Source organism: Nicotiana sylvestris, chromosome 2 (assembly GCF_000393655.2).
Source record: "Nicotiana sylvestris chromosome 2, ASM39365v2, whole genome shotgun sequence".
Lineage (NCBI taxonomy): Eukaryota > Viridiplantae > Streptophyta > Magnoliopsida > Solanales > Solanaceae > Nicotiana > Nicotiana sylvestris.
Genome location: NC_091058.1, coordinates 35,304,197 through 35,365,144, shown reverse-complemented (window position 1 = coordinate 35,365,144; position 60,948 = coordinate 35,304,197). Strand labels below are relative to the sequence as shown.

Genomic DNA, 60,948 nt, shown 5'->3' with positions numbered 1-60,948 from the left:
TGTGAGGAAATGCCATCAGTGCCAGATACATGGAGATTGGATTCATTCTCCACCAACAGAGTTACATACGATGTCAGCACCCTGGCCGTTTGTGGCATGGGGCATGGATGTCATTGGGCCCATCGAGCCAGCAGCGTCCAACGGTCATAGGTTCATCCTAGTGACCATTGATTACTTCACCAAATGGGTTGAGGCTAAAACCTTCAAATCGGTAACCAAGAAGGCAGTGGTGGACTTTGTTCACTCCCATATCATCTGCAGATTTGGGATCCCAAAAGTGATCATCACGGATAACGGTGCGAATCTCAATAGCAGCCTGATGAAAGAGGTATGCCAACAATTCAAGATTACACACCGCAATTCCACCCCATATCGTCCTAAGGCAAATGGAGCAGTCGAAGCAGCCAATAAGAATATCAAGAAGATACTGCGAAAAATGGTGGAAGGGTCCAGACAGTGGCACGAGAAATTGCCCTTTGCTTTGTTGGGTTACCGCACTACCGTCCGGACTTCCATAGGCACAACTCCTTATTTGTTGGTGTATGGAACTGAGGCCGTGATACCAGCGGAGGTCGAAATTCCGTCCCTCCGAATTGTCGCTGAAGCCGGGATTGATGATGATGAATGGGTAAAAGCTCGATTGGAACAGTTGAGCCTGATAGATGAGAAAAGATTGGCAGCAGTGTGCCATGGTCAACTGTATCAGAAGAGAATGGCAAGAGCATATAACAAGAAGGTGCGCCCCAGGAAGTTTGAGGTAGGGCAGCAGGTGTTAAAGAAGATCCTCCCACATCAGGTCGAGGCAAAAGGCAAATTCGCCCCAAATTGGCAAGGGCCTTATATCGTGACCAGAATATTGTCCAACGGTGCTTTGTGTTTGACAGATGTCGAAGGTAGATGTGTCGACATGGCTATCAATTCAGATGCAGTCAAGAGATATTATGCGTAATTTCTTTAAATTATGGCAATTTTGGTTTATTTGTTTGTATTTGGCATTTATTGGATAATGAGATGACGGAGGCAATTCTTTCTTCTATCCAAACACTATTAACCCTCGCTTCCCCCTTTGAGCCTTGAGCAAATTCTTCCAATACCCCTCTTTTGGAATCACTAATTGGAAAGATACGAAAAAAGGGAAAAGAAACGAAAGGAAAAGAAAAGAAAGAGAAAAAGAAAAGGAAAAGAAAATGAAAAGAAAGAAAAGAAAAATCAAGGAATATAAAACCGTGGGAACTATGTTTGACCTGATTCCTCGAAGAGGATACGTAGGCGCCTCACGGCTCGGTCATAGTATGCATCATAGTAAATATAGGATGCATAATGTACATAGTGTGCATAATAGGCACAATGTGCGTAAACGCACATAGCTCAGCATAAGCATAAAAAATAAATTCCCCAAGCAAGAAAACTGGGGCAGAGGTTATGTTTTAAGTTCCAACAAAGGTTTGATTCCAAAAGTTGTAGCACATCACCCTTCAAGTTGTTTTCATTTTATAGCCTTTCTTCAATCCCACACCAAAACCAACATCGACATCCAAAAGACCTCCCGATCAATGTTCGAGAGATGCCAAATCCGGCAAATAAGGCCGAGAATAATACACTGATCCCCAGCAAAGAAAAGGATCGTAAGACTGGGAATGAGTTGATAGTCAAAAGAATCCCCGGAAGAGAGGGTCGTATCTACAACACACCGGATTCTCGAAAGAAATAAAATGAGAGAGTCTTATCGGTGAAAACCTTCACAGGCACCGAGAGGCGATGTAAGATGAGGGATGTGAAATGAGAGAGTCTTATTGGTGAAAACCCTCACAGGCACCATAAGGCGCCGGGAGATGAGAGAAAAGAGAGAGTCTCATTAGTGAAAACCCCTCGAAGGGCACTATGAGGCGACAAGATAGAGCAGCAAAAGCTACCACATTCGCAACAAGATGAACATCCATTTATCATCCCCAGCAAGTCAGACCGTCGGACAAATCGATTGATACAAATAGACTGGGTCGGGAATCTATGGTGCACGTCATGATCATGGGGACCAGTTGTGTCCTCCAGATAAGTTCTTTGGATTGTCTCCTCCCACAAAATATTGGTTCAGAAAGTTTTTCTTTTTTTCCATATCTTTATTTCTTTTCCTAAAATGTGTCTTGAAAGGATTTTTCAAAGCTTACTACCAGGAACCAAAGGGGAATTCATCCAGTGCAGGATAATACAAACAGTCTTAAAGGCCGGTCCCGGGCAATGCAGTGATTGTGCCCGGAAATTTTGGAAGAAGTAAGCTCCAAAAGGGAGTGGTTTCAGGAGTTAGAAGCAGACTCCCACATCATGTGTTTAAAGAGAAAGAAGAAAAGGGGATAAATTGAAAACCAATCCCCAGCCGGCTAGAGACCCCCAACAGGCAACTTTGCCCGCCAACCAATTATGGGGACAAAGAGCAAGAGAAAGGGAAGAGAGAAAAATGGCTTGCCAGAAAGGCACCACCACGATTAAAACTGACTAAATCCTTTTGTCTGTTGCAGGAGATCAAAGAATTGATGATGGCAGCAAGATGCAACGCCATGGAAGTCACCAAAAACCGGGGCAGAAAATTTTCTGCCGATTGTCGAAAATTTTCTGGAAGAACGGGAAAGCAATTTCAATACATTTAAGTTCTAGGTCGCCCACCAGTATAATGCGGGAATACTTTTAAGTTCTAGGTCGCCCACCAGTATAATGCGGGAATACTTTTAAGTTCTAGGTCGCCCACCAGTATAATGCGGGAATACTTTTAAGTTCTAGGTCGCCCACCAGTATAATGCGGGAATACATTTAAGTTCTAGGTCGCCCACCAGTATAATGCGGGAATACTCTTAAGTTCTAGGTCGCCCACCAGTATAATGCGGGAATACTCTTAAGTTCTAGGTCGCCCACCAGTATAATGCGGGAATACTTTTAAGTTCTAGGTCGCCCACCAGTATAATGCGGGAATACTTTTAAGTTCTAGGTCGCCCACCAGTATAATGCGGGAATACTTTTAAGTTCTAGGTCGCCCACCAGTATAATGCGGGAATACTCTTAAGTTCTAGGTCGCCCACCAGTATAATGCGGGAATACTTTTAAGTTCTAGGTCGCCCACCAGTATAATGCGGGAATACTTTTAAGTTCTAGGTCGCCCACCAGTATAATGCGGGAATACTTTTAAGTTCTAGGTCGCCCACCAGTATAATGCGGGAATACATTTAAGTTCTAGGTCGCCCACCAGTATAATGCGGGAATACTTTTAAGTTCTAGGTCGCCCACCAGTATAATGCGGGAATACTTTTAAGTTCTAGGTCGCCCACCAGTATAATGCGGGAATACTTTTAAGTTCTAGGTCGCCCACCAGTATAATGCGGGAATACTCTTAAGTTCTAGGTCGCCCACCAGTATAATGCGGGAATACTCTTAAGTTCTAGGTCGCCCACCAGTATAATGCGGGAATACTTTTAAGTTCTAGGTCGCCCACCAGTATAATGCGGGAATACATTTAAGTTCTAGGTCGCCCACCAGTATAATGCGGGAATACTTTTAAGTTCTAGGTCGCCCACCAGTATAATGCGGGAATACTTTTAAGTTCTAGGTCGCCCACCAGTATAATGCGGGAATACTTTTAAGTTCTAGGTCGCCCACCAGTATAATGCGGGAATACTCTTAAGTTCTAGGTCGCCCACCAGTATAATGCGGGAATACTTTTAAGTTCTAGGTCGCCCACCAGTATAATGCGGGAATACTTTTAAGTTCTAGGTCGCCCACCAGTATAATGCGGGAATACTTTTAAGTTCTAGGTCGCCCACCAGTATAATGCGGGAATACTCTTAAGTTCTAGGTCGCCCACCAGTATAATGCGGGAATACTTTTAAGTTCTAGGTCGCCCACCAGTATAATGCGGGAATACTTTTAAGTTCTAGGTCGCCCACCAGTATAATGCGGGAATACTCTTAAGTTCTAGGTCGCCCACCAGTATAATGCGGGAATACTTTTAAGTTCTAGGTCGCCCACCAGTATAATGCGGGAATACTTTTAAGTTCTAGGTCGCCCACCAGTATAATGCGGGAATACATTTAAGTTCTAGGTCGCCCACCAGTATAATGCGGGAATACTTTTAAGTTCTAGGTCGCCCACCAGTATAATGCGGGAATACTTTTAAGTTCTAGGTCGCCCACCAGTATAATGCAGGAATACTTTTAAGTTCTAGGTCGCCCACCAGTATAATGCGGGAATACATTCAGCTCTAGATTTTGGAATCAGTCACCCCACCTGAAGACGGAAGGGTACAACAGAGATCCCCAAACGGGAAACAATGAAATCCCCAGCACCAAGAAGCAGACAACTGCAGAGGCAAGCGCGCAACTCAAAAGGAAAAAGGAACGCGTCTCAAAAGAAGTAGTTTGGGAACGGTGTAGCATGCCCAGTATAACAATTCTGATGAAAAGCCATACCACTGAAGAAACCATTGGAAGATTTAAAGAAGAAAGTCGTATCCCCAGCAAATCAAGCAAAGTGATGAAACTGGCATTCAAACGTCAGCAAAGGACCAGCATCATCTCCCAAAGTCACAAGATAAAGGCATCGGAGGAAAGTGGTAGCCGACAAGAAAGCGAGGCAACAAGAACAAGTTGAAGATGGATAAGATTTCAGGATCCTCAGTTTAGCTTAGCTTCTTGTTTTCCTTTTAGAGCAATGTAATAGGGAGATCGGTTGAGCAGTAGCATCCTACAGCAGCATACAACAGCGCACAACAACAGCAAACACTACAGTCGCACGGTAGTCCCAGCTACCAAAATTTCCCGAACTACATTGACCTGATTCCTGTTTCAGCCCAGGATATGTAGGAAACCTCTGAAGCAAAGGTTCGGTCAAATCTTTTTCAAAAAATGCTTCACACGGAGTATTCGGACGGGCAAAAATCGCTCGCTTTATCTTTGCGCGAAAACCCTTCGTGTCTTCGTGCAAAGAGGGGCAGCTGTAAGCACGTGATTTTTGCTTCACGGACAATCGCTCCAAAAGAAAATAAAAATAGTGGCAAAAGGCTTCGCTGTACAATTTTTCGATCTTTCCGTGACATGTGTTGTTAGTCGTTTGTGAGTCTGTCCATTTTGTCCATTTTTTTTTTATTATTAAACAAAGTACAAAATGTGTATGATCTGGTAATTAGACCATAATTCATTCAGTAAAAGAAAAATTCACAAAAATATTCTAGGGTGCGATTTAACCTATTTAAATATTTTGATAATTATGTTTGTTTGAATTTCATTTTATTTTTAGTTTTAAGATTAGAAAAAAAAAGAAAAAAAAAAGGGAGAAAAGAATGAAGAAAACGGTTTGGGCCAAGGAAATAAACCAAAAATAGGCCCAAACCAATTCGATCAGGTCCAGTCCAAAACCGGCTACCCAGGCATCTCCTGAAACGACGTCGTTTCAGGCAAATCAATCTGAGCCGTCCGTCCCAGCCGATCCAACGGTTCAGGACCTCTTTCAGCGACCCATGTTCAAACCCGACCCAATAACCAATCCGACCCAACCCCTCACTTAAACCAAACGACCCCGTTTAACTATCAAACGACCCCGTCCCATTTCTCAGCATCAGATCTAAGCCGTTGAGATCATCTGATCTAACGGCTCAGATCCGATCAACCTCACCATATATAAACCTTCCCTTACACCCCACGCCCCCTATCCGAACCCCACCCCTCACTCGTCTCCTTCCCTGAACCCTGAAACCCCCAAACCCTAGCAGCCGCCCTAGTCTCCTTCGCCATTAAAGCCGGCGGCACGAACGCCGGTGACCACCCCCTGAACACCCTAAGACCCCCTCACTCCCCTGAACACGAATCCACTAACCACGAACCTCGAATCATCTCCTATCGTCTCGAATCTGGATTTGAAGATTCGAGACAAAACTCGATCTACACCAAACCTCACCATCTTTGTATCAGCCACTCCCCTAACCTTCCTCGTGACCAAACCAAGCTTGGTTTGGTCCGAATCTACCCACAACTCCTTAAAAATTAGATCTGAAAATCCAGAACTTGAAACACATGCACCTGGGGAATCCGGCCGGTCTTGACAAGGGTTTGAGGTCTAATAGACCTTAATCAAGGTGTTCTCATGTGAGAACACCCTGATTAAAGTTTGTTCGGCCTCAAGAGTTCGAAGTTGAATCTGATTTGGGTCCGTTTTGATTTCAAACTCTTTTGGTAAGTTTTCCTTTCTTTTGTTTTAGTTCTAATTAAGTTGTCAGCATGTTTCGTGGTGTTTGTTTGTTATGTTGTTATTTTTATTTCGGATTTCTTCCATCTCTGTTAAAGGCCTTTTATTTGGTCGATTGTCTTCTGTTTGTTCTGAATACTCTCTGTGATAAACATGATCGTCAGTTAGATTAATCGTCAAATGAACTAATTCATATAGGCCCAGTAATTTAACAAAAGTTGTCTGATACCCCTTAGGTCCCTGAACGTATTGTTTATGCGAGCGACTGATTATTACCTGCTATAATTAGTATAGTCGACTCGATAAATGTCGTCGATTAGTTTTCTATAACTAATGAATCGAATGAGCTAATAATGTCGCATGACTAATGAGCCTGTATTGTGATTTGAATGTTGGGCATTACCCATGAATGGTAGTTTGTAACTACATTGTAAACAATTAAAGGCCAGGTTGGGGCAGTTCTGAAATCGAATGTTCAAAGCCCAAAGTGCCCTGATGCTGCAATAGGCAGGGCAGTAATAATCCAGGGTTAACAAGGGCATTCTGGGGTGTTGAAAAAGACAGAAAAGATTAGTATAAATGGGCTGACAAGTAGGGTACTAATTTAGGATTAAACTAATACCAATGGGGAACAAGACACAAGGGTATGGGGCTTAAAATGAATAAACAAATGAGCCCATAATTCTGGATTAAACAAAAACCAGGCGTGGGGAATAAAGGGGGCTGACACCAAAAGATGTTTAGGGATGGGCTTTAAGGGGTATGGGCAGACTGCAAGTTGCAGATGGGGGGGGGGGGGCAGCCTAGCTGCACTTAGTCTTTGGCTTATAAATAGGCCATTCGAAAACAAAAAGGGGGCTGGACTTTTAGTCTTCAGAAAAAGAGAAAACAAAAGGCTGGAATTTTTAGTTTAAAAGCTGAAACTTTTAGTCTGAAGGAAGGTTTACTGAGTTTAAAGAAAGCTGAAAAACATAAGTTAGTTTCCAAATAGATTATAACCAAACACCATCTGAAAGTTGAATAAGAATTCATATTGGTCAAGCTGCCTTGGCCAAGTTCTGTCATCTGCACTGACTGAGCTGTTTGTTGGTTGCTGAACTGTTGTTATTTGCTGCATCGAACTTCTTTTACTTCTGGTGTGCATTACTCTTCGTCTGGAATTACTGGTTTGGCATTCGACTATTTGCTGGTTTCTTTTGTTCTGGGAACTATTGTTGGTTGTTCGCGGACTGTGGAAAACACTTGGTTTAGTTGGTTGATTGTTGTGTTGTTGCTGTGTGTCTGCCGCTGCTGTATTCACTGCATATTGCCTAGCTGATCATTCCTTTCTTCTTTGTCCTCCTTACCAGGTACACAATCGATACCACTAATGTAACTGAGAGTTTGAACATGAATGCAAAAGAGAGGACCTGCAGATTGTTTTTATATACACGTGGACTGTTGTGTTAAATGTCATGTAGTATATAGTAGTTACATTTTCGTCTGGATAATAGAAGTAGCCTACATGCTTAGTGTATCAATGTAGGATAATGAATGCTAGTCATGTATGTGTGCTGTTAGGTGAAAAACATTACCAGTGTAATAAGTTGTATTTTTAGACTTAGTCTGAGGGTGTAATATATTCTCTAATGTAAGCCGAATAGGAAAACTATCCACTTTAGTTAAAGTTCTTTCTCCTTTTGCCAGATTGTCCCATATAAATTGATAAACTCATTTCACAGAACAAAGAATCAGTTCTAGGCCTCAATCTCACGAAGGCCGAGCCCAAATCGAAACAAATCAGTTAGGCCCATATCGAAAAACAGGGGCCCAAGTCTGGCCATCTCGCATTAGCTAGGTTTGGGCCCATAATTTTCGACTAGTTGTCCATAATCGCAGTCACGTTTTATTATTCTGTAAAAGCATTTTAAATCCTGTTATAAGTAAGCTCGCAATCATGTAATCAATTGGGGCTATTTACTGCTTTCAATTAGTAGAGACAAACACCACAAGAAACGTAGTTGCTATAGGATATCCTTTTAAAATAAGGACGAGACGAGCCTCGACGGAAATAAACAAAACGCGCGGGTGCGGGGCCCTCGTTAAATGTATATTATTGAAGCATTTAGTTTCCAGGACGGGTTGCTTAGCAAATCTCACAACCCTCCTAAAATAACAACACGTTAGTCTTTTTAGGATACGCTTTAATAAACCTTACCTTCTTAAACTCGGGTGCACATTTATGTGACCCAAATCCAAATCTCGACGGATTCGAAATGTATTTCTAATCACGGGTACATTGATTGTGACGTGATCCGAGAGGCATATCCATGACGTCGCGAATTCCTTTTAAAAGTAGAACGAGACGAGCCTCGTCAAATAAAATAGACTCAGCGGCGGGGCCCTCTAACTGTATATACATTACAACACTTAGAATTCGGGACATGCCGTTTAGCAAATTTTACGGCCTTCCCCAAAACAACCATACGTTAGTTGTTTTAGGCGCGTCTTAAATAATTTATTTTTCTTAAATCGGGTGCACATTTATGTGACCCAAATCCAAATCTCAACCGAGTCAAGGTATGTCAATAATCACGGGTGCATTGATGTAACGTGGTTCGAGATATGTTTTCACGACGTTGCAAGTCCTATAAAAATAACAGTGAATGATAAAAGCGGTTTAAAAGATAAAATTGGCACATAAGTTCATGCTTGTATAAAATCAGATAATCAAGCCGAATATAACAATTGAGCGACCGTGCTAGAACCACGGAACTCGGGAATGCCTAACACCTTCTCCCGGGTTAACAGAATTCCTTATCCGGATTTCTGGTACGCAGACCATAATATAGAGTCATTATTTTCCTCGATTCGGGATTAAAATTGGTGACTTGGGACACCCTAAATCTCCCAAGTGGCGACTCTGAAATAATTAAACGAATCCCGTTTCGATTGTCCTTTAATTGGAAAAAACTCCCCCTGCGCCCCTCGGGCGCGGAAAAAGGAGGTGTGACAAATACAATCAAGGAAGGTAAAACAACTTACTTCATGAGAGAACAAGATAAGGAATCTGATAAAATTAAGTTCCCTTGCATTCAGAATAACTAGTCATATGTCTGGTTCAATTCTCAATAAAATCAGATAAGGAAATAGCAGAGGGACCAGATAGGGATCAGTTTCCCTCGTCATTGTACAGTCAACTCTACATATGTAAAAGCTGTTGCATTGTACCGTCTGGTAGGCTGATGTATTGTACCGTCTGGCAGCAGCACATCTGTAGCTTTCTAAGGTCAAACTAAAGGGCACTTTATTGCATCATCCTTGATGACATCACACACATACATTATCAACATCAGGCAAGAGATTTCATCTCTCTAACACTTGCAAAATCAAAAGAAAATATTCTCTCAAGTGCTAGCCACAACCTCTCTCAAGAACAAAGCTGCTGCAACCTCAAGGACCAGATCCATAGATTGAAGATATCTTAAGTCCGTAGGTTTGTTGAGTCTTTGTTATTTGTTCTTCATTTGTAACTCCTACTTAGCTTAGTTAGAAGCATTGTGTAGGAAACCCTTTGTAAATCATAAACTCTTGTGTTTGTGTCTTGGCTAGAATTAGTCGACTTGTAAAGTCCTTGTAATAGAATTATTACAAAGTGGCTTGTAATAGTGTTGTTACAAGTTAGTGAATGATTAAGTCTTTGCAATAGAGTTATTACAAAGTGGCTTGTAATAGTGTAGTTATAATTTAGTGAGAAATTAAGAGGTTAATTCCTAGGTTATAATAGGTTGTAATCTAAAGATTGCTCAGTAGTAAAGTTGAAAACCTACAAGGGTAGGTCGTGATTTTTAATCCCGTTGAGCTGAGAGTTTTCCACGTAAAATTCCTCTGTGTTCTGTATTTACTGCCGATTTACTGTGGGAACAAATAGAGAACCTGATTCCCTATACTGATAGTCTGTTGCTTACAATGGGAACTGATAGAGAACCTGGTTCTCTATACAATTTGGTAGACGCTTAGTTTCTATCACCTCTTTTATTATGATTTCGCGTCTGTCAGAATTACGGAATATTGAAGCATTTTTAATGCAGCGTTAAATAACAAAGGGTGAAACAAAAACCTAAACATTAAAATAGGCAGAAAATAAAGCCGAAATTTATATATCAAACTTTGCAAACATAAGGCAAACATTTGTCTTTAAACCCCAAAACAAGACATGGGTAAACCAACCGATTATTGACGAAAGGAACATAAGCGGTGGAGTTGTCATCTGAATCTCTAAGTTCTGCACTCTTTTTTTTCCTTCGTCCGGTTTTTGTCTCTATTGGGTTTTTCAGCAAGGTTTTTAATGAGGCAGAGGCAAGGATAAAAAAGATAAAATCTTTCACTTTCCGATCATATCACAGTGAATAACCGAAAAGTGGGGAACTGTCTGTATTGGTGAAAAATAGACTCGTCACCTGGGTCTATTAAATGGCGACACGTGTCAGCAAAGTTTGGAGAACAGTGAATAATGACATGTAAAGATGATATGTGAAACACTTCCGAGACCGAACATACTCGTACCGTGCATGTTAGTGTAGAAACTGATCATCATAAAATAGCACGGATCAGGTGCGGGAGAATATCTAGTAATTACAAATGAGGAAGGAATCAATTAATCCTAGATTATATGGGATTTACCATCATTGCACCATCAGTTACAAATCAATTATGTAACATACAATAAATGCAATAAATGATTGTAACGGTTAGAATAAGGCAATCAATTACAAGATTGACTCAACAGGTACGAGATTGACTCAACGGGCACAGGATTCACTCATCAGTTACGGAATTAATTCATCAGTTATGGATTTAACTCATCAGTTACGGAATTCCAGCATTTACACAGCTGATACAAGTGGGTGTGGGTTTGGCCCCCATAGAGGACAAGATGCGGGAAGCAAGACTCAGATGGTTCGGGCATATTCAGAGGAGGAACACTGATGCACCGGTGAGAAGGTGTGAGCGATTGGCTGTGGTGGGTACGAGGAGAGGTAGAGGGAGACCTAAGAAGTATTGGGGAGAGGTGATCAGGCAGGATATGGCGCGACTTAGGGTTACTGAGGACATGGCCCTAAATAGGGAATTATGGAGATCGAGCATTAAGGTTGTAGGTTAGGGGAAATTGTGATTTCTTTTTTACCGCGCACTGGAGTGAGACTATCCAATTAGGAATTAGTTTTAGGATGCTATTGATCAGCTACTGATGATGGGCTTTATCTGCTGTTTATTAGTATACCTTACATCTTTCTCGTATTTCCTATATCTCTTATATTGCTGTTACTTTGTTATTTTATGGTATTTATGTTATGTTATGGATTTTATGGTATTTTATGTTATTTTATTATAAGTCTATTGATAGTACTAATATAGTGTCTCTTGTTGCCTTCTTGAGCCGAGGGTCTCCTGGAAACAGCATCTCTGCCCCTCGGGGTAGAGGTAAGGTCTGCGTACATATTACCCTCCCCAGACCCCACTTGTGGGATTACACTGAGTTGTTGTTATTGTTGTTGTTGTACACAGCTGATACAAGTCTTCCAAAAGTAACAGATGGATTGAGTAAATGCTCATAATGGACCCATAATTCAAGGAGAATAGTTATTTAGATTTAGCCCTATAAATAGACATACTTTTACCATCATCACGAGAATCTAATTTTCTTCTCTACAATTTTATACATTGTAATTTATAGCATATTGCTCTCAAGTTAGCCATAGTTCGGCCCTTCAAGCATCATTCAATAAGAATTCTTTTTTCTTTGCTTTATTTTTATTATATTATCTGTCATTGAATTTATTTTCCACATCTCTATCACGATGCATTAACGAAAATTTATATCTTTCGGATTGAATCGATTGCTTGTGGCCTGTCATATAAAATTATTGCTTTGACCTTGAAAACTATTTTTTGGGTTAAACAATTTTCATTACAGAAATAATCAAATGGTAGAACTATGTTTGTGTTTCATCATCTTAGTGCTTGTGGTTTTATAGATGGAGTTGTTTCAGTGGCACGACAGTCTCTGCAAGGGGTCGCAAACCGTAAAATTTTCTGACCAAACGATTGACATGCAGTAGCGTCCTTCGTTTTCGTGCTGCTGATCTTGGCATGACCATTATTGAGTTGGCTGGCCCCATTGTTGAGATTAGACTCATTGATCCCTGATCTCTTGTTGTTGTTTCCTACTGAATTAGATTGCTTGAGCGATTGAGCTTGAGTTGGCTGTGGTTGGATTGTTTGTGGTAAGAGCTGACCCTTATAGAACAAAATATCAGCTGGGCAGTTACTAATAGTTGGATTCACAGCTGTGTTCTGAGTTACATGACCAAATTCAAATGATTCTTTTTTGGCTAGAGATGAGGAGATGTTATAATTGCTCCGTGCCTGAATCGACGGTAGATCCTGAATACACACCAGGCCTGTAAAGGAGAGTGAATCACTCGATACAGAATCTCTGGCATCATAAACTGATGCTTTTTTCTTCGCCATATATGCGATGTTGCTTGCTTGTTGAACAACTATGTTATCCGACTCTTGGTCTTTTATACACAAATTGAAATGGAGCCGTTTGGAACCAACATTGAAACTGACTTCAACATTAATTTGGTATATTTTAGTTGTACATTTGTTGGTAGTCACTTTCTCAGTTGAATAACTTGTGATGTGGAGTTATGATTTGGTGGATATTACAAAGTAAAATTGAAAATGAGAGTGATGAGACATTCTGTTGTTGCCCTTAGGTTTGTATTTTGTGATAACTTGATTCATTTGTTGGACAGTCCTAGCTCAAAGGAACAGCGTAATTATCGACTAATTTTGACCCAAAGTCTTGCGGCAAGTACAAATATTAACAGACAAATTAGACGTTAATAACATAACGGATAGGGATGAAAATTGGAAGTAGCTTCATACATGACCTTGTGAATAATTAGTACTCCTCAATCTCATTTTATATGACTATTTGATTGGATAAAGTTTAAGATAGTTCGATTTCTTTTAATTATGTTAGTGGTAGTAAAAGAATAAATTATAAAATAATGGTTGGAAAAATAGCTTGACAGAGAAAACACCGTAATGTCAAGTTGACATGCTTGATGAATTTGAATTCTTCGAAATTCTGTAAATTATTTAGAACAATATTATTAGCAGAACAATATCAACATTTTAGATCGTCCAAAACTAAAAGTTCGTCGTAGAAATGACACTAGGTTGCCATATTAAAAGACTACTATTTAGAAATTAGTCTGTGGGTCCTGAATTTTAGTTTTTCAATTCAATTTTTCAAGATAAAAATATTTGAATTATCTTAAAGTTAAGATTTTTGGTTTGAATTTTAGAATAAAATAAATACTGAATAATTTTCAAATAGCATCCGTGAAAATGACTATCTATGCCGTGTGACGATGGGAATACAAGGTCTCTCCAATGGGCCGGGAGTATAAGGTCTCAGATGGGCCGATCACTAAACGCTTACGGGCCTTTTTTTAAAGTCCGGCTATAAAACTAAGGCCTTTGCTAGTAATAATGTAGAACTTTTTTATTTTTTGCCCGCGCCAGAAACTATTTATATTCGATAGCCGAAAAAGGTAAAAATAGCACGGATTAGCTAGTTTTTGGGTTGGTATTGAAAAATAGTCAGCATTTGTAAAGTTATTGAAAAAATAATCACTATTTTGCCGCAATACGGACAACTCCAGCATAATATACTGGAGATTGGTGCTATGAATTTCCAGCATATTATGCTGGAACTCCGAAAGTTCCAGCATAATATACGGGAGATTGGAGCACTTGTGTATGAACCTCCAGCATATTATGCTGGAACTCCAGTATATAATGCTGGAAGTTCACATATAAAAAATTCGAACTCCAGTATATTATTCTGGAATATTTTTCGGATTTTTAACAATATTTTAGTTCAGATTTATCTTTACATGAAAAGTGGCTAAATTTCGATTACTTTTGAAACTGTGGTTATTTTTCAATTACTACTTGTAAATCTGGCTATTTTTTATTTTATTGTTGTACATAACATACAAAACATATATATATATATATATATATATATATATATATATATATATTATTATTATTATTTTGTGAACAACTATACAGTTTTATTTTTCCAATAATACCTCGTTCCTCTTGCTTATGTGACACCAATTGATTGTAACCCGAGTTTAACATATTCAATGACTATCAAATTCGATAATATCGAACATAAAACAAAAAAATATCTGAATTCCAGCATCTGTGAGAATTATATAAAATATTATTATTAGTAAATTGAGGTCAAACATTTTGAGAATTAAAGAGTATAGAAAAAATGAGATACAAATTAGGACAACCGAAGAATTAATTAGCTTAAATAATTCTTCCTGAGAGAACTATTAAAATCTTGATTGTTAGAAAGTCGATAATATTACCCGAATCAAATTACCAACGTCAGTGAAAATCGCAACATGATGATGTGTGTACCTTGTTCATAGAATATGATCCCAAAACCAAACCAATAATGATACAAAATATCTCATTGTTGTAAGACCAAAATTAATCCCATCATGGTGGCCCCACGTCTTATTTTTTTTCTTTTTCTTTTTATAACCAGAAGAATACGACAATATATATAATTTAAATAATCGGACACTTGGATAGCAACCCATAACCTGCTCAGCCTCCTTGGTCCCACATTTTTGCTTAGTCTTCATCCTTATCCACCTTTAGCTTCCAATATCCACTTCCAATTTTTTTTACAATAGCTAGCTAAAACACACTAAAATATGGAAATAAAATACTATAACAAAATATTTTTTGAAATAAAACTTTTAGTACTAACTATTCGGAAACGGGGGGCGTTCTCAACTGTAGAACTTAGTCATACAAGCACAAAGTTACTACGTACGGATAGAAAAAGACAGCCATATTGATTAAATTTACCGCTTCGTATTTCCTACCTTCCAATTTTAACACTTGTAAGTAGTACAATTAATCTATGGAAAATAAAAATAGAAAAAAGATAAAACTGTAGTTAGAGATTTGAATAGGAGATATTTTTGAGTGTCTATATATTGGAGCACGCAACATTTAGCATTTACACCACAGACTTAGAAAAATTCAAGTCTGGCTACAGAAGATCAAAGAATAGTGAAGTAAGAGAGAAAGATCAGAGAGAAGATGGTGTTGATTGATAAATTATGGGATGATGTTATGGCTGGACCTCAACCTGATAATGGCCTTGGCAAGCTCCGAAAAAGCCTCACTGTTCAAACTGGTACTCATATATATAATTCTCAAAAGCATATACTCCTATATGTAAATCCTTTTGTTAAATTGAAAACTCTGTTTGAACCAGAGGCGGACCTATAATATATATACTGGCAGTGAGTTCCGTTGAATTCCAATTGATCCTCATAAATATTTAATTAAAGAAAAACTAGAAGTACATATACAAACAGAATCACAGATCCACTGACTTAATTAAAATTCTTAATTTTCATATTGATATGTTTTAAAGGATATTAAAATAGATGCTGCCATGCAATATGTTTTGGATATATAAAGTTTTCGTTTGTTGTTTTCTTGCTTTATGTGATGTTTTGTTTATGGAATATGGAGCAGGTGGGGAATCTGGAGAAGGATCTAGCAAATACCAGAGGTCTCTCTCGATGCCGGCCAGTCCGCCGACGCCAGGAACTCCGGCGACACCAACAACTCCGTCACCGACGGCAAGTAAAGAAAACGTATGGAGGAGTGTTTTTCACCCAGGAAGCAATATTGCCACCAAGAGAATTGGTGCTCAAGTCTTTGACAAGCCCTCTCACCCTAACGCTCCCACTGTTTATGACTGGTATGTTACATGACTCAGATCTCTCTCTCACACATATATATATCTGAAGTTTTTTTAATTTACACCGTCAGTTTGGAGTACTTAACTCTTATATTTTTAATGGCAGGCTCTACAATGGGAACACCAGATCTAAGCATCACGAGAAGTGCTGAGAGTTTTTGGGTGGCAACAAGTTGAAACCTATGTAAATAGTGTTTTTTCCTGCTAGTTGCTTCGCTAATGAAGCATGGATCACTGGACTTTTATCTTTATTTCGTATTATATGAATTTCTGTTGGGTATTAAGCAACTACTATAGTATGTTTTAGTTAGGTTTTGCAAGCTAACTTGAGCTTTAAGGGCCATCCAAATGCCGCTGCTGATACTACTGTATGTTTGTGGTAGACCACTGTTTTGATGTTTGTTTTGTGTATTAAAGATCTGTTATGAATATTGTGATGTTTTTGTTTTGTTATTATATGGTCAAGCGTAATTATCGTTTTGCAAGTTCGTGTTTATCTGTTTTCAATTGGAGTAACAATTATTCTTATGAAACTTGGCACGGGCCCATTGTCCACTCTCGGCAGTAATAAGGTATGCGGGCCTGTTGAATGTCACGTGAGCTGAAGCATTGGAAAAGTAGGAGATTGAATTGTCAAATAATGTTACTCCTTCGTGTCCATAATGATCTTTTGGACTTTTTATTTTTATCTAAAACAAGTATCATTTTACATAATCAAGAAAGACTTAATTTTATTTTTCTAAAATTTATCCTTATTTTTTCTTTTTGGAATTTGCATTTTCTTAAAGAGCGTGTCAAAAGCTAAAAAATCACTTATGGGGGGAGTCAGTTGTTAAGAAGTGTCACAGTTGAAAAAGAATGGAGATTTCACTGTCAAAGAATAAGGTTCGAGATATTTGTTCCTGCAACCCGAGTAAAACAGTAAAGGAAGAACAATTTTGTTAAGATCTACCATACTCTCGTTTTCACAAGAGGATAGGAAAGAACTCTAAAATGGTTTCCTTTCCCTTTCCCAAAGGTTATAAAAGGAAAGAGAAAACTGGCTGATCTACGTCGACATTAGATCATCATCTCCTACGTACACGAGATGGATGTGTTGTATGGCCCAAGGTTTTCCTAAAATGAGAGTGTTTTGGGTAAAACAAGGTAGAGACGCAAAACTCAATAAGCACCTTCCTAGCAAAGCATGAGACGCGAATAGACTTTTAGAAATAAATCAGCAGACTTTTTTGGATTGTAATGCCTTTAAGCAAGAGACAAGCTAAGGGTAATTCATATACTAGTTGCAAAGGAAAGGTTCAAGTCCTCTTTATGATTGTTATAAGTCTATAACCAACAAAAGAACAATATGGTCGCGATTAGTCAAATGTGACACAAGTAGGAAGTAGCACCAATCTAATCTTAAAAATTGAAGCACCAAGGCAAAATCTTGGCTAGTTAAGGCTATATTTAAGCACTTGGAGCACAGTACATGAAACGAGTGCATAAAGAGGTAAATAAATCGTTACACTAATGTGAACTTCAAGGTGCATAACTGACTCGATGTAGTTGAAGGGATTATTTCCTGGATAATGAACTACATCTGTGTATGATACACCTTACTAAGCTACTTACTTTCTATACGGATTTACAGATACGCCCCAGTTGAAATTACACTTCTTTTCGGGTATTATATTCTGTGTATATTCAAATTAAACGGTCACCTTCCCTTCATCATGGTCTGTCCTATCCTTTGACTTGCATCCGTATGCTAAGATCTGAAAGACAGCACGTGAATTAGTATACTCAAGATAAAGCTAAGAAGAAGAGTATCAATGGAATATTGTGGAATCTTTCAGGAACAGTGTGTGTTGACTAGAGGAGCACAATACTATAACGCAGCTATATGACTATCAAATATAAGATTGTCTAAAGTTGGGGCTTCATGTCCAATTTTAGACCAGTGTTGTCTTTTTCAGCTGTAATTCTTTCATTTTGGTAATGAAAATAGTTGCCCCAAAGGAAGAAAAAATTGTCGACATGTTTCTGGAATTGTTTACGTTGTCTTACAGGGAGCTTACCAGATTACGCTGGCTAAAACCACACATCTCTTGGATTTCCCCTAATGTCTGATGCTCGTTTACCGTATGGATTTCAATCTTACAAGGATCTCCAACGAGTGTGGAAATAGCCATGATATCAGAACTTGAAGAGTTGTCACTGGGGTTAAGCTCTTTTATCAGCACTATGTCGATTTTGCCGACTTCTATGGACGTTTGCTGTGCTACATACTGCATAGAGTATACATTCAAATGAAGCATGCAGACATAAATTTGTCTGGTAATGATTTAGGTTTGTAAAGTGTGAAAAAGGTTGATGGTGGTACACTTACTTGGCTCAAATGTTTAACTTCCATAGTGGGCCGGCAGCAAAGGTAAGGTCGTTGCAAACTTGGTATATCCTCTTCAGATATGGGAACAAGCTTCAGTCTGACATCCAACTGAAAGAAAACAAAATATTTCCTTTTAGATCCATGGCAAAACCAAAAAAATCCATCTATATCACCTCAGTCATAGAAAGCAACAAGCAAATAGCGATAGTGTATACTTCCTCCGTTCCCTTTTACTAGTCCCTTTCCCTTCTACTTGTCTATTTTAGCAAATCAAGAGAAAATTATTATTTTCTTCAATATTACCCTTAGTATTAAGTACCCACACTCCTAGTTACAACTTTAATAACCATTAACAAGGGTAATTAAGTAAAATAAACCCTTAATAAATGATTTCATAAGGAGTGTGCCTAGTCAATAGAGGACTAGTAAAAAGGAACGGAGGGAGTATTAGATCATCTCAAATGTACAAAACTATTCAGAAAACAATATCTTTCAGGCTCAACCACAGACAGGAAATATTTAAAAGTATAGCATCCAATAGGTACATAGGATTGATTTGCTGTACCTTCCCTTCATTTTCATCTGAACAAGAAAGACGATCAATTAGCTTTGAGACTCGGCTATTCCTGGAAAATTTGCCAGTGCCTCCCCCAAGACCCCCATGTCTCGTGTTACTTCGCATGCCACCTTTTCCCCAGGCAAGAATCTCTGAACAGCGAATAAGTCCACTACATGCGCCAAGTGATTCTTGGTTTATTTCTGCATCATTTTCGTCACTAGCTGCTGAAGCCTGCGAAGGCCTTCCTCCCCTCTTTTTGTACCGTTTTGGTTTGACTTCTATCGAGCGATCATCAGCAGAGGAAGAATCTTTGCCAATATCATGATTACCATCTTCCTCCTCATCAGATATCTGGTGTTCAGCACCCTGAAAATTTCTTCTTCCCCTTAAACTTCGATAGCGTCCCTGAGATCTCCTCGCAAAAGCTGCTGCTGTAGCTCTAGCAGTCCGTTTCCTTCCCAGTGCTTCTGATTGTCGCCGTAATGTCTGTGCAATTGAAGCTTGTATCTGTTCAAAGAGTATGAAAACTATGAATTGGTGCAAAAAGAAAAGCAAACTCGAGTAGGCATGTGATTCGGTTGGCTGCAATGCAGGCATTCAGGTGGTGATTCAGATCAATGTGTTTCAAAAAATAGGAAATACCTAATGGTCCACATTGCAATAACCTAAAGTCCCCTACAGCAGAGGATACACTTCACCCAAATTCAACATTGCAATAGATATAACCCCACCAATATATATTAAGAGAAATGTACACTTCTCTTTGACATAGCACGTGGAATCAACCACACCTCCATTACGAGGGCGTATCTGACAATTTTACAAGAACGAAGAAGATCTGCTGTTGAAGTCGATAATCTACATGGAATACAGCTCTGACGCTGAACTTGGCATTAGCTTACCTGCTTATTCCGAGCTTTCTCCTCTTCATGAAAAGCCAATTCCTGAGTGATACACAAAAGAGTAAGTACATGGCCTGAAACAGGTCAATGGTAGACCTTTTCCATGAGACATACAAGAGTTTAATAGTAGTACCTCCTCTTCATATTTATCAATATCTGGATATAGAAGGGAAATTAGAGCATCATAGTTTGGATCATCTCTCAGAGAACGGCGACTAGCACAGTGGGTACGACAAGCAGGACACTCATTGTTCCTAAAATATAATTGACATGTTGAACTGGATAAACAAATGCAGGTTACTTCTTAACTAATGAAAGATAAGTTTAGCAGGTACCCCATTCGCATAGATTTGTCAATGCATTCTCTACAAAAGCGATGCAAGCATTCCATAACTGTTCTGGTCTTTCGAATAATGCCTGCCCATGTCACAGTGGTAAACCGGTAAGTAACAGTAGGCAGTAGGCATACATTACAGAAACAGAGATTTATCACTATGTTCTATAAGAGATCCCCCCATATAGCTTGAATCATAGTTAAAATAGCTCCTCTATTAGACAATCAGGAACTAATGTAGCTCTCCTTTTCTTAGTGAATATGTGTTAACGTTGTTTTCTCAGATAAGTGATATCTTTCCCCTGATGGATCTGCCATTAAAAGTATGTGTTCCTCAATCAACAGGAAGAAGCATGTACCAGATCCAGTATCCACATAGTGGATCCAAATCATAATATGAACGACAGGAAAATTTATGTAGGCAACTTAAAAAAAATTTCACATATATCAGTTCCTAACAGGAAAGAGAAGCCCCAATTAGCAAAGTTTCTTGCAGAGCTGAAGCAGAGACTGCAAATTGGGTTAATAGAGAAACATTTACTTGATAATATAGAGCTGGAAATGCTGTTTTATTAGGTACATAAAAGGAAGGTAGGTTAACTCCTTGCTTCCGACCAAAATCTCCATTTTATTGATACTGCCTTTCAAAAATTGGATAGAGAAAAAGGATTTTTTAACATAGCTGTCCTCAGATTCCCAGTTTCAATGAGCCATGTTTGTCATTTCACTAAACAAAATCTAGAAACTGCATGAAAAAATAACTTAGAGATAGTTTTAAGCTTTTAGAGATAGAAAAATAAGTATAACAGCTGAGTGTGATCTTTTCTTAGAATCTCATATCGGGCTTAAAGGAATTCATCAGTAATCCCGGGGGGAACTATCATAACATTTACACACAACTATAGATGAGAGCTTCACATTCTCCCTCTCCCAACCTCTACCATATGCAAAGGACAATGAAGGCAGCATATTTATGTGCATCATGACTTCCAAAAACTACATATCCTGACATGCAATTTTTTACGGTTCTTTGAAATGCAGTATTTAATAAGGTGGTACGACCATAAACACATCTTGCCTATGCAATACTCTCCAGGTATATCCAATTCTAATAATAATAAAAAAGCAATCAAGAAAGAGCAAAGAACCAGACCTAAACATATAGGGCACTGTACTTCTTTGCGAATTTCTGAAAGTCTCACAGTGATAAATCTGCAAGCAACCAAAAGTAAACACAATAAGCAAAATCCAGGATACCCCATATTCCAATAACTTAATAATCAAACAATTTCCGAATTAACAATAGTTCACTATAAGATAAACAAAGAGTGCAAAGCAATAACATATTCATTGGAAAGATGGTATAAAATGACGGCAGCAGAAGAGAAGGAAAGGTCAGGTGCAGCGTGCAGGTGCCAAAGAAAATATTAGTCTTAGTATTTATTACTTAGATGGCTCTGCAAACTATCATATATTAATAATATAACAGTTGAGTGCTAAATAATATACTGCCAAAGAGGACAAAAGAACACCAATGTTTATATCAAATTTTAATATTACCACCTTGTCTTTTCAACAATCTGTTGCTCATGTGGGCTTCAACTTATATGGATCCCCAACCAAATACAACTAAACATAGTCAAGTAGTCAGAACAATAAGACATATGATATGCTTAAAAGATAAATCTACAATATAACAGAATCTTCTACCAGCAAAACCTTTGCAAACTCAATAATATCAGCGTCAAATTATTTAATTCTTGAAAGGAAAAGGATTTTACTTATCAAGAAAATTCTCAAAAAGAAAAAAAGGTTAATTCTGGCCGCTATATATTCCGATATACACCGTTACAAGACAATGATGTCAAACAAAATTAGAAACCAAGTAAAAATCTTATATACTGAAAGTAAAATTTTACCAGAACATACACTGTTTTGATAGGTAACATGAAGAAAATATGACCAGAACTAGGTTTAGCCTGGATATCTGTATGCACATGTAACTACAGTCAGTTAAGCCAAAACCTAGACTAATGTGTTGCCTTTTCCAACTAGTTTAGGTACATAGATCATCAATCCAAAAAGCTGTGCTTAATTGATGTATTAAACAGATGTATCAATCCTAGATGCTAAATGCGTAATCTTTAAATTATGGTATGGATCTATTGGAGCAATACCTTCTTCTTTTGCATTAACCATAATGTACCAAATGGAAACAATTACCTACACCTACTAAAAGGTTTAATTCCTTTTGTAGCATAACAAGAAAGCACTTGAATTTGCTTGTAATCACACCTTATCAATCTTCTACCTGTCTATCTTTCTCAGAGCAGTAAATTGTTTCCATTCTCTTCCAGTTGGCTTAATATTTTTATGCTTTTTAAAACTTCTTTATCTTGAATGAAACATCTAAGGTCTTCACTAACAGACTCGAATCGAATCGCCTCTCTTTTAAGTATTTGAGGGCATGTTTGTGGTAGTAAAACATAGAGCAAGACCATAACTGAAAAGCTCTTTCCTATTTCTATTAGAGTGCATCCCCCACATCCACACCACGTTGATGTACTATTACCAGCCCCCCTATTATCTTTGGTTGTAAGTCATTTGTATAAGAACAAACTTACTCGCGCTTATTCAAATACACAGTTTATATTATGGGGTACAGAAGATTATGTACACTTCCTTTAATAGAAAAGACCGCAACATTCTTCTTCATTTGTTCTCCAAAAGAATGTATTTACAAGTTAACGAGACACCACTTAGCCACTTTGGAGAACTTCACAATGTATTTGTATGATCAGTTGTTGGAAGAATATTCTAGCATTTAAGAATAGCCTTGAGACACTTTCCTAAAGAATGCTTTGCGTCAGAAGAAAACTTTTTAGACAACAGCTATCATAATTGTTTTTTTCTTTTACACGGAATTTTAAAAAAAAATCTCCAAACATTTCCAAAAAAGCTGTCTAAACAGGGCTTTAGCGCTAACCTAGGTTGACAAGAATACTCTTAGAAGGGACTGACTCAACAAAAATTGTTGAGCCATTTTGTTATGAGATTCATCTGGCTATTTTCTATCAAAAGTCAGTCTACCTTTGATATTGACAAAAAACATTTCCTGATATGCGCATTCTCTGCAGTATTGTTGGTTGTGCATCCTATTCCCAATATGTTCGGTTGTTTACAATGCTTATATTATTGAATTATATGTTAGGTTGCAAAAGGAGGAACAGTAGAAGGTGAGAAAGTAAAAGAAGCATCATGTGCACTACTTTTATTGTAGTAAACAATGGTTAAGTAAGGGGAACAAGGTACCACCTGGACTTTGCAACCTCTCTCAAGCTGGAAAGAAGGGGAAGTAATGATTTTTAGTTGAATAAAACAACATATAGAGAAGTATTTATACCTCCCTTCGGAGAAAATCCACAAGTCTGTCTCCCACTATCATTCTTTAAATCAGATATCATGTAAAACTCGAGGTCGTAACTTAATAAGGAGCTAGTTGAAAAGGTATTGTTGCATGCTTCTATAAGCAACTTTGCTTACTACCAAATTCACACAAGGACAAAACTGAGATGTGCCTGTCAGAGGCGGACCCAGGATTTTGGCAGGATGAGTGCACTATTAAGAAGAGGTGGATCCAGGATATAAATTTTACGGGTTCAACCTTTAATTCTTACTGTTGCGCACCCATTACACTTTTGGAATTACAAGTTCAAAAATAATTTTTTTTAAATAGTAATTTTCTTACATCTATATCTATTTTCAATATTGAAAATATTAGGATCAATTGAACTCATTGACTATATGTTACATTATACACTGCTACTAGTTATAATATACATATCTTGTTTAATCATATAAGATTTTATAGTGACAAAAAAAGAATAGAAAACTCAATATTTGAAAATTTTGAAAGAATAAACCAAAAAAAAGATATAAAAAGAAAAGTACTTAATTAATACGCAAAAAGTGACACCACACACGCTCATCTCACGTGGGCGTCTAGTGCTAGAAAAAAAGAGAGAGAAAAATAACAATATAGATATAAGATTTGAACTCACAACCTCACTTTGAGAGATACACAAAATAATCATCACATTATATAATACTTTGACCATGGGTGCACACACATATATTTACCATACATGATTTAGGGAAGGGAGCATGGGTTCACGTGCCCCATGGAACCCTCCCCCCCCCCAGGTACGCCCCTGCCTGCACTATCATGTCAAATTATATTTATCTTGTCAAAGTCATAGGAAAATCCTAAGCATTGAAACTTAAGGTGCTTGGCCCATAACCAATTTGCTTCAACTTAATATAAGTGCAGCAACTACAAGATTTTTTATTGATAAGTATTAAGTAGCAGCAACAAAACTTCTTCACAGTCACCAGCCAAATGTCCAAAGCCCAAGTTGAAGAAACAGTTGAAATGCTTAAGTGAGCAAGTTGCCAGAAAGAAAAATAGGAAATTTTAAGGTCACCAAATAAAAACACTAAAAGTAACCAAAGCAATTACATCTCATTCAGCACTTTCCTTCACCAGACACAAAAGACATGTTGTTGCTTCCTTTCCTTTCCTACCAAAGCCAGGTTGGCGAATAAAAATATTTCATGGGCTCAATACTTAATATCAACTAGGGGAACCAACTTTAACTTTGCGTTCCATAGATGTGTAAGAAGTATCATATGCTTGTTCTCTTTGTAAACTGCACATTTTCCAGAAATCACAATTTTATTTTTCTATTTATGTATTTTTTATAATGGTGGTATACATGCCAACTTGCAAGCACCACAACTAATCCACCCGATCGCTTGGGTAACTCTACCCATGGAAGGAATTCACCTAGTGTCGCCTCTGCTGAGATTCGAATCTTAGTTCCTGAAGTTGTTACTCTAACTCTCTGTAAAAGGCACAAGTTCCAGAAAGCACAAGTATTCGCAACACAATTAGCTATTTTTGAAGAATTATTAGGAAGCCAACTGCATGACCCATACAAAATTACCCATCCATCACCAGATCAAGGAGGACCAAGTACTATAGTCATCAAAACATTTATTTTAATTAGAATTCAAATGAAATTCTATAAGACTAGTAATAAGTGCAGTGCAATTTTTCTGCATAAAGACTAGTAATATTTGCCACAATTTTCAAATTGAAAAATAATTTGTAAAGGAAACATGCACTTTTTTTTTGGAAAAGTACATAATATGAAAATCGTAAAGAAAAATAGGGACATGAATAGATTTTTCTCTACATTAGCTAAATACACGTACAGAGTATAATTGTTAAGCAGGCAGCTTTAAAAGATAAGATGAAATAAACTTAACAAAAAAAACAAAAACAAATGTCGGGTGGGGGGGAGAGGGGGTGGAGATAAAATTAAACTACATTTTCAGGATTCATTATTATATAATTTTGATGAGCTGGAAGTCCCAAAATTTATCAAGATTCAAGAACAAAACAACTTGGTCAAAGCATACTTATTGGAATAACAAAATTTCTAGTTTAAGGAACAATTTTGGTATTTATGCTAACAATCCTAGACAGGGATGCGTAGAAGAAGGTAATGAACACCATATCTTTTGCTAAAGCTGGACCCTTGGTTTTGCTCAAAGAAATGGAGTCAATTCTAATTCTATCATGGAATGGTTCCAGATCCAAGAGGATGTTTACGATCCGGAAGTGATTTCTGTCTATTTAACCATGACAAGATATTAATCGCTTGGGTCAAAAGAAAACACCATTTTGGATCCAGTCAATAATCTGCTCATGGAAGGAGTCTATATTTTCTGAGTTCATGTATCTCACAACGCAAATGCTTTCACAAAGATGTGATTTAAGGAGAGCAGATTAATGATTCAGGAGATGTGTAGGAGCATTTTGTGAAATGGCAGGTTACAGATGGAATCAGGACAAGATGAGTGGAGTATTCTAGATTTATGCAAAACAGATCAAAGAATTTGAGTTCGCACAATCTAATTCACACAAGTTCATGACTGAAACCTACAATATCTTCAAATAACTCAAGCAGCAGGATTTCTTATAATCATATCCAACCAAACTTGATTTACCCTAGCAAATTATAGCTTCCAACTGCATCTAGACATGCCACATGCAAGCAAACAATATTATGTATAAAATAAAGCTGATCAAAATTCAAATTTCCTGACCATTTTCAAACAAATACTATCAATCACTCTCCAACCTCCAAACAAAAACAAAAAAATAAGCCAATGGGAAGAAGAAGCTACAGAGCTCCTTATAGCAATGTCCATAAGAAGCAAAATTACAAACTGAATTACAAAACAAAACTAGTAGATCTCAAACTATACGCCATCTCTAACATTACACAAGGTCCTTAAACCACCAAATCACATCATTGAATTCAAAACTGCAACGGGAAATAATCGTATACGTATCGCGCTTACGTATATATAAAATGCATTATTCCACCAAAACATATACAAATGAAAAAATGAAAGAGAAAGAGTGCATTACTCATCTTTCTCGCCGCCGCTCGAACAAGTAGTTCCATCCGAATCTGAAAGTCAAAACACAGAGCAAAATATCACAAAAATATCATGATATGCTGAGTGAAACTCGAGTCACTGCTGAAAATTGTTTGCATATACAAATAAAATGTAAACATACGAATCTACAGATAATTATATACAAAGCACCCCTATGTATACACGTACCGTCGCTGTCGTAGGCTTCTTCGTCGTGATTTTGATTACCTTGTAACGAATCATCGTTTTTTTCGTCCGGTAGCGGAGGAGGAGTAGGAGGAGTGTCGTACGAACGCTTTTGAGCAGGCATTGACTATTCAAAGCTAAAGAGTGAGCTCGCCGGCGACGGTGGCGTTGGTGTATGGTGGTGGACTGGGAAGAGAGGTGAAAAAGAAAAGAGCTTCGTCCACGTTTTTATGTACTGGTTTAATATGTACAAGTGCTAATGCACGAGGTACAGGATTCTTTATTCGGCAATTTCTTTATTACTCTATTCTTCACCGTAAAGCGGAAAAGCCAAGAAAGTTAACGTGGATATCTGGGTTTGTGTTTTTATTGTTGATTTAAGGCCCTTTTGGTAATAACTATGCCTTTTGCGTTTAATTTTGTTCTTTGGAACTTTTAGAACTTTACCTTAGAAGGTCTTATTGATCCTCCATAAATAATTTAACACTACTATGCCGGTAAAAACTTCAATTTCCTTCTATAGTTCTATTCTTTCAAAACAAGGTAAAAATAATTCCATGATATATAAGTTCTTCTGTTTTGTATGTCACATTTGTAACAAACTATATTAATTTCATGATAAGTAATTCAATGATATCAAAAATCATATATATTAATAAAAAAAAGGACCAAAATTGCCTATTTACTATTCGTCTATGGACACGTTTACAAAGCTGGCACATATTTGCACTTGTGATATGCCAAAGGTTCACTTTTGTCCTTTTTCACTAACGGAACCATTAAAAAATTAAAACTAAATATGAAATAGGTCCAAATTACCCCTCAAAAGTTTGCAAAATATTTCCTTTTGTTCTCAATAGAAAATTCTAATTAATATTTTCTCTTTTCACTAAGGGGTCCATTTTAAACCTTAATTTGTGCATATTAAAACCACAAAATAAATATTGACAATTAATATTTCTCCCCAGTTTCGTAACGACAGGGGGGGAAAATACCCAAATATTAACGAATGGCAAAAGTTTCCATATGCAGATAGTACATTGGTAGTTTTGGCCATCTTTCGTACATTAATTATTAACGAATGGCAAAAGTGTCCCTAGGCGTATATGCATGAGTAATTTAGTCCTTTTTTAGTATATTAATTAAGCATAATTAAATGAGAGAAATCTGTGTACAGACATATGTCATGCATATGTTGATTTGACGTGAATATCAAGTGCAAATAAATATTTACAATTTATATCTCTATATATATTAAAGCAAAGAAGTTTGCCTTCTCATTTAGCCAAGTGGCAAGTTATTAGAAATCCAAGTGGCAACCTATTAAAATTACACATGGCAACTTAATTTATTAAAACTTAATTTTATTAAAATGCAAGTTGTAACAGCCAGATTTTTTGGCCAATCAACTAAGTTTTAAATCCCAAATGTATAGGCCTCTATTATGTAAAATTACTATATTTAATAATAAAATATTACTAAATAAACGTATGAGTAAATTTCGGGATACCAATCTAAATGAGGAATCCCATTTATAACAAAAATTGAGTCACACCCTCCAAAATAACACATACAGCATATTTCTTCGCTTATCCCATTTTCTTCGCTTCCTCATTAACGCGTATCCCATTTTCTTCGCTTCTTGTCTAACCCCAATTCCGGTTGCGATGGCGTCTCTCATGAAGACAAGGCCAGCCAGTTTAACCCAATTCATCTTTTTAAGCAGTTAATCAACACAAAAATAGTCTAAACATAATTTAATAATACTGAATAGCGGAAATATCAGTAACAGTGCGGAACAATCCAACCCGGCACAGCCCAAACCGGGTGTCACAAGTCACGAGCATCTGCTAGGGTGTAAATACAACTGAAAGTCTGAAGTGTACAAATATAGACTAATGAATGAAGAGAGAGAAAAGCAGTACTGCGAACGCCGGTAGCCACCTTGCTAAACTCCGATGACTCTGCCTCCGACCAGCCAAAACCCGCTACCGGGTGTATAAATACATGAATCTGCACACAAGGTGCAGGGAGTAAAGTGAGTACTCCAACTCAATGAGTAATAATCATAACTAAAGTCTGAATGGTAAGAAATCACGTAAAGCATATCAAGATGTTGTATAGAAGCAGTTCAAAAACCAAGGAGAAAGTAGTGAAAATGTACAAATCTCTTAAAATATCTTAGCTCAATTTAAACTTCTTTGAAAATGACTTTTTTTTAACAGTTACGCAAATGAATGCAAAAATAGTTAGTGTAGATAAGCACAGAAATCCGCCCCTCGGGCACAAGTACCATAGTTAAACAGGTGAATGACAGGTAAATATGAAAGATAAACATATAAAGGTTCGCCCCTCGGGCACAATGTCAACAACCCTGCCCCTCGGGAAATATCTCAGAACAATACCAGCCCCTCGGGCAATCACATAGAACGGTACCAGCCCTCGAGCAATCACATAGAACAATACCAGCCCATCGGGCTATCACATAGAACAATATCAGCCCTTCTGGCTATATCTCACATCACAATAGGTATCCACGCTCACTGGGGGTGTACAGACTCCGGGAGGGGCTCCTTACGGCCCAAGCGCAATATAAAGCCACCTCGTGGCATCATAAATAGGACATCGGCCTCATATCAATATCAACAAGCCACCTCGTAGCGTACATATCTCAGGCCCTCGGCCTCATAATCAAATCAGATCTCACCGCTGCGGCGTGCAGCCCGATCCAAAAGTATCCTCACCATACAGGCCCTCGGCCTTACTCAGTCAAAATCACATAAGCCACTCGGGCAACAGTAAAACATGATCCTCAGCCCAAAATATTATTTAAAATATCATTTCAAGTGTTAAAGCAAAATGAACTTGGCTGAGTTTTGAAAACAGTGGAAAAATACATGACTGAATTCAAGTATAAAGTCAAAACAGTGAGAAAATATCAACAAAAATCCCCGAAGGGATCAAATAACTGGCACTAGGCCCAAATATGGCATTCAGCCCAAATAATGATGATAGCAAATAGTTTTCAGTCAAATACGCGGTAAAATCATCAATCGAGAAGGACCAAGTCACACTCCCCAATAGTACACGATCCCACGCTCGTCATCAAGCGTGTGTCTCACCTCAATATAGCACAACGATGTGCAAATCTGGGGTTTCAAACCCTCAGAGTATCATTTACAATCATTACTCACCTCGAACCAGCTAAATCTCTAGCTCGCGACGCCTTTGCCCCTCAAATCGGCCTCCACGCACGTCGAATCTATCCAAAATCAGAACGAATACGTCACAATATACCAAGGGAACAAAGCCCAAGCGAAAACAATTGAAGAATACTATAAAATCCCGAAATTAGCAAAACCCGAGCCCCGGGCCCACTTCTTGAAACTCAGAAATTTTCACATCATTAGATTCCTTATCTCCCCACGAGTCTATACATATCAAGAATACCAAAATCGGAGTTCAAATGACCCCTCAAATCCTCAATCTAAGACCTCTTAAACTCAAGCCCTAATCCTCCATTTTTAGCCCTTAAATTCCTTTAATTTCAGTCTAAATTCATGAAATACCACCATAGAAATGTGTTTTAGGTCCGAAATGCCTTACCTTAACGAAGTCTCTTGATTCCCTCTTCAGAATCACCCCAAAAGCTCCAAGGTCGAAGTCAAAAATGGTGGAATAACCCAAACTCGCGAATGAAATAACATATATGCTTTGTCCAGCCCTTTCCGCATCTGCGGTCAAAGATCTGCTTCTGCGGTACCGCATTTGCGGTCTAAACCTCCGCTTCTGCGGAATCACTTAAGGGACCAAAGTCGCTTATGTGACTAATCTCCCGCATCTGCGACATTGTAGATGCGGTCACCATACCGCTTCTGCGGTCTCTGCCTATCTAACCCTTTTTCGCTTCTACAATAAATCACCCACATCTGCGGCGCCGCATCTGCGGTCCCCAAACCGCAGATGCGAAAATACCAGAAGTAGCAAATTTGTAGCTGCAACCAACATTTAACTTCTCCGTTAAGCACCCGAAATCACCCCGAGCCCCCCGGGACCTCAACCAAAAGCACAAACATATCCTAATACCTTATTCGAACTTGTTCCAATCATCAAAACACTTCAAACAATATCAAATCAACCAAAACACCTCGGATTCAGGCCTAAGTTCTAAAATCTTCTGAAATACGCTTTTGATCAAAAACTCAACCAAACCACGTCCGAATGACTGAAACTTTACACACACACATCCCAAATAACACAACGAAGCTACTGCAACTCTTGGAATTCCATTCCGACCTCTATATCAAAATCTCGCCTATCAACCGGAAAATACCGAAATCTCAATTTCGTCAATTCAAGCCTAAACTTTCCACGAACTTCCAAAATGCATTCCGATCATGCTCCTAAGTCCCAAATCACCCAACGGAGCTGATCAAATCATAAAATTTCCGATCCGAGATCATATACAAACAAGTCAAATCTTGGTCAAATCTTTCAAATTTCAAGCTACAAAATGAGAATTGTTCTTCCAAATTTGTTCCGATTTCCTTGAAAACCTAAACCAACGATTTACATAAGTCATAATACACCACACGGGGCAAGTCATGCCCGAGAACTGGCGACCAAAGATGCAAGAGCTCAAAACGACCGGTCGGGTCGTTATACTTCCTCATTAAAGCTGGTCTCTTTGATTTTCTCTATACGAATAACGCATAATATTGGGAATTTCAAAGCTTAAACCTAAGCCTTTTAATCTGTTCCGCAATTTTGTTGGATTGGGATACATAGGGAGAAGAGGAGACATTCAAATTTGACATTCTTAGAAATTCTGATGATTTTTCCGGTCGTTTTTTCTCATCTTTTTCGCCTCTGGATTCTGGAGAGATGTGTCATTTAAGAGAGGACGACATCTAAGCCAGATATTTCGGGATAACAACTAAATGGGGAATCCCAAATGCATAGGTCTCTATTTTACGGATCTTTTTATGGAAAATTTATTTTTTCATACAAATAAATTACTGCATTCCGTATATATATATAGTAACTGATTTTTTTTGTACTTAATTACTATTTAGGGTTTGTCTTCCGTATATATTTAATATATATATACGACATTTGAAGGCATTTGACAGACAATCCTCTTATAAAATTTTCTCTAAGAAGAAATATGACGGCATTTGACTATATCAGCAATATATCGAGTAACAAGATGAGTTGGAATTTGAAGGTACGAATAGTGAGATTGTGGCACGTTCCAAACCGTGACAAATCAGACAACACCGTCTCCCTTGAATTAATTATTCAAGACGAAAAGATGCATTCTTTTTTAGTTGCATTTGTTTTTTCATAGAAATATCTAAGTTTATTGTCTTATGAAAAGTATTTACCATCAAATATGTTGCATGTGTTATTTTGGAAAGGCAAGCATTCACATATTATGTTTTACCCATTGATATTTCATTGTTTAATATACTCTGTGACAACACTGTACAACTGAGTATTTGTCTGACTCAATATTAATTATGAATTTTTTGTTTCTAGGGCGATCGTATTCATGCGACTGTTGATCGGTCTCTTGTATGTATGTTCAAACCAAAGATAAAAGAATTGGGTTTGTACTTTATGAAGAACTTTGTGGTTGGACCAAATTATACGAAACTTAAATACACGCGGCATAAATTGAATTTGGCATTTACTCATAAGACGATTGTAGAGGAAGCAAATGATCAGCTTTTTGGTATGTGTATCTTCGACTTAAAACCTTATGAGTATTTGATAAACAAAATTGATGTTGAAGAAAGTAAACTCTTCGGTAAGTATTCAATTCGCAGTTCTTTTATTTGAATGTCTTATCAACTTTATCCTGATCATTTTTTAAAATTATTATAGATGTCATTGTAGAGGTTGTAAGTTATGGTGAAGCAGAATCACATAACCAAGGTGCTAAGACCATCACTTATATGAATGTGGAACTTGAAGATCATGAGTAAGATTGCGTTTATGAATTTACTTATCGGTGTCTGATTAAGTTGTTATATATTAACATGATTACTTATCGGTATCTGATTAAGTTGTTATATAAAAATATTGCGTCTATGAAAATATTACTACAACATTTAGATATAATGTGTTCAAACAATTAAGAAAATATTTTCCTATGATTAATATCTGAATTGAGTGCAGTTAGTTTAAGTTTGAAAGCATAGCATAATATTTTAAAAATGCGGTCCAATTTACAACATAGAATGATAATAATTATTTATATTTAAGATGAGATTTTTTTTATTTCATAATTTTTTTTATTTGTGAAAATATCACATAAAACAGTAAAAATATTACTACAGTATTTAGATATAATGTGTTCAAACAATTAAAAAATATTTTTCTATTATTAAATTAAAATTTTAAAAATATAAATTAATTTCTAATATAGGTAATTTTACTAATGATAATTAAAAATTAAATTTGTATCTTAAAGCTAAAAAGAAAAGAAAATTTAACTGCATCTAATACAAAAATAATTATAAGAGAACTCAATATATTTGGAACGTAATAATCAAATAACTTATGTATTAATATTTTAGACTAAGTCAAAGTTACAATTTAAAATAAAATATGATATTATTTTGGTTATAGGTAAAATATTAATATAAAAATTATTTAAAATATAGTAGGGAAGAGATGTATAAAAAATAAAGGTAGTGTGATTTATACTTTAAATTAATTGAAAAATAAATAATATATGACAGTATTATAATATTAAATAATAAATAATACAATAACTATAAGAAAAGAAGAAAAATAAAAAATATTTGTATAAAATTATGTGATGAATAAGACATATTTGACTTTCAGTCAAAAACAAAGTGATAGTAAGAATTTTCTTAAAATAATATGATATAATGTGCTCAAACAACACAGATCACAACATGACATATTTAGTATTTTTTAATATTGACACCGAAACAAAATACAAGTACTAAAATCAAGGAATTAGGTTGCTACAAATAAAATAAAAGTTGTCTACTACGAGATTTGAATAATAGTTTCATATCTTGCTTCAAAAATTAATGTCTAATGTTGTATAATTTTTATATGAAAAGTTTATATTTTAAAGTTATTTGCACATGATTCAAACAATCTAGATTACAATTTGATATAATTTGTGTCCGCGCATCGCGGGGGTACTAATACTAGTATCTATATTGAAGGAATAAAGTTTCTATTATAATTAAGCCAAGTGGCAAGTTATTAACAAGTTACTTGGCAAGCTTAAGGAGAGTTTGTGGGGAGATTGTTAAATAAGAAATATTCGTTATGAACAATATATGAAATCTCATTTACTATAATCAAATTTCTACTTGGCAATCTTAAGGATAATTTGTGGGGAGATTATCAAATAGGTCAATAACTATATATGAAATCTCATTTATTGTCACTAAATTTTCAATTATTTTAATTCCATTTTGACTCTTCTATGGCAATCTTCAATTCACTTTGATTATACAAATTTAATCTATATTAGAATTATCTTTCTTTTTTTTTTCAAAAATACTTCAATCAAAAAAAGAATCTATGAAAACATTCAAAAAATTCTTAGTTAGAAAACAAAATCTTCCGTATAAAAAAAAAAAAGAAATTGAGAAACTTTGCAGAACCTCCAACTCGAAAGTCCAAGCGAACAACTTATAAATGTCTCTATAATTTACTTTATTTGGTTAATTATCAAGTGCAAACATATTAGGAACTTTGTTATTTTTTATAAATAATTAAATACTACTTCACCTCTGGCCCAAAAAAAATGGTCCATATAGCTATAAAACTCTTTCACATCTAGAATTCTATAATCTATATCTATCTATACTATATTAAAAGCACGAAGGCCTCTAGCGAAATATTGTTCGCCTTTTTTACCCTTTAAAAATATATTTTATACTGGACAAAATAATCTTTCTAATATTTAGGACTTCTAAATCAACTAAAATTTTATTTATTATATATTTCCTTATTGGATTATTTAGAAAATAATTTTAAAATTAATTAAAAGTTTACCTTATATAAATTATTTACTTTAATTATGACACAACTATAACTATATTTTTTCTAATATTTGGGGGGGGGGGGGGGAATAGAATAGTCGAATTATTGCCATAAATCTACGTTCAATTATTGGCCAAAATCACTTAGCTTGAAAATTCACTTTAGCTGTAGTATTCGTTTGGCAAGTTCGTTTACCATACTTGCCGCTGAATCTTTTTCTTATAATATTTTTCCAATGTAGTTGGTTATTCAAAATATGGTTATTCAATATATATATATATATACTATATTAAAAGCACGAAGCCCCTTAGTAAAATATCGTTCGCCTTTTTTACCCTTCATAACTAATCATAAGTGCACTCTATAATGGATAATATTGTTGTCACGCCTCCTTTTTACCTTACACCCCCGGAAAGGGTCTAAATAAAGGGAGTTTTTCCAATTAAAGGACAATCGAAACGGGATTATATTTATTAAAAGATTCAGAGTCGCCACTTGGGAGATTTATGGTGTCCCAAGTCACCGGTTCCAATCCCGAATCGAGGAAAATATTGACTTTGTTTAACAGTCCACGAACCAAAAATCCGAGTAAGGAATTTTGTTAACCCGGGAGAAGGTGTTAGGCATTCCTGAGTTCCGTGGTTCTAGCACGGTCGCTCAACTGTTATAAATGACTTATTATCTGATTTTAAAACATCTTGGAAACCTATGTGCATTTTTTAACTTTTGGAAAACCGCTTTTACTTATTTAAAGAATTAATTCAAGGTTATTTAAAACATATTGCAAGTCACGTCACATGAAATGCACCCGTGGTTTACAGCACGCTCTATTTAACCTTGTTGGAAATTAGGACCGGGTCACATGAAATGCACCCTTGGGTTTTGATAACCATGATAATTATATAACTGACGCGCTTAAGGTAAACTACGAAGTTCGTTTTCCATATTTTTTTTCTAAAATTTTAACACTCGTGAAGGCCATGGAAAATTTCGCTAAACGGCGTGCTTCGATTAATAAAGATTAAAATGTTAACTAAGCGTTTTGCTAATATAAGATCCGATTAATAGCAGGCCTAAATCAATAATAAGCCCAAATCGCAAATGAAACAGAGGTCTTGAGCGCAATTTATAGTGCATCCAAAGACATTAGGCCAACGCTAATGGCCCAACTGCAGATTCCAACGCTAAACCACACGTAAGGACTCAGAATTATACACATTTGTTGACTGTCGATCATAAAACTGCGTTGAGCATGTGACTAACTAACATCTTTGCTTCTTTAATTATTTAAACATGAAGCAACTAAATTTATAATCTAATCTTGCTTGCACCTTAGATCCACGCTTGCCTTGGGCTCATGAGACCACATCACAAGGAAAATGAGCTTTGGGCCCAAACGAGCCCAAGCTAGATCTCAAGGCCAACAACTGGAGGGTTTAGGACTCGATATCGAGTCTCCTTAGAAACAAACAACAGTATGTACAATCTTCTTTCCTAACAATAAACAAGCCTTAATTTGCAAAACTTGAGATGTATTGCTAGCTAGAGAAAACTGAGCAGCATGCTCTCAATTCAACAACATTGACCTCAGCAAACCACAATAGATCTGAAACATTTTGACGTTACTAAGATTTCTTTGCAGTAGTTCTCTACTGCTCATACGTATGATCAAGGACCTTCAAATATTTAAGCTAAGCCAGTGGAGGGGAAGCATTTACATAACACCATAAAAGAATCTAAAATAAAAACAATGATGAGAAACTGAATAACTTATGTGAGTCTAGAAGAAACATGAAGACAAAATGTAATAGGCTTCCAAGATGATCGCGTAACAGAGCAGGTCAACAGTCAGTTTCTCCTACTTAAACTACATGATTCCGACACAAATAGCCATAACAGGCTTCATTTCCATCCAAAGTTTGAGGGAAATACCTGGAAATAAGACAGAAACCAAAATAGCAAGGAATCAGTAGCTAGCAGCAAGCAGCACAGAACAGATTGGAGTAATGACCAGTAAAATCCCAACTCAACACAGGTTGACACACAACCAACCACAGGACCCAACCTTGAACTAGTTTCCCAAACCCAAATCGATTCACACTTGACTTGAGATACACTAAAATGCTTCGAAACTTTAAAAAAATCTTTAGAAGCCCAAACAAGAGATCAATGGAACAGTGAAAACTTCAAACAAACTAAACCCCAAAGCTTTTCCAGCACAAGGTCAAGCCATGTACATTCAAAAGTTCCACAAATTGCTTTGAAGTCTAAGAACAACTTAAGATTTTTGACAGAATTCCCATGGAATAATATTTTCTTATAAATTTTTCTGGTATATCTCTGATTTTTCAGCTCTTTTTGGTTTTTTCCGTATTTTTGTTTTTTAATCCCTAAATAATCTCCCTTGCCCCAGAAGAAAAGATGCCTTTATAGGCAAGTCTTAGGGCAGCTTCAGCTTTGCACTTTGCCCCTTTGTTGATTTTCGTTTTAGCTTAAAAACCCCTAGCCAAAAATTAGATTTTTTTACATTAGTCCCCACCCCAGCTTCCAGGAAGCTTCCCTCAGTCAGTTACATCAAGATTCCTTAAGCAGACTGACCAAATTACCCTTTTATCCTCTGAAAATTACTTCAAGAAATCCAAACGGGTCAAATTGACCCAAGGACATAGACCAAATTAAACGGGCCACATTTGCCAAATGGGTCAGCAACAGACTAAAGCCCAATTCGTACATTAACATCCCTAAATTCTATGAGCTTCTGAGAGACAGAACCATCCAAGTACTGGAACAATTTTCAAAACTAAGACCCTAAACTAAATTACTGTTAACTGACACAAATAAAGGGAATTAACTAAACTGTTAGATGATTAACTAATTAAGAAAGGATCCCGAACTAATCAAGCATGAATAACAACACTCCGGAACAACTAAACAAACCCAGAAGAGGAGATGAAGCAGAAACACAAAAGAAAAGATAAATAAATAAACAAAACGAACAAAGAAGATACCTAACACCAGCTAGGAGCCGATTCGACAAACTTTGAAGGGCTTTTCAAATTCCTGACCGGAATAGCCCTTAATCGTGTGTTTCCATTCAAAAACACATGAATAACGCCTATTACGGTCCTAAATCTTCAAACGGGCCCATTGATTTGGACTTTGGAATTTAGGGTTCTTCTCTTCAGATCAAGATTCGAAAAGTTCCCGGGGGATTCGAAGAAAACCAAGTTTTGATTTGGACAGAGGGTAGTGAGAAGGCTATAGGGTGTGATTTTGGTGGCATGTGGAGGTGGCGCCGCCACCAGAGGCCGGGGATTTGGGGGCGGCTCAGCTAGGGTTTTCTTCCAAAACCAGATTCGAGCCATTTTGGGTTGATTCGAGGACGGGGATTTGTAGATTCGAAAAGAGGAGAAGGAGGAGAGTGTTTGGTGTAAGTTTGGTGGCGATTGGACGCCGGCGCTGCCATCAATAGTGGTGGGGAATCCCGGCGGCTTCTAGGGTTTCTCTGAGGGTATTTGAGAGAGACGAAAGCTGGGGGAGGGTAATGTTTGGGCATTGATATATCAAATGACCCCAGCTTCTCGTCCGTTAGATCAATCAACTTCGACGGTCCCGATCTGATGCACATGAAACGACATCGTTTCACTTAGTTGGGGGAATGGACCGGGTAGAGGCGGGTTTGGGCCGGGTTTCTGTGTGATTGGGGTGGGTAGGCTGATGATGTAGGTTTGGGCTGGGGACTTGGATTGATTTTGGCCCAAATTTTCCTTTTCATTATTTCCTTTTTTTTTCAATTCATTTTCCTCTTTTTTTTTCCTTTTTAAAAAAAACTCGTTTTCTTTTTCCAAAATTGAAATTAAAACCTAAATTGAATCCTAAACCAAATTATCCTACCACATTAAATTAATTAACCCTAATAATTGTTACTACAGATAATTAAAAACCAAATTAAAGGAAAAACTACCAAAATTCGAAATTAAAATTAAAAGTGCGAAATAAACTATTTTTTGTGATTTTTCCCATTTTTATGAAATAACTAATTTGTCAGTTAATCATAAAATGTAAAATTAAATCCTAAATGCAAATGCAACATATTTTGCAATTTTTATTAATTAAATAAAAATAAAAATGCACCGACAAATGCAAACAATTACCAGAAAATGCCACGAAAATCCCCAAAATTGCAAACACTGACAGAAATTATTTTATTTTGAATTTGTTGGAGTAATACATGTAGGGCAAAAATCACGTGCTCACAGCTGCCCTTCTTTGTCCGGAAACACGAAGAGTTTTGTGCAAAGATAAGTGAGCGGATACGAGCGATTTTTGCTCGTTTGAATACTCCGTGGGAAGCATTTTTTGAAAGATTTGACCGCACCCTGGTTCCGAGGTTGCCTACATATCCTTGGCTAGAAAGGAATCAGGTCAGTGTAGTTCAAAAAGTTTTGGTAGCTGGGACTACCACGAAGCTGTGATTTCACTGTTGCTGTTGCTGTTGCTACTGCTTGCTGAACCCCCTTATTACACCATGTCCAAATAAAACAAAAAGCTAGACTAGACTATGATCTATGGATTACAAAAGTCTTATCTATATCTCCAAACTTGCTCTTGTGTTTCTTGTTGCCTTGTTGTCCTTTATTCTCTTAGCGGAATCTCTTTGTTGTCGCCTTGAATTGTAAACTGAGATGTTTTCCCCTTCTTCAGGTGGGTGCCTGACTGCTGAACTTGATATGTATTCCCTGCTCTCCAGGCGGGCTCCTGACTTCAAAACGTGAATGTATCCCCATGCTATCCAGGCGGGCTCCTGACTCCTGACTTGAAATGTATTCCCTGCTCTTCAGGCGGGCTCCTGACTTCAACATAAACAAAGCGAAGAATCTGAAAGCTAAACTTAAATGGTACTCCCTTGTTCTCCAGGCGGGCTCCTGACTGCTGCATTTGAAAGTATTCCCTGCTCTCCAATCGGGCTCCTAACTTCAATTTGAAATGTATTCCCTGCTCTCCAGGTGGGATCTTGACTTCAAAATAAACAAAGCAAAGAATTTGAAGGCTCAAACTTAAATTGTACTCCCTTGTTCTCCAGGCGGGCTCCTGACTGTTGCATTTGAAAGTATTCCCTACTCTTCAGGTGGGCTCCTAACTTCAACTTGAAATGTATTCCCTTGTTCTCCAGGCGGGCTCCTGACTTCAAAATGAACAAAGCAAAGAATTTGAAAACTAAAACTTCAATTGCACTCCCTTGTTCTCCAGGCGGGATCCTGATTGCTGACTTGAAAGTCTTCTCCCTGCTCTCCAGGCGGGCTCCTGACTTTAACAAAACAGACAAAACAAAGAAAATTTTCTGCCCCAGTTTGGCGGCTGGGGACAGATGTGATTGTAAAACTATATCATGTTACCAAGTGTTACCAAGGATTTGAAAGCTAGGTCCCATTATTCAGGGGAGGTCCTGACAACTCTTAACTAACGACAATTTAAAATCTAAGTTATATCTTCTACGAGTGTGACTTCTGCTAAATCTTGCTATCTAAGAGAATCTTTAAACTACTCCCCATTATCCAGGAGGGGCCTGAAACTCAAAGGTCAAATTTTATCTTAAAGGTGACAACTTTCATGTCTGAATTATACTACCTTACAACAGAGTTTACGCTAAATGTTGGTATCTAATCGAAATCTTAAGCTAAGTCCCATTATTCAAGAGGGTCCTGACAACTCCTAATTGAATCCTATCTCGAACATGCAAACTTCTAAGCTAACTTATATTCTTTTGGAATGCTTTTATGCTAGATTATGCCATTTCTGATCTTTAAACTAGGTCCCATTTTCTAGGAGGGTCCTGAAAATCAAAACAAACCTGTTTGGTGATTGCCTTTCTCCACGGAGAGTTTCTCCGAATCCAATGAATTTTTTGCTCCTATTTCAATCAAAGAAAAATTTTCTCAGTTTAAAGTGGTGGTTAGCTGATGACATTCTTGCTGAAGATCTTTCTGCTGCAATGTTTGTTCTGACTAGCTTCTCCTAACTGGCCCTGAACCGCTTTGACTTTCTGACTGACTTTCAAACCCCATGACTTTTGACGAGCCGAGTGTTCTATACCCCCGCTGTTGTCTTACCTCTGACCCCTTTATCTGAACTTTTGCATCTCCCATGGCATTACCAAACCATTCCACCGATGAAGCTTCTGGTGATTCCTTGTATTCCCCTCTTACGTCGTGTTATCCTTAGTATGCTTTGACCACTCCATGCTTTGCAATTTTGGAAGTTGGTAGTGAGCTTTGAAATCCTTTTCACTCGATTTGAACAAGACTGACATTGAAACATCTTTAGATAAATACCCAAAAGAAAATGAAATGCGATGACTTTGCGGGTTAGGATAAGAAGAATCCAAAACCAGATGACTGCTACCAAAGGAGAAAGAAAAGAAACTTATCTGGGTGGAACAGCTGGTACCAATGATCATGACATGCATTTCGAATTAATCGGCCCAGTTCCAACCAATCAACTTTCAGTTGCCGTACTTTGTTGCCCCAGAATTTCCATGACTTGATTACTTTACCCAAACCTTGGCCTTGTTCATCCTGCAGTGCCTTGAAAGGTTTTCACCAGCAGACCTCTTTCATTCGTTCATCTCTCGACTCACTTTCGCCTTACGGTGCCCGTGAGGGTTTTCACCGATAAGACTCCCTCATTTTTACTTTTCTCAACTCCCGTCGCCTTACGGTGCCCGCGAGGGTTTTCACCAATAAGACTCTCTCATTTTTATTTCTCTCAACTTCTGTCGCCTTATGGTGCCTGTGAAGGTTTTCACCAATAAGACTCTCTCATTTTTATTTTTTCTGCTTGAACCAGAGTGTTGCCTCTGACATGAATTACCTTTGCTTGCTCGACTTGGCATTTCTCAAAGACTGATCAGAAGGTCTTTCTTTGGACCGTAATGTGGGCTTTTGGACAGGGTTAAAAAGAAAGGTTATAAAAGGCTCAAAACAATTCAAATGGGTTAGACTTACAACTTTCGGAATCAGGTTTCTCACAACATCCACACCTTCTGCCCCAGTTCCTTGCTTGGGAACTTTTGGACTTCTGTTTTGATGAGACCGAACCGTGAGACTGCCTAGATATCCTTAAAAGGAATCAGGTTGAACGTAGTTCATGGCATAGAAATTACTTTGTTGTTGCGATTTTTCTTTTCTCTCTTTCTTTCTTTCTCTTTTTTTTCTTCTATTATTCTTCTTTTCTCTTTTTTTTTTCTTTTTCTCTTTTTTTTCTCTTTTCTTTTCTTTCTTCTCACTTTTCATTTTTCTTCTCCTTTTCCTTTCTTGTTCATTCTTTCTTTTTCTTTTCACTTACTTATCCTCCACACTTGCGTTTCTGAATTGTGTCGTTGATCTCGAAAGAGGGGTATGAAAGAAAGTAAATAAAGCTCAAAAGGGGTGACAAAGGATAAAGTGTTTAGATAGCAGAACAAAACGCCTTCGTCATTTCAATATTCAAAATATGCCAAATACAAACAAGTACAATCAAACAAGGAAATCATACATAGTATCTTTTGACTGCATCGGAATTGATAGCCATTTCTACACATTTCCCTTCCACATCTGTCAAATATAACGCGTCATTGGACAACACTCTAGTTACAACAAATGGCCCCTGCCAGTTTGGCCTTTGCTTCAGCCTGATGAGGCAAGATACGTCTCAACACTAACTGACCCACTTCAAACTTCCGTGGACGTACCTTCTTGTTATATGCCCTCGCCATTCTCTGTTGGTACAATTGTCCGTGACACACTGCTGCCAATCTCTTTTCATCGATCAGACTTAATTGTTCTAAGTGGGTTTTGACCCATTCAATGTCATCAATATCTGCCTCAGCAACAATCCGAAGGGATGGGATTTCGATTTCTGCGGGTATCACCACCTCCGTGCCATACACCAACAAATAAGGAGTGGCCCCTACCGAAGTACGGACAGTAGTGCGATAACCCAACAATGCAAACGACAACTTTTCATGCCACTGTCTAGAACCTTCCACCATTTTTCGAAGTATCTTCTTTATATTCTTGTTGGCTGCCTCGACCGCTCCATTTGCCTTAGGGCGGTATGGGGTGGAATTGCGATGTACAATCTTAAACTGCTGACATGTCTCTGTCATCAGATGTCTGTTGAGATTAACGCCATTGTCCGTGATGATTACCTTCGGAATCCCAAACTGACAGATGATATTTGAATGCACAAAGTCAATCACTGCTTTCTTGGTCACAGATTTGAACGTTTTCATTTCAACACACTTGGTGAAATAATCAATGGCTACCAGGATAAACCTGTGTCCGTTTGATGCTACCTGTTCGATTGGCCCTATGACATCCATGCCCCAAGCAACAAAAGGCCATGGTGCATACATTGTATGTAATTCAGATGGTGGAGAATGAATCAAATCTCCATGCACTTGGCACTGATGACATTTACGCAAAAAACTGATGCAATCCCGCTCCATAGTGAGCCAGTAGTAACCTGCTCGGAGAATCTTCTTTGCCAGAACGTACCCACTTATATGCGGTCCATAAACTCCGGAGTGTACCTCAGTCATGATAACTGTGGCATGTCTGGCATCTATGCACCTTAACAATCCAAGATCTGGAGTTCTTTTGGATAATACCCCTCCACTAAAGAAAAATCCACTTGCCAATCGTCGAATTGTTCTTTTCTGATCACCAGTGGCCTGTACCGGATATACCTCCATCCTAATGTATTCTTTGATATCATGGAACCATGTCTCCCCATCAAGTTCTTCTTCCACCACATTACAGTAAGCGTGCTGATCACGGACCTGAATCTGCAAAGGGTCCACATAAGCCTTATCTGGATGATGTAACATTGACGCCAGAGTAGACAAAGCATCAACAACTTCATTATGGATCCTTGGGATATGCTTGAATTCTATCGACTGAAACCGTTGGCAAAGATCATGCAAACATTATCTGTACGGTATGAGTTTCAAATCCCGTGTTTCCCATTCTCCCTGAATTTGGTGCACTATGAGGTCCGAGTCACCCAAGACCAAGATTTCCTAGACATCCATATCCACTGCTAACCTCAAACCCAGAATACATGCCTCGTACTCAGCCATGTTGTTGGTACAGTAAAAACGAAGCTGAGACGTAACAGGGTAGTGTTGCCATATTTCAGAAATAAGTACTGCTCTTATCCCCACGCCCTTCATGTTTGCGGCTCCATCAAAGAAAAATTTCCATCCAGGCTTCTCGACTTGTTCCAACTCATCAATGTGCATCACCTCTTCATCAGGGAAATAAGTTTTCAAAGGTTCGTAATCTTCATCAACCGGGTTCTTGGCCAAGTGGTCCGCCAAGGCCTGTGCTTTCATTGCAATTTGAGTTACGTAGACAATGTCAAACTCTGTGAGCAGGATATGCCACTTTGCAAGCCTCCCTGTGGGCATAGGCTTCTAAAATATATACTTTAATGGATCCAAGCGAGATATGAGGTAAGTAGTATAAGATGACAAATAGTGTTTCAGCTTATGTGCCACCCAAGTTAGGGCGCAACATGTCCTCTCAAGATGAGTGTACTTAACCTCGTAGGATGTGAACTTCTTGCTGAGGTAATAGATGGCCTGCTCCTTCCTGCCAGTGATATCATGTTGACCCAATACACAGCCGAATGAATTGTCCAATACCGTCAAATATAGAATCAAAGGTCGCCCTGGTTCTGGCGGGACCAACACGGGTGGATTGACAAATACCCCTTTATCTTATCAAACGCCTCCTAACATTCATCTGTCCACTTGACAGCAGCGTCTTTCTTTAACATCTTGAAGATAGGCTCACAAGTTGTCGTGAGTTGAGCGATGAACCTGCTGATATAATTCAATCTCCCCAACAAACTCATCACCTCGGTCTTGTTCTTCGGAGGTGTCAATTCCTGGATGGCCTTGATTTTTGATGGGTCCAATTCAATACCCCGGCGACTGACTACGAACCCCAACAACTTTCCAGACGGTACCTCAAAAGCACACTTTGCAGGATTAAGCTTGAGATTGTACCTGCGAAACCTCCGGAAGAACTTCTTCAGATCCCTGACATGGTCAGACTACTTTATAGACTTCACGATCACATCATCCATGTATACCTCGATTTCCTGGTGTATCATATTATAGAATATTGTTGTCATTGCCCTCATGTAGGTTGCCCCAGCATTTTTCAAACCAAATGGCATGACCCAATAGCAGTACGTTCCCCACGGCATGATGAATGCCGTCTTTTCTGCATCCTCCTCGTCCATCAAGATTTGATGATAACCCGCGTAACAATCCACAAAAGAACCAATCTCATGTTTGGCACAATTGTCAATCAATATATGGATGTTCGGCAGGGGAAAATTATCCTTCGGACTTGCTTTGTTGAGATCCCAATAATCAACGCACACCCTGGTCTTGCCATCCTTCTTTGGCACAGGCACAACATTGGCTAACCAGGTGGGATACCGGGTGACCCGAATGACTTTGGCATCGAACTGCTTGGTGACCTCTTCCTTGATTTTTACACTCATATCCGTCTTGAATTTTCTCAGCTTCTGCTTGACAGGAGGGAATGCCGGGTCCGTGGGCAACTTGTGAACCACTAAATCAGTGCTTAGACCCGTCATGTCGTCATAGGACCATGCAAAAACGTCTTTATATTCAAACAGTGCTTTAATGATCTCTTCCATGAGTTGAGGTTCCAGATGAACACTTATTTTAGTTTTACGAACATTTTCTTGGTCCCCCAGATTAACTGCTTCTGTGTCATTCAAATTAGGTTTGGGCTTTTCCTCAAAATGACTTAGTTCCTTACTAATTTCTTCATAGGCCTCATCGTCCTCAAACTCCAACTCGTCATCACACTCAATTTCTTGTACTATTATTTCAGAGTTAGATTGGCTTTTAAAACTGGGCCAAAGATTCCTCACGCATGTAATGTCATTGATATCAACATAAAAAAACTATACAAAAGAAGAAAACAAAAATAAAATTAGAAGAAATGAAGGAAAAGGAACAATTGCATTTCATTGAATATAAAGATAACAAGGTTTTAACACATCCAACTGGACGGAACATAATATCTGAATTACAGACCTTGGAATAATCCAGACAACTAAAAGAAAATCAAAACCCACTACCAAGACTCCTTCCGGGTAGGAAGAGGAGTAGCTTCCCAGTTGTTGACTTTTGCACGTGGTCCCACGAAATACACATCTTCCTTGCTTGACCCTTCCCCAGCCTGAACCATGTTGACCTCAGTGAATAACCTTTCGAAACCCTTCTCCAAGTCTCCATCGGCACCAATCAGTGGTCCAGGGACCTTTGACAACAGTTGCTTTCTGGTACCCGGCCTGACGAATGACCTAGACAAACGCGGGATTGGCTTTGGCAGTGCCCATGCTTTCTTTTTCATTTTTCTAGGTATACAACGGTAGGCTTGAACCCAAGACTAAAAGTATCCAGATTCTTTAGAAGAGAAACTGGCTGCACAATACCTTGCAGAGAAGCACCTAAACTCTTGCCCGGTACGAAACCATTTTTCAACATTTCAACGGCTACCATGACTGATGCCGCAGCCATCTTTGGAGTCGAAACGCACTTTCCTTCTGAAACTTTCTCCACCGATATTGTGTCGAAAACCTGATAAACCCACGCCCCCTTGTCGTCGTCGACCTCTATGAACGGAACAATGGTATCATTGGGCACACACAAATTATCTTCACCGTGTACAACAATTTTCTGTCGATCCCATTCAAACTTGACAACTTGGTGTAGCGTAGACGGGACTGCCTTGGCAGCATGAATCTAGGGTCGTCTAGCAACAGATTGTAAGAAACAGTCACATCGAGCACCTGGAATTCCATAGTAAATTCAACTGGCCCTATGGTGAGCTCAAGCACTATGTCTCCGACTGAATCCTTCCCTCCACCGTCGAATCCCCGAACGCACATACTATTCTTGTGAATTCTTTCATCATCCACCTTCAACTTGTTCAGGGTGGAGAGAGGACAAATGTTTGCACTAGACCCATTATCAACCAGTACCCGAGTAACCACGGAATCTTCGCATTTCACCGTCAGGTATAGGGCTCTATTGTGCTCAGTACCCTCCATGGGCAACTCATCATCAGAAAAAGTGACTCTGTTTACCTCAAATATCTTGCTAGCTATCTTTTCCAAGTGGTTTACTAAGATTTTGTCAGGAACGTGAGCCTCGTTTAAGATCTTCATCAAAGCCCGGCGGTGCTCGTCGGAATGGATCAACAATGATAATAATGAAATCTGAGCCGGTGTTTTCCTCAACTGCTCCACAATGGAATAGTCTTGCACTTTCATCTTTTTCAAAAATTCCTCTACTTCTTCCTCGGACACAGCTTTCTTCACCAACAGTGGGTTGTCTTTGGAAATTTTAGCTTTTCTCAACTCTTCGGGGGCAAAGCATCTCCCCGATCGAGTCAAACCATGGGTCTCACACACTTCTTCTTTAACCTCTTTTCCCTGGTAAGTTACTCTCACTCGTTCATAATTCCACGGGACCGCCTTGCTATTGACTATCGGTAATTGAGACCGGTTTTATGATAACAGGCTCTGTGCGAGCACCCTTCACGACCACAGCAGGTTTACTTGTAACCCCTGGTACCACCACTTTAGCTTTCTCTGGTTTCATTGTGACAGCACTTGACAACCCTTTCCCGGCTACCACAACTGGCTTATTGTCTACCCCTTTCAACTGGACCACTGATTTCCCACTGATTACCTTTTCCTTTGAACTGGTTTCACTGGAGCGGATCATCATCACTGTCTGTGAGAGTTTCTTAGCCTCCCATCCCTTGTGTATCAACTCAATCATATGGGTTTCATGGTGAGCTGGCAATGGATTCTTGTTGATATTTGGTGCTTCTAGGGCCTGAACCTCGATCCGATGAGTATCAATGAGCTCTTGTATAACTGTTTTTAGTTTCCAGCATTTCTCTATGTCATGGCCCGGGGCCCTTGAACAATACTCACAACTCACCGAGCGATCAAGATTTCTGGGAAGGGGATTCGGCAGTTTGGCTTTGATCGGATTCAACATGCCCAACTGTCTCATCCTGTGGAATAGACTAGTATAGGATTCTCCCAATGGAGTAAAAGTCTTCTGCTTCTGCAGCCTCTCATTCTTGAAGGCTTGATTAGGTCGAAAACCTGTTCCAGGAGGATTTCTGTAGGCTTTTAGGGGTGGATAGGTATTTTGTGGAGCTTGGTAGGGACTCTGTGGAGCTGGCGCACGCCATTGCGCGTGAGCGGGAGGTTGGGTATAGGTTTGTGCGTGATAGACAGAAAAATGGGGATCTGGCGGTGGGTAGTAGTGTTGTGGTGAGCTATATGGAGTGTGGGGGTAGGTTTGGGGATAGGGTCGAGGCTGGTTGTAGAATTGTGGAAGGTTCCTGGATCCACCCCAAGCTGTCGACTCGATCGTTGCAACATCCTCTTTCTTCTTCTTTCCGAGTACACCCCTAGTACCGTTTTGAATGGCTTGGGTGGTTGCTTTGATTGCTGAATAACTCATGATCTTATTGGACTTGAGTCCCTCCTCAACCATGCCTCCCATTTTCACAACTTCATTAAAGGACTTGCCCACTGCTGACACCAAATGACCAAAATAAGTGAGCTCCAAAGCCTGCAAGAAATAATCAACCATCTCGCTCTCTTTCATCGGGGGGTCAACCCTCGCTGCTTGCTCTCTCCAACGGAACCCATATTCTCTAAAACTCTTACCGGGCTTCTTCTCAATCTTCGTCAGTGACAGACGGTCTGGGGTGATTTCAAGATTATACTGGAAATGGTCTGGGAACGATTGCTCTAAGCTTTAACCTTTCTGATCATCTCTTCATGCTCGGGATTTTTGGGCGGTTTCTTGGTCTCTGCCGGGATATCAAGATGAGGAGTGTAAGGATATGGTTCTGGAACTTTGAAGGTGGTTTCAGGGGGATAGTACTAGTTATCGTGAGTTTGAAATAGGGGTTCATTGGAAGATCTGTGTAATGTAGCAGGTGGAGGTGCCACAAAAACAGGTGCAATTGGTGGGGGAGGGTACATGACTTGTTTGGGTGGTGGAGCTTGAGAAGTATGGGAAGTGGTGCCATGGCATTATTGGTAGAGGGGGAAGACTGGAGATGAGTTCACAGTGAGAGGCTCCGGAGGTTGGGCTGATGGTGGGATATAAGCAGGATTGGCGGGATAAACCGGTGGTGGATGCCCTTTTGCCCAAGCTTGGTACATTTCAGCCATCTGCTGTTTCAACTTATACATTTCTTCCCTCATCGCATTAACGTCCATTTCTTCCACCTCTTTCGATGGGTCGACAATACTTGTTTTCGGTTCCTGGTCGACCATATTCAGCCTGTCTTTCGATCGGGTGTTGTAGGAGTGAGTTGCCAGAATGCCAGTCAACTAGCCACCTGCCTGGACTTAATACATCAAACAAACAACCTTGTTAGCGATTAGGCTTTAACAGATTGGTAACCGCACATTGGGCATGAATGCACCTAAACAGTTAACCGTCTCTATTATGTATTTGATCGGTTGCATGCGTCATCCCGGCCTTTTCTTACAATTGCAAACTTCCCCCTTTTCTTTCTTTTTCGTTTCTTTCTTTTCATTCTTGCCTCTGTTCACTCTTTGTTTTTACTCTCTCTTATTTTCTATTTTTCTTTCTTGTTTTTCCGCTATTTCCTTTTCTTCACTCTCTTGTTTTTCTGCTTATTTTCTTTCCCTTTTCTCGTTTTTTATTTATTTATTTGGTTGCGGTCGAATCCTACGGAGATTGCCTACGTATCATGACCCCGCATGAATCGGACCACGCGTAGTTCTTGTAGATAAGTGTGAAATAAAACATTTTTTTTTGGGATTTTCAGTTTTCATAAAATAAAACAACAAATTCCTCCATTACAAACTCAAAACTAACAAATTCCAAAAGACTAACAGATTTCGATGCAAAGATGAAATACAGACTCCAAGAATGGGTTGTCATACTCCGAAGAAATACAGACTCAAAAACAGAAAGAAAATACAAACTCAACATGACTTACAGACTCCGACAGAAAAGGAAATACAGACTCAAATGAAAAATCACGAATACATCAAAGCTCCTGGTGCCCGTGGGACATCATTCGGTCTCGCCACGGGCCTATGTGCAAGATCCCTTTGAAGTCAGTCCAAGTCGTTCATTATTTGTTTAACATAGGTCATCACCGCTGCAAAGAATGTAGTGCGAGTCATATCCTCACAGATGTGGCACTTCATAATGATGTAGTCGGCAATGCTTCTAATTCTCTCTCTTATGGAGCCCTTTTCTTGTAACAAACGCCCAATCTGCTGGGCCCTGGCTTCCAAAGTTTGCTCAGCCACATGATTTTGCTCCTGAAGTTGTTGCAAATCTATTTCTAATTGCGCCAATGTTGTATAACAATGTTCCCTTTCAACTTTAAAGTCTTTTGCCTGTTTGATCATTTTGTTTTTTGCGGTGATGACCCTTCTCTTTAACCCTGCAACCTCATCTTCGTACCTTTCTCTCAATTGCTTAACCAAGCGTACTCGTTCATCTGAGTTTTTAGCCAATTGCTTTCGAGCCTTGGCTAATTCACTTTCTGCTTTATTCAAATCAAAACTGTAGTCATTTACTTTCTGCCTCAGGTTAGCTATGAGTTTTTCATCTCTGTCACTTCAGACTGGATTTTCTGCTGCTACTTTTAATTTCTGGATTTGAGCTCGAAGGGCCTCATTTTCTTTGTCTAGTTTTTTCTTTTCTCCTTCATCCGCCGCCACTTGCAAGCTATTCTCGAATTGAAGTTCTGTGACTTACTTTTCCAACTTGCTTATGGTAGCCCTGTAATCGTTTTCTTCGGTTAGCCAATCCTATTGTATCTGAGCTCCGTCGGTGAATTGCTGGACATGAGGTCTCTTTGCGGGCCTGTCAGGCTCATGTTGAACTCGGGATCTTTTACCATACCAAGCAATATAACTGGGCTCCACCTCGCCTCTGGATAGGTCTTGTACTCGCGTGTTAGGCCCTAAGAATCTGCACTGATGCCAAACCCGACGCACTTTTTCTTCTGGGAAGGCAACTTTTGGATCTAACTCAATGACTTGATGACTCAAATCTTCATTGTGTGGGATGGTCTGGTACCGGCCCAACTGACGCAAGACTCTGTGTGGAGCATAAGGTTGGATACTCCGCAAACCCATCAACAGCAAAAAATACACCTCAGCCGACATATAGATTACTTCGTTGACCGAGAGCCATCTGAATGTCCATTCGATCTTATTTGCGGTCAAAAATATCAAATGAGCATGCCATGATTCCGTACCATCTAGAAACTCATAACCCTATACTCGCTTTTCATGTTTTTTGATGCACTCGAGGCCAATCATACCGCAATTCAAGTATCCGGGACGGTGGCAAAGGTGTTCCTCCATCCATATTTGTAACAGCATATTGCACCCTTCAAAGAACTTTACTCTTTCTCGACAATGAGTAAGAGCTCGGTAAATTTCTGCCAAGATCAACGGCACTATAGTCCCATTTGCCTTCTTCACTATTAAGTCAGTTATCCCTACTAATCCTATCTCTATGTTCCCATCTTTTCTCGGGCAAACCAAAATACCCAGGAACGCCACTATGAAAGCTAATCCTCTCCGAGCTTCCCACTTGTCTTGATTCCCAGCATGAGTAAGACCAGCATCTGGTATTTCGAAGCCACGTGGATTCCCGTATCGTCGGTATAGAAAGTAGAAAGTACAAAATCCTTTGGCCGAATTTCCATCTCGGACCTCCCGACTGATGCTTAACAAGTCCAAAAATTTGTGGGGGGTCACTGTTCTTGGTGCTACCGGGTATTGACTTCTGAGATTCCTTTCGGAACCAGCATAGCCTGCTATCTCTTCTAGCGTAGGAGTTAACTTGAAATCCGCAAAGTGGAACACATTATGTGTTGGGTCCCAAAACGGTATTAAGGCCTCAATCACGTCTTTTCTGGGCTTGACCTTCAAAAGCCCAATAAGACCGCCCAGTGCTTTTGTCATAACTTTTCTGCTGTCGTCCCCCAAATTATGCCACCACATATGTAGCTCCAAAGGGATCTCTTCACGGACTGAGAAAGGTCATTTTGATTTGTGCTAATCCTGCACATTTATTAAGGTGATTTTAATTTAAAAGAAAACCATGACTCATTTTGACTTAAGAGAAATGACCACTTCCAAAATTTCCATAGAACATCCGGCCTTGCCAACACGGCCTTTCAGCACTTCAAAAACGAAGATTTTAAGGCTGTGTCAGCTAACCGGCCAAAACCTTTGAAAGTGACAAAAGTGGCTGTTCTAGCAAAAACAGCCTTCCGGCGCCCTTTTAGGGACATTCGGCTATTTCTGATAAGAATGACATCATCCTAATTATTTTCAAATCAAAGTAAAATTTTTGGGCTTTTGGGCTATTTTTGCAAAAAAGAAGTTGGACCCGATGGGGGTTGCCTACGTATCTTACACCCTGTGAGAATCAAACTGGCGTAGTTCGGGCAAATAAAACAAACTATTTTTGAAAACAAGAGTCTCTCTTTTTATTTCATTGGCAAATAAAACTATTTTTTGAAAACAAAAACTTTTTCTCTCTTTTTTTTCTTTTTTTTTTTCATTTCATTGGTAAATAAAATAATCTATTTTGAAAACAAAAAAACTTTTGTCCCTTTCTTCCCTCTTTATATTTTCTCAAAAATTCGGCAGAGTTTCGACACTATTTGGACATTGGGTTTTTTCAGAATAGGCGATTAACTCTCTTTAACCCTCATACTGCCATTTCTTTTTCCTCAACCTTTCCCAATGTTTATAAGCCGGTCAGCATGCAAATTCGAAGCAAATAAATGCGCAAGTAGGATGCATCAGGATGGCCTTTTTGTTTCGGGTGCACCTGTCCTAGACAGACCCAACCCATGTGTTGAGTTTCCAAAGTCAAAATGCACATGATGCAAACAAACGTTCCTACTAGGGATCCGGCATGAAGCTGTGTTTTGCTAGGTTTAAATCCTGGATTTATTGTTCTAGATCTGGCTTACCCGAGTGGACAGCTTGAGCCGGGGGGGGGGGCAGCGTACCGGAAATACAGAAGCTTCACCGGGTTTGCAACTTGTCCGAACCTCTGTCTAAATTTGGAATATGACTCTAACAGAAAAGAAGTCACACGAAGTACACACTTCTTCATGATTTAGAAGACTTAGAGAGAGGAAGGATTTCACAACAGTTTATATACAATTCACGGAATATCAAAGCGGTAAAAGCAATTAATTAGCACATTAGGCCCAAATCATGTAACAAATTCAGATAATGGATAAAGCCAACTATAACAATTATTCTAAGCTCGAATTCTTGAACCCTGAACCAGAGATTCTGGGTTCGAGTCCCCAGCAGAGTTGCCAGAGCTGTCACACCTCCTTTTTACCTTACACCCCCAGAAAGGGTCTAAATAAAGGGAGTTTTCCAATTAAAGGACAATCGAAATGGGATTATATTTATTAAAAGATTCAGAGTCGCCACTTGGGAGATTTATGGTGTCCCAAATTACCGGTTCCAATCCTGAATCGAGGAAAATAGTGACTCTGTATAACAGTCCGCGAATCAAAAATCCGAGTAAGGAATTCTGTTAACCCGGGAGAAGGTGTTAGGCATTCCCGAGTTTCGTGGTTCTAGCACGGTCGCTCAACTGTTATAAATGGCTTATTATCTGATTTTAAAACATCTTGGAAACCTATGTGCATTTTTTAACTTTTGGAAAACTACTTTTACTTATTTAAAGAATTAATTCAGGTTATTTAAAACATATTGCAAGCCACGTCACATGAAATGCACCCGTGGTTTACAGCACGCTCTATTTAACCTTGTTGGAAATTAGGACTGGGTCACATGAAATGCACCCCCGGGTTTTGATAACCATGATAATTATATAACTGACGCGCTTAAGGTAAACTACGAAGTTCGTTTTTCATATTTTTTTTCTAAAATTATAACACTCGTGAAGGCCATGGAAAATTTCGCTAAACGGCGTGCTTCGATTCATAAAGATTAAAATGTTAACTAAGCGTTTTGCTAATATAAGATCCGATTAATATCAGGCCTAAATCAACAATAAGCCCAAATCGCAAATGAAACAGAGGTCTTGAGCGCAATTTATAGCGCATCCGAAGACATTAGGCCAACGCTAATGGCCCAACTGCAGATTCCAACGCTAAACCACACGTAAGGACTCAGAATTATACACATTTGTTGACCGCCGATCATAAAATTGCGTTGAGCATGTGACTAACTAACATCTTTGCTTCTTTAATTATTTAAACATGAAGCAACTAAATTTATAATCTAATCTTGCTTTCACCTTAGATCCACGCTTGCCTTGGGCTCATGAGACCATATCACAAGGAAAATGAGCTTTGGGCCCAAACAAGCCCAAGCCAGATCTCAAGGCCAACAGCTGGAGGGTTTAGGACTCGATATCGAGTCTCCTTAGAATAAAACAACAGTATGTACAATCTTCCTTCCTAACAATAAACAAGCCTTAATTTGCAAAACTTGAGATGTATTGCTAGCTAGAGAAAACTGAGCAGCATGCTCTCAATTCAACAATATTAACCTCAGCAAACCATAATAGATCTGAAACATTTCGACGTTACTAAGATTTCTTTGCAGTAGTTCTCTACTGCTCATACGTATGATCAGGGACCTTCAAATATTTAAGCTAAGTCAGTGGAGGGGAAGCATTTACATAACACCATAAAAGAATCTAAAATAAAAACAATAATGAGAAACTGAATAACTTATGTGAGCCTAGAAGAAACATGAAGACAAAATGTAATAGGCTTCCAAGATGATCGCGTAACAGAGCAGGTCAACAGCCAGTTTCTCCTACTTAAACTACATGATTCCGACACAAATAGCCATAACAGGCTTCATTTCCATCCAAAGTTTGAGGGAAATACCTGTAAATAAGACAGAAACCAAAATAGCAAAGAATCAGTAGCTAGCAGCAAGCAGCACAGAACAGATTGGAGTAATGACCAGTAAAATCCCAACTCAACATAGGTTGACACACAACCAACCTCAGGACCCAACCTTGAACTAGTTTCCCAAACCCAAATCAATTCACACTTGACTTGAGATACACTAAAATGCTTCGAAACTTTAAAAAAACCTTTAGAAGACCAAACAAGAGATCAATGGAATAGTGAAAACTTCAAACAAACTAAAGCCCAAAGCTTTTCCAGCACAAGGTCAAGCCATTTACATTCAAAAGTTCCAGAAATTGCTTTGAAGTCTAAGAACAACTTAAGATCTTTGACAGAATTCCCATGGAATAGTATTTTCTTATAAATTTTTCTGGTATATCTCTGATTTTTCAGATCTTTTTGGTTTTTTCGTATTTTTGTTTTTTAATCCCTAAATAATCTCCCTTGCCCCAGAAGAAAAGATGCCTTTATAGGCAAGTCTTAGGGCAGCTTCAGCTTTGCACTTTGCCCCTTTGCTGATTTTCGTTTTATCTTAAAAAAGCCTAGCCAAAAATCAGATTTTTTACATTAGTCCCCACCCCAGATTCCAGGAAGCTTCCCTCAGTTAGTTACATCAAGATTCCTTAAGCAGACTGACCAAATTACCCTTTTATCTTCTGAAAATTACTTCAAGAAATCCAAACGGGTCAAATTGACCCAAGGACATAGACCAAATTAAACGGGCTACACTTGCCAAATGGGTCAGCAACAGACTAAAGCCCAATTCGTACATTAACATCCCTAAATTCTATGAGCGTCTGAAAGACAGAACCATCCAAGTACTGGAACAATTTTCAAAACTAAGACCCTAAACTAAATTACTACTAACTGACACAAATGAAGAGAATTAACTAAACTGTTAGACGATTAACTAATTAAGAAAGGATCCTGAACTAATCATGCATGAATAACAGCACTCCGGAATAACTAAACAAACCCAGAAGATGAGATGAAGCAGAAACACAAAAGAAAAGATAAATAAATAAACAAAACGAACAAAAAAGACACCTAACACTAGCCAGGAGCCGATTCGACAAACTTTGAAGGGCTTTTCAAATTCCTGACCGGAATAGCCCTTAATCGTGTGTTTCCATGCAAAAACACACGAATAACGCCTATTACGGTCCTAAATCTTCAAACGGGCCCGTTGATTTGGACTTTGGGATTTAGGGTTCTTCTCTTCGGATCAAGATTCGAAAAGTTCTCGGAGGATTCGAAGAAAACCAAGTTGAGATTTGGACAGAGAGGAGTGAGGAGACTATAGGGTGTGATTTTGGTGGCGTTTGGAGGTGGCGCCGCCACCAGAGGCCGGGGATTTGGGGGTGGCTCAGCTAGGATTTTTTTCCAAAACCAGATTCGAGCCGTTCTGGGTTGATTCGAGGGCGGGGATTTGTAGATTCGGAAAGAGGAGAAGGAGGGGAGTGTTTGGTGTAAGTTTGGTGGCGATTGGACGTCGGCGCCGCCATCAATGGTGGTGGGGAATCCCGGCGGCTTCTAGGATTTCTCTGAGGGGATTTGAGAGAGACGAAAGTTGGGGGGGAGGGTAACGTTTGGACATTAATATATCAAATGACCCTGGCTTCTCGTCCGTTAGATCAATCAACCTCGACGGTCCCGATCCGATGCCCATGAAACGACGTCGTTTCACTTAGTTGGGGGAATGGACCGGGTAGAGGCAGGTTTGGGCCGGGTTTCTGCGTGATTGGGGTGGGTAGGCTGATGATGTAGGTTTGGGCTGGGGATTTGGATTGATTTTGGCTCAAATTTTCCTTTTCATTATTTCCTTTTTTTTTTTTGCAATTCATTTTTCTCTTTTTTTTTCCTTTTTTTAAAAAACTCGTTTTCTTTTTCCAAAATTAAAATTAAAACCTAAATGAAATCCTAAACCAAATTATCCTTCCACATTAAATTAATTAACCCTAATAATTTTTACTACAGATAATTAAAAACCAAATTAAAGAAAAAACTACCAAAATTCAAAATTAAAATTAAAAGTGCAAAATAAACTATTTTTTTGTGATTTTTCCCATTTTTATGAAATAACTAATTTGTCAATTAATCCTAAAACGTAAAATTAAATCCTAAATGCAAATGCAACATATTTTTGCAATTTTCATAAATTAAATAAAAATAAAAAATGCACCGACAAATGCAAATAATTACCAGAAAATGCCACGAAAATCCCCAAAATTGCAAACACTGACAGAAATTATTTTGTTTTGAATTTTTTGGAGTAATACATATAAGGCAAAAATTACGTGCTCACAATTATAAATACACATATAATACTCTTTTAAAAAACAAAATTGTTGTACGATAAAAAGGAATATAGTTAAGAAAAGAAGAAGAAGTAAACTCCTTCTTTAATTTGAATCCCTAATTTTACTCTAACAAAGAGTGTAGAACGGTCCCTTCATATCATAGCTTAGTGGGAAAATCTAAATTTCCGTAGGTTAAAAAGGAACAAATTAGGACAATATATAATTAGAAACTCATTATTTAATATCTTATTAAAGAGGTCAAAATTTCCATACTTATAAGGGAAAAAGGAATAAAACAATATATAGGAAACTCATTATTTTATTTTTATTAAAGAGGTCAAAATTTTCGTACATTAAAAAGGAAAAAGGAAAAATACAGCACATAGAAAATTCATTCTTTAATATGCCTATGAAAGAGTGTAAAACAAAATTCCTTAATATCCCAATTTTTTTTATTTTTCTGGACACTTTTTATTAATTTTCTGCTTGGTCAATATTGGCGGACATGAATGAAGAAAGACACAAATTTTAAAAAAAAGATTTTTACTTATTTATACTAATTTTAAAACTTATTTACCTTCACTATTGAGGTTTTAACTCAATTACAAGTGCATATACAAATTAAGAATTTTATATAAAATAATGTGTTATATTCTAATCTTCCATACTTTCTCTCCCTCTTTCACCCCAAAGCTAAAATTATAAATTAACAGATCAATATTGGCCTCTTTCTCCTCAATTTCAGCCATACTTTAACTAGAACAAAGAGATTTGGCATCAAGCAATTCCATTATGTTTTCTCTTTCTTTTTATTCTCTATTTTTTTATATTAAATAATATTATCACTTTTGAATGAGAGAAGATCGTTATTTCTTTTAGCTTTTTGGAATCAATAAACAAAATAGTATTAATCAAAAGCAAGTAGATTGAATTGGAAACTAAGTTAATCCATTAGAAAACGCAGAAGCTTTGAATTCGAAAAACGAAATTTGCAAAATTACTTTTTGATTGAATTGAGTGCTGTTACAAATGATTGGAAATATCCTTTGGAGTTTATATCTTAATTTTGAGAGAATTTGGTGAAGATTCGATGTGGTTTTGGTTGAAATTTCATATTAAAACTAGAAAAAGAAGACATAAACAAATTATATATTTTGTATGTCGAGTGTAGAAAAAGGCTCTCAATGACTCTTGAAACAGGGATTATTAAGAAGATAAATACTACACACCCCACAAACAAATCCTATGATACACCTATTTGGTCGCTGAACACCGATGGTCTCTTTACGAGCAAATCATGCTACTCCATCTTAGGCAGTCAAATGGAATGCAACAAGGATTTTACGTGGATTTGGAAAGCTAAGTGCCCAAACAAGTTAAAATTTTTATTATGGAAATGCTACCATAATAGACTTCCAACAAGATGCTTCTTAGACCATATTGGTATAAACATTAATCCTATATGTTCTACTTGTAAAACTGATACGGAAACTATTAAACATGTCTTCTTGGAATGCATGACAGTTAGACAATTGTGGTCACACTTAGGAATTGATCCCAAAAATTGGAATAGTGTCAATAGTTGGCTAACGTATATTCGAGACCATAACTCTACTTTTAAAAACCCAATTATCACATGGCACGATCTATTTCCCTTTATCATATGGACAATTTGGATTAACACAAACAACAATTTATACAATAACTATACGTACTCAGCTAGCCTTAAAAGTACTATTAATTTAACAGTAGAGTTTAAGTTTATAACTGAAAAACAAAATACAACGTCAGTAAAAATTCCAATAAACGTTACGTGGAGTAAACCCCCTAGAGGACTCATTAAGCTTAATATTGATGGTTCTTTCAATGAAGACCAATCGCTTTGTGGATTTGGTGGAGTGTTCAGAGACACAAATGGCCAATGGATAGTTGGCTTTCATGAAAACATCCCAGGAACAACACCACTTTAGGCAGAATTAATGGCCTTGAAGATTGGTTTGCAGACTGCCATTAGACAAGGATTCACTAAATTAGAAGTAGAAACAGATTCAACCGATGTCATTAACTATTTGGATAATGGAATGATAATGCTAAATGACATTATTCATGAGTGCAGGTTGTTAATGAGGCAGGTGAGGATTCAGGGAATACAACACATTTTCAGGGAGGCGAACAAGCCGGCACACATGCTGGCTAAAAAAGCGCTGAGTGGCATACAAAAAATATGTATTTAATTTGTAGATAAGTTATAGATTTTGACCGAATTTGTATATATTATGTAAAAAAAATTAGTTACTTTATATAAATATAAATGCTTAGACAAAAATCGGATAAATAAGTTTAAAATCTCATATATATACGAAAAAGTCCCCCCCCCCCAAAAAAAAAAATATAAATATATATGGGTAGCCTAAATCTAATAATTATAGACATGAATGATAAATATATGAATAAAGAAATTGACAAAAAATTAGAAAGTAAAATATTAATTATTTAGTGCCACCTCTTTAGTATTACGCTCGTTAGCTCGGAAAAGTGTGTCCTTAAATCCTTGATGAGGATATTGAAGCGCTTGCTAAGCAAGACGAAGCGCTTAATATGTTTTTGCTTCATACTTAGGGCTTAAGCGTGGCTTTGACTATTCTATGCTCAACACCCCTATCAGTCTAATACGAGCCTATTTGACCAAATTCTAAACAAAAAAGTATGAGTTGGTTTATGCTGCTATAGTATTTCTTATTGATTATTAATGAAATAAAATCATTTATATTTTGCTTGTGAGAAAAACTTGTGAAATTGTAGTAACGAAAGTATATATCTCGAATAAATTTTAAGTTAAAAATATCAACTAAGATGGTTGAGGACTTCTATTATTATTGCTTCTTCTTTTATTGAGTTAGCTAAATAGGATAAACAAGTATCATTTCTTTGGAACTTATACTTTTTCTTTGACTTTTATTTATAACTCAAAACACAAATTTTTAATGTAATATTTATGTGATTTTAAAATTATGTACTTACTAAGATATACACGCGTAACGCGTGTATTCTAAGACTAGCAAAATAATATATTAAGGGCACAAGGCCCTTAGTGAAATGTTGTTCGTTTTTTTTATCCTTTAAAAATAAGTATCATATTGGATAAATATGTAATTTAAGTTACTTTCCTAATAAAATCAAGTAAAATTTTAATTATTACCTAATATGTAGGAGTTCGAAATCAACTAAATAAGGATAAAATATATTAAGAAAAAAAGAAGAGAATATAAAAAAGTAAAGGGTAAGTTTCTTTTCAACCAAGGACAAAAAATATTGTATAATTTTTGTGTAAAATTTTGGTGGCTATACAAGGAAATTTTTATCGTGCAAGATCAATTTTGATCCTTTATTTAACTTGTCCTACCAAAATATTTTCTTAGTTGTTTAAGTTATATTTTATTAAATTGTTTTACAACTATAATTAAATCATGTGTTAATTTTCCTAAAATTTACTTATTTAGAACTTTAAAGTCAATTGTATTTATCAAATATGCATTATTTTAACCATATCAGAAGTCTTAATATATAAAATTTAAATCAATAAAAAATCATTATCT

At 37.9% G+C, this 60,948-nt stretch overlaps 2 protein-coding genes across 2 annotated transcripts; one reads left to right on the top strand and one right to left on the bottom strand.

Annotated features, from left to right (window-relative positions):
- The first annotated feature begins 15,328 nt into the window (after positions 1 to 15,328).
- On the top strand, positions 15,329 to 16,546 carry LOC104235945 (auxin-repressed 12.5 kDa protein-like). The gene is made up of 3 exons (XM_009789783.2): positions 15,329 to 15,514; positions 15,862 to 16,090; positions 16,197 to 16,546. The coding sequence occupies exons 1-3, from the start codon at positions 15,418 to 15,420 to the stop codon at positions 16,240 to 16,242; spliced, it is 372 nt and encodes a 123-aa protein (XP_009788085.1). The 5' UTR covers positions 15,329 to 15,417; the 3' UTR covers positions 16,243 to 16,546.
- Positions 16,547 to 17,491: 945 nt separating this feature from the next.
- LOC104235944 (putative E3 ubiquitin-protein ligase RING1a) lies at positions 17,492 to 27,251 on the bottom strand. Its single transcript, XM_009789781.2, has 10 exons — positions 26,959 to 27,251; positions 26,759 to 26,801; positions 21,410 to 21,468; positions 20,258 to 20,339; positions 20,056 to 20,176; positions 19,923 to 19,964; positions 19,027 to 19,527; positions 18,462 to 18,569; positions 18,151 to 18,360; positions 17,492 to 17,847 (listed from the first exon to the last, which is right to left on the bottom strand). Exons 1-10 carry the CDS (start codon positions 27,077 to 27,079, stop codon positions 17,782 to 17,784), a joined length of 1,353 nt encoding a protein of 450 aa, XP_009788083.1. The 5' UTR covers positions 27,080 to 27,251; the 3' UTR covers positions 17,492 to 17,781.
- Between the last annotated feature and the right edge of the window lie 33,697 nt (positions 27,252 to 60,948).

Coding starts and splice junctions, on each gene's coding strand:
- LOC104235944 (XM_009789781.2), bottom strand. CDS start 27,079: ATGCCTGCTCAAAAGCGTTCGTACGACACTCCTCCTACTCCTCCTCCG. Junction 21,469..26,758: donor AGCGGCGGCGAGAAAGATGA/GTAATGCACTCT, acceptor GGTTGCTTGCAG/ATTTATCACTGTGAGACTTT. Junction 20,340..21,409: donor ACAGTGCCCTATATGTTTAG/GTCTGGTTCTTT, acceptor TGACATGGGCAG/GCATTATTCGAAAGACCAGA.
- LOC104235945 (XM_009789783.2), top strand. CDS start 15,418: ATGGTGTTGATTGATAAATTATGGGATGATGTTATGGCTGGACCTCAA. Junction 15,515..15,861: donor AAGCCTCACTGTTCAAACTG/GTACTCATATAT, acceptor AATATGGAGCAG/GTGGGGAATCTGGAGAAGGA. Junction 16,091..16,196: donor GCTCCCACTGTTTATGACTG/GTATGTTACATG, acceptor TTTTAATGGCAG/GCTCTACAATGGGAACACCA.